Consider the following 72,089-nt stretch of genomic DNA (forward strand, 5'->3'; position numbering starts at 1 on the left):
CTAGTTTGTTCTTGTTATGGGAAAGTATGATAAGGTACATGTATGCAAGTTGATCTGTGGAGATTTTCTGTAAATTCAAAAAAAGAAAATGCTGCAAAATATTAATAAATTGTGAATCTAGGTGTTAGGTACATGGATACTTATAATATTTTTCAACTTTTTTATATGACTGATATTTTTCAAAATAAAACAGTGAAAGAAATGTCAATTAAGGTATATTTTAAGGTCACTAAAAGCTCAGGTTAATGTTTACAGTTTTCCATATCTATAATACTGTACTTTGATAATCAGTATTATAAGGACCTTTAGAAGGACTGGGGATTTAATTCAGTGTACAGCACTTACCTAGTGTGAGTGAGCCTGGGTTCAAGCCCCAGTACCAAAAAAAGAAGAAGCAAAATTATAATGACTTAAATACTGTAATATACTTAGATGTGCTTTTTGAATCAGACTTATAATATTAATTACTTTTTAAAGGAAACAAAATTTATGAACAAGTCTATTGTAAAATTCTTAAGACACAAAGAATTAGGAACCTAAAATCTATTGACAGAGAGCAGAATAAATTATTGTACATCTATTCAATGAAATAGTGTGCATTAGTTAAGAATGAGGAGGCACTTTATGTGCTGATATGGTAAGAAGGCCAAGATATATCAATATATATAATTTTTATGTGTGCATATAATAGTTCAAGAAGAATATCCTAAACATGAGTAAACTGGGAAGACTGAGGAAATGAGAGAGAGGAATGGGAAGGAGATGTTTAGATTTCTTTTTTTTTTTTTTTTTTTTTAATTTTGGGACTTTTGTCCTATGTCAGCATATCATCTATTTTTAAAATAAATAAAACAGACGTCTTTAAATAAACAAATAGTAAAATAAGAGAGTCAAGGAACATAATTTACTCTATATTCAGGGAAATTACAAGGTTATCTTGAAACTAATTCCCCATGTTTAAGTATCAGAGCACCACAAAATTAGCAAAACCTATCTATTCTTGCATAAACAAATGACAAGTGGATCACTCTGCAAAGAAGAGTCTGGAAAGAAGAATACAGAATCTAGTGAATGATCCTCAAACATTCTTGCCCTTTTCTCAAAAAATGGAGAGGGTTTGTTATCAGATATAGAGGGTTGACTGTGGAGTGTTGTGATCATTTCTTGGTCGTGATGGTTTCTCCGTCCTCCGGGTGTAATGTCTAATATTATGACCTGACCGTTACCTCAGTGCAGAAACAGAAGCACAGCAGGGCAGGGATGGTAATTACAGCAGGTTTTATTGCAAGGTGAGGGAAAGGCAGAGAGAAAGTGAGATACACCTGGAGAGAGGCGTGAGCAGATCCGCTAGGGACTGAACTGCACTGAAATGATAGACTTTGGGCTTTTGTTAGGATCCGGGTGCTTGCAGCAGCGAGTGGCAGGCAACCACGCCTCTTTGGACCCGCGGCCTTGTGCAGTAGCGGCCTGCTTGGCAGAAATCATCTGCCTGCTCTGCATAAATACCAAGGGTCTGCATCTGCTTGCTTGGGTCGTTTTGCCCTCTCTGGACTAGCACTGCCGTCAGAAAGTCATAAAACTGTCGATTGGACCCTCTGAGCAGACAGCGGGCACAAGTAACCTTGGGATCATGGTGTGGGTTAATCTGTGAAAGAGAACGCTAGGCCTCTTTCTGTAATGTGGAGGAAGTGACCCTAAGATGAATTTTTTCCCATAACGCCAACCACACAAAGGTTGGGGGAATTTATGTCCTTGTGACATTACATGATAGGTTTTGAGTCCTCAGGATTAACTGTCAATCAGGAGCCCTTTACAGCTGCTCCTGTCTCCTCCTGCTCCAATTCCTGCTCATCTCTTGCTCATCTACATAGCTAACAAATTCTTAGGTAGATTTCCTCCGGGAACACAAGGAAAACTGACGGGTGATCTGACTTTTGCATACTATCCCACAACCCAGGGTTGGCCCTGCCCAGAGAACATGGTCTCAGAAAGCAGTTACAGCTCTGCCTAGTCCCCTTGGCTTGTCAACCTCAAATTCGACATTTTAGTCTGCTTTTTTTCACATCCTAGCAATTTTTTAAATAATTCCCCCACTTTGTTTTTGTCAGACACAGTCTCTCATTAACAAGGAAATAAGGAATAGGTTGAGTTCAAATTCAAATACTTGTTTTAATCCTCTTCTGGTTAAAATATTGAATACTACAACTCTGTTGTGTTCAAACTCATTTACTGGCAAAGTAATGATCCTTGATTCTATCTAAAATGTCTGTCCTTACAAGGTCCTTTTTTATCCAGCTATATAACAGCAAGCAGCCTCTGGGTTAGTTTCCAGTGATTCCCATCTCCTGGTATTCACAGTGTATTGTAAACCCCATCCCCTTCAGTACCGATGAACTTAATGACTTTTTTTTTCTCTTTTTTCTTTTCTTTATTTTTTGAGTGTATACATCTTTTTTTTTTCCTGTATATTTTATTGGCACATTATAGTTCTACATAATGGTTGGATTTGTTGTTACATATTTATACATGCACACAATATAACAATACAATTTGGCCAGTATCATTTCCCGGTATTTCCCTTTTCCCTCCCTTTACGGCCTCCTCTGGGTTCTTTTCCTCTACTCTACTGATCTGCCTTCAATTTTCATGAGATCCACCCTCCATCTTTTTTTTCCTTTTCCTCTCTAGCTTCCACATATGAAAGAAATCATGACTTTGACTTTCTGATTTTGGCTTATTTCACTTAATACAATATTCTTGAGTCCAACCACTTGCCTGCAAGTTACATAATTCTATTTTCTTTATGGCTGAATAAAACTTCAGAGTGTATATTTACCACATTTTCTTTATTCACTCATCCATTGATGGACACGTAGGTTCCATAGTGTCGTTATTGTGAATTGTGCTGCTATAAACATGGGTCTGCATGCATCACTATAGTATGATGGCTTTAATTCTTTAGGATAAATAACAGAGTGGTATATTTAGGTCACATGGTGGTTCCTTTCCTTGTCTTTTGAAGAACCTCCATACTGATTTCCATAGTGGTTGTACTAATTTACAATCCCAACAGTGTAAGTGTTCCTTTTTCTCCACATCCTCTTCAGCATTTATTATTGTCTATATTCTTGATGGTTGCTATTCTGATAGGAGTGAAACAAAATCTCAGTGTAGTTTTGATTTGCATTTTCCTAATTGCTATGATATTGAACATTTTTTTTTCTTATAGTTGTTGGACATTTGTATTTCTTCTTTTGAGAAGTGTCTGTTTCATTCATTTGCCAGTTTATTAATTGGGTTATTGGGGTTTTGGGTATAAAATTTTTTGAGTTCTTTATGTATTGTGGATATTACTCCTCTGTCAGAACAGTAACTAGCCAAGAATTTCTCCCATTCCGCAGATTCTCTCCTCACATTCTTGTTTCCTTTGCTGTTCAGGAGTTTTTTAATTAGATGCCATCCCATTAATGCCTCATTTCTAAAAAATAAAAGATGGCAGAAGTAGTGGGATGTCACTTTGGAAAATAGCTTGTAAAAAGACTGTGGCCTCCATCTTAATCACTTTCCCTTGCTCCTCTTAGACTACTGGGTCTGGGGGAAGCCAACTGTAGTTTTGCCAGGCTTCCCTGTGAAAATGGCCATGTGGGTGAGTTTGGAAGCAGATGAGTCAGCCCAAATACAGCCTGGAGATCATGCAACCCCAGCCAAGAGCTTGACTGCCACCTTGTGAGAGACATAAAGCCAAAGACACTCTACTAAACCACTGAATTCCTGACCCTGAGAAATTATAAAATAATAAATTATTGTTATTTTAATCCATTGAATTTTGGAGTGATTTTTAAGATAGCAATAAATAACTAATACAAACTACGACATTAAGAACCACAATTTTAAATGAACTGATACAATACCTAAATACAGTAAATTCTTGTCCAAAGAACTGAAACTGCGAAGAATAGATGTCTAATAACCTTGACTGTGTGATAAATGATTATATAACTTATTATGATAATTCCACAATAAATAAAATGATAATTGCATTTAAAATTAATGAAGACCTTAGAATGACTCATCAAGAAATAGTGTTTAACATAGTAATTTTTGCATATTTGTATATTCTGTCCATGAAATCCTTTTATACTGTCAATGCACTAAGAATTTCTGTATTTGTATAAATAGAACCATCAATCCTCAGTTCTGTCAGATAATACAGTTTACTGAACTTGAAAGTAAATTTGTAAGTCTAAATTTTGTTGCAGAGATAATTCCTCTAGAATCAAAGCCTGAAACGGCACTTTCTTTAAAGAATGGGGCATGAGTGCCCTCTTGTGATAGACTGGGCATTTAAGTTCATGTGTAAATATTTTTCAGTTGCATAGGAAATAATTTGAACCAAATCATTTTACAAACATAAAATGCCCTCTATTACTAGGTCAATTTGTATAAGTACTATTACAGGAAGGAAGAATAATTACCTGAAGAACTTGGTTAATGTTAATAGACAATATGGATAATTCACACTAAAATTTGATTGCACTCGTCGCTCAAATAAGAACTTAGCAAAGTGGAGGCTATTAAAACTGTTCCTCACATAGGCTTTCCATTCCTGCTTTGAAACACAGACTCCTAGAACAAGAGGAAGTCTCAGAACCAAGCAAGTAGCCTGAGGTGTGTGTGCTTCTACTCCCTGGTTCCCACTAGGTGAGATATTAATTTTCCAAGGGCAAATCATTTGATCCTGAACTACTTATATCAAGTGTGCTTGTATTAAATGTATAATTTAATTTAAAATTATGCAAAATTATTTATTAAAAGAAAAAGTGCTGTTAGGTAAAAGATAACTAAGTTGGATGCTTTGAAATAACTTCAGAAAAGATCATTGGGAGGAAAACTCTTATGAAACTACGTGGACAAGAAAACTGAAAAATAGAGAATAGAAGTCATAGAATTCTAAATTTTCAAACTCAAAAGTTTCACAACATCAACAGATGACCTAATTCTTGATAAAAGCTTTTGTCCCACATCAAAAACTTTGTAAAATATTTTTATGTATTTAATGCTAAAATGAAGTCTTTTAGGTACGTATTCTCTTTTGAAAGATTTTCTACTTTAAGCAGATTTTTTGATTCACTGACCCCAAAGGAGTTTTTTTCCCTAGCTGCTCATATTTTAAAAATATTTAGATAAAAACTTGTACGGAATGTGTCTACAGCCAGATTAAAATGAATTTGGGTCTTTGTGACCTGAAATACAGGAAGTCTGTCTCTGGTTGAAAGTCTAACATCTGGAAATATTTGTATGAACTTTTGACCCCTAAAAGTACACTGTTCTTATATTGCTGACCTCAATATTTGCTATAAAAGGTTTTATGCAGACAACTACTGTCTGGAATCCTCACCAAAGGAGGGCATTACACAACCATTTTAAATAAATCCAAATGACTTATCTGCAAGTCTAAGCAGTTCTTTCATGTCAACAAGAACAACTATAGCGTCAAATAAGAAGGATGTCTACCTGATTTTTTAAATAACTTTTTAAATTACTTTTTAATTATCCTTAGCCAATTGTGAATATAATGAGCCCAAATGAATGTAAATGGCCTTATTTCTCTAAATTATAATATTTATTTTAAAATTTTGAGCACCTAGAATGTGCTCCTGTTTTTCCATTGAATTTGCACAGGAACCTCAGTAACAGTCACATCGATTAGCAGATTTTCATATGTGGTTGTCTTTTTTTTGGACTCCACGAGAGAGTGTAATTGCTAAAGCACCAAAATATATGTATCTACACATCACAATCAAAAATTATTTAGCCTCTACTATGTGCCATGCTCTGTCCTTAGTCAAATCAACAATAAAACAGATAAAAGTACCTGGTTTTATGGAGTTTGTATTTTGTTTAGGGAAACAAAAACAACAACAAATAAAAAAGGAAAGAGGTGGATGGAGAGCACTGGACAAGAGTTGTGGTTTCAAATAAGGTATCCTGGGAAAACTACACTGAGGAGGTAATATTTAGATCAGGAGCTATAGTAAGGGAAGTGTATCTGGAAGAATAATCCATGCCAGGTAAGGACAGAGCATTGACAAGGCCTAATCATAAAGTGGGTTCATGTATAAGTCATGTGACAATATAATTTATGACCAAAGCAGTGCATATGTATTAGGCAGCCTGTTGCATGAGCTCTAACAGCAACAGTGAAAGTATCTGAAATGTAATATTGCTCCCTTCTGCACATTGCCTTAAAGAAAAATACACATCTACCCTAATGTCATTAAATGATGCATTTTTTTCATAAATCATGACAGCATTCTATAGTGAAAAGGACAGTGGACTCCATGCGTGAAACTCCAGTTGCAGCTTCTATTTGGCCTTAAATACCGTAACAGTAGTAGCAACAAACTGTCCAACAATCATGAAAATAGAGAAACACTGGAGCCTAAATTAAAATCTTTGTCCACTGTCATCTAAGTCATTTAAAAAGTGAGTAGCAATAGCCAGGCATGGTGGCATATACCTATAACCCCAGGCACTTGGGAGATGGAGACAGGAGGATGGCAAATTTGAGGCCAGTCTCAGAAACTTAGACTCTGTCTCAAAATAAAAAATGAAAAGAACTGGGGATGTAGCTCAGTAATAAAGCACCCCTGGTTCAATCCCTAGTACCAGGGGGTGGAAACGAGTAGTCATAGTTTGCCAGCTCAAATTCATGGAGTAACAAATAAACAACCTGTAAACCTCACTTGCTGAATTTTTTCTGTCCTAGGAAGTTTGCCATCTAAGGTATTACTCCTTTGCATAAGGATACTATAGGTTTACCAGGCATAGTTATTAAAACCACAACTCTAAATGAATGAATCAAACATAAAATAAATTATTTAAAAATACAGTAAGCTCTTATCAAGAAAAAAGGGTTCATAGGCCCTTTGTGAAATACATGTAAATACTAACATTGTCTTAAATAAAGCTAAGCAATTATTAAAGATTACAACTGCAATAAATTATTAGATAGTTCTGAGTTTTTGGTCTAATGATGATGCAAAAGTTTTCCAGGAATATCCACTGAAATAAAATGTCCTAAGATAAAAAGGTAAGATAGTAAGTAGATGACAGAAAACATAGAATAACAGGAAAAAAGTAAAAAGTTATTTTACAAGCCAAACTAGAATTAGTACTAAAACAACATTTGAATAAAGGGTATTTCATCTTTTTATATTGGAAGAGAGAAATTCAGTCTTGGTCACATTTAAGTTAGCTTGATAAAGTAGCTATAACACTATAAATCACTATTTGCTATAGTGTTATTTTAGGATCCCAGGTTATGTTAGATCATTAAATTGGAAGAGCAAGATCAGATAGTCACTCAAAAGAATGTTTTTCTAGATTGTGTTAATCATTTAAATTTTTTTCCTGAAATAATGGGTAAAGTGAAGTGAGATTAAAATAATTTTATAGTTTTAATTTCCCAACTGTATGTAGTAAGGTCAATAGGTATATCATTATGCAGACTTGTCTCTGATTTCATCCATTTTATAAACACTAAGCCTCTGCTCTCCTCTTGGGACTGGAAGAGTTTAGTCAGATAGCTCACCATTGTTCTTTCTGCTCAAGGTCCACTCTCCCTTCTGGTCAAGCTCTCTTCTTCCGGATATCTGTTTTGGCTTTCGACTATTTATTTTGGACTGCACATATGAGCCCTTGCTTCTCAAACTCCCATTACAAAAGAGAAAATTTTCCAAACTTGGTCTGGAACAGAACTTTCTACTTGATGTAATTAACAACCTCTTTCTGGGAAAAAAAAAAAAAAAAATGAGCATTCCTGATAAAATGCTTAAGCAATGTTCACATAAACTTTAATTGAATGAAGACTTTTTCTAGGAAAGTCAGGTTAGGTAAGAAGGGATATGAATCTAACCAGGAAGTTATCACAGTTTCTATGGAGGCATAAAGAAGAACCAAACTGAATGGGCCGAGGAATGAAAAAGCAAGGAACTAGAGACCATGCATGTGGGAAACAGGAGAAAGAGGGTGGCAGTTTATGTTCAAGTATGATAGATACTTGATTATATGTGGAAAGAAAAGAGAATTATATAACTAGATGTTGGTTTTTTGTTTCTGAATAAAAATGTTTGCCTCCTATTATAAAGAAGATAATGTGTTCTGATTTGGTTTCACTTTTGTAGGCTAGAAATTTAGGAATTCCTAAGCACTAGGAATTTGGGGTAGAAAAAAAAGTTTATTTTCATTAACTAGAATTAGAGAAGCAGTATAGTACAGAGCAGGCTCTCCTAAATTCAGTTCTCTGCTACATCAACCAAGGATCTTGATTTAAAAAAAAAAAGAAGAAGAAGAAGAAGAAGAAGAAGAAAGAAAGAAAAGAGAAAAAATCCAGGTTTCTGTGCCAAACTCACCAACTAAGAATCTCAAGAAAAGGGCTTGGAAATTTGCATTTTTAACAAGTGTTTTAATGAGCAAGTAAGAGCAAGTACAGTGGTAAGAAGCACAGGCCCTAGAATCAGAAAGGACTAGGTTCAGAGTTAGGTTACAGTGGCCCAAGGGGAAGTCTCCGCCTGTGCTAGGTGAAGGGGAGTAAGTCTCTATGTACACTGACTCAAGCAAGCAAGTCCCAGTCTATATTGTCTCAAGGTCAGGACAGAGAAGAAGACTCTCAGTAGATCCCAGATGTGCTCCTGGCTAGAATCTGTGTAGAGAACCCTAAGCCAGTTTGCAACCTAACTCCTTGCAGCAGTTGGAGTCCATGCCTGACAAATGGCCATACCATGATGTCAGGATCCACAGAGCTCAGGGTCTTCTGGCTGTCCATTGGCTTTGTCTGTGTCAGCTCTCCATTTTCACTGGAGTCACTCTATTTCTGAATCTAGCACATTTCTGCCCGCCTTTCATTGGAGCCACTTTTTCTCTGAATGCCAGCTGGCAGAAGCACGGCATGCAGCAACACAGCTGTTGAATGCAAGCATTGATCCTCCTAGTCACCTGCTTCCAGCTCTTGCCGTTGTCATGGGATTGCCCTGTGGAGAGTTTTTTTTGGGGGGTTTTTTTGTTTTTGTTTTTGTTTTTTTGTTTTTGTTTTGTTTTGTTTTTCCTGACCTCGTACCTTGGGAGGACTTGCTGCTGTCTGCTGTGTCCCACTTACCAGCAATTCTCCAGGAGCTCAGTATAGGACACAGGGTCATACTGGGAGGTTATGCTGGGAGTGGGTGTCCTCATGTGCAGGAAGCTGAATGGCAGTCACAGTGGCTCTTCCACTTCTATCCACAGTCAGCCCTTCTGCTCTCTGGGTTATCTGGTGCTAGAGTATCTGGCACGTAGTCATTGCCTCATTGTATTTTCAATTTGCTAGCGAATCCCAGGTATTCTATGGGTCATAATCCATGTCAAACATGATTGTCTAATTGCAGGATCTAGGAGTTTGCAAAGAGGCTCACTAGAATGAGTGGGTGAATATTCTTCACCCTGGCTCATCCCTGGGTGCCCCATGATTTACTCTACTATGAACCTCTGTGTGTGGTCCACACTCAGTATTTGATTGATGAAGCTCCATGCTTCAGCAGAAATGTGGGGGGGAATGTTGTACTTTGCATGCATGATATGCTCTTTCAGCTGTTTAGTGGTGGTTCCCCTAAATTGGTATCTCTCTGTGACCATAAAATACAGAATGATGCCCAGGCTCCAGACATCTACCAGGAGCCCTCATGTTCTTGCCACTGGATGACTTCAGGGACAAAGTATGGAAGACTGCCTCAGAACTTGTTCAGCTTCTGCCCAGCTATGAACCTGGTGCTCAAGCCAAAGTTGATGAGTTTGATGTTGCCTCTGGAATCCACCAGGATGTTCTTCACCTTCAGGTCTTGGTGCACAATGCCTTTCTCATGGCAGTAACATCTGCCGGAACAATCTCTAGCCTCCACCTCCTACATGCCACCAGCCTCCTGAATGTGGTGCTGGAGCTATCCCCACCTGCATGCTACATGACCTGAAACAGTTTGGATCACATTTTGGCTTCTATAGCCATCATCATATCTGGTTCAGATAGGATGGGCCACTCCACTCTACCTTTGATAGGACTTTCACCACCACCCTGTCCCAGTTAGGAGAAGGCAGACTAGTTTTACTTGGGCAAAGTCACTCTGCCTGATGTCCCTCAGGACCTGATAATGGTACACAAAGGTGGTCTTACAGCAGGAGTTGGGTCCCTGCAGCACTACACTGCTCTATCTACTCTTACTACATGTCCTAAACAGGAACCAAAAATGCTAAGTAAAAAAAAAAGAAAAACAAACAGTGGGGATGGGAAGGACAGTAGAATGAGATAGACAGTATTACCCTATATACATGTATGGTTGCACTACTGGTATGACTCAGCAACATGTACAGCCAGAGGATTGAGAAGTTATGCTCTATTTGTGTACAATGTCAAAATGCATTCTACTGTCATGTATAACCAATTAGAGCAAATAAAACAATTAATTAAAAAAAAGAAATTTAAAAAAGGAATAACAAAATTTTAAAAATTAAAAAAAAAAAAAAGACACAACCACCAATCACCAAACTCTCTATCTGGAAGTCTGACAGGTTGTCATCAAACATTCTCTACTTATGGACAAAAAGCAAATCACAGCCAATCTCTTACACAACCAGTGTTTGAAATTCCCTCATGTGGTAGGTATATAGCTCAGTTGGTAGAGTGCTTGCCTACCATGTGTGAGGCCCATGGTTTGATTCCCCAAGCACCACCAAAAAAAGAAAGAAAGAAAGAAAGAAAGAAAGAAAGAAAGAAAGAAAGAAAGAAAGAAAGAAAGAAAGAAAAAGAGAAAGAAAGAAAGAAAGGAATTCCCTCACAATGGTTCCTTGTGAGGTCAGAGAAAGAAATGGCCCAGTCATTTCTAAGCATAACTCCCAGTGGTCATCTCACTTTTTGGCCTCCAGGACCTTCTCAACCTTCATAAGTGTAAGAAAGGACTTTGGAAGCTTGTGGCTTCAATGGGTTATGAAGACCAATATTTACTTGTTTTGAAATTTGTAGAAACGAAAACAGAAAAAAAGAGGAAGGGAGAGAGGAAGGGAGAAAAAACTGTTTCAAACCCTTCCACATTGCTACATGGTCTCATATGAATTATTCTATCTCCCTCAGCAGTTGTGTGGACAAGAGGAGATAGTACATGTAAAGTGCCTCATATACATAAATGTTCAATTTATATTTAGTTTCTTAATTTTGAAAGAAGACCTGTTATAGGAAACTGTATTCACCACATCTAGTTGATTAACAGTAAAAATCTCGTGATCTTGAACTAGATAGATAGATGATTGATAGATAGATGATAGGTAGATAAAGATATATCTTCTAGATTACCTAACCATTCTCTTTTCCTATCAAATAATCTTAATGTGAGTGAATCTTTGAATAGACCTATGAGAGGACATTTGCCCCTGCAATAAGTTTGATATAAAACTTTAACATTGTTCCTAACATAATTTTTTATCACTTATTATAACCCTTTAAGTCTGTTGACTTTTTCTAATGCCTGCACTTGCTCACTTCCTAGCAGTAATATCTTTACTACAGCACCATTCCATGTATTCTAATGCTTTCATAAAGTGGTCTCCCAACAGCTAACCTGACTTGAAAGACAAAACCAAACTGTTATTAGGAGCAAGCAGCAAATTTGAGGAGTACTTTATGATCCTCTCAGGAATGGGAATTAAAAGATCAGAATTTATTGCCATTCTGAGTGGAATGAGATGAAATATTAGAGTAGTTTTGATTTGCATTTCTCTAGAGATGATGAACATTTTTTCAAGTCTGTCAAGTGATTGTATTTCTTCTTCTGTGAAATGTCTGTTCAGTTCCTTATCCCATTTATTGATTGGGTTATTTGGTTTTTTGAAACTAAGACTTACAAGGACACTAAAGCAAAACAACAGAAAAAAGTCCCAGAAATCCATACACTAGAAACCAATATAAACTAAGGAGACAGGAGAAATTTAGGTAGAATTTTTCCAAAAAGTTAGAATATCATATCAAACACACATCAGGGAATTGAAAAAAGCCCTAATAGAGAACAAAATGGGATACACAAAAGTGAGAATAGAAGATCAGAGTTGAACAAGTAGAGTCAATTAGATCAATGCAATAGCTTTGGCATAGGGCCATGTTTTTGAATTTAGAAGGAACACCCCTGGGGACACTGACAAAGGAGTGTAAAGCTTGAGGGTGTTTTTGGATGACAGTAATTGACCTGGATTTTGGCTTTGGTTTCCTGTTTCTTCTTTTGTTTATTTTTGTAGTTGAAATGTTTGCTTTCCTTTATTTCTACTTAATAAAAAGGGATAATTTGGTAACTTAACCAAGCTTAGCTTCATTTTGAAAACACTTTGACCTAATGGACTCAATCTTGCATTAAAGTCACAGAGGTGGGGTAAGGTATGATATGGCAGTAATCAAGGACCAAGACGGCAGCATGACAAAAGACCATAATCAGACAAACAGAAGGACAGTACACGTGAAGCATCCTAGAAAAGAAGTTTGAAACAAAGGTCCAAAAGAGTAGGAAAGACAACATCTAGGTGACTCAATATAGCCATTCTAGAATCCAGAGAGGGAAGCTAGGGAGCTAGGTAGAAAAGACAGAAAGTAGTGAAATTGTAGCAGAAAAAAAAAGATCCGAGCGAACAGGAACATAAAGAGTTCTCCAATAACTCAAGCCGTGTAATCATTGAAAACCACTTGGAACTGAGGGATACCTCCTACCCAGAACAGTATTTCTCCTATAAATCTGTACAATTTATCTTCTCATTTCCTTCAGAACTTGATCAAATGTGTCCCTCACAGCCAGGACTTTTCTGGTGATCCTATCTAAAATGTTAACACCTTCATACACACCACACACATACACACAGACAGACACACACTCCCAATCTCCTTCCCTAGCTTTCTTGTTTTTTGTCTTAATTCTCATCAGAATCTAACATGCCACATACTTTATTTGTCTTATTTCATCTTCCCCACTAAAATTTAAATTCCCTGACAGGGATTTTTATGTTTTCACTTTGCTGCATTCCCAACATCTAACATCTACAACAGTGCTAGACACATATTGTTAGTTCATAAAATATTTGTGAAGCAGATGTTGAAGAGTTTGTGAACTAATCATGGAAATAATTTGTTAAAAATAATTAAAATTATCAGGAAACAGTTTATGTATTCTATCAAAGGCTCCCCGCATCATACCAGGAATTGAACCCAGGGTTGCTTAACCACTGAGCACATCCCCAGCCCTTTTTATTTTTTATTTTAAGACAGGATCTCACTGAATTGCTTAGGGTCTTGCTAAGTCACTGAGGCTGGCTTTGAACTTGCAATCTTCCTGCCCCAGCCTCCAGAGTTGGGATTACAGGTATACACCACTGTACCCAGAAAATGTTCTCTCTTTTGACCAAAACTTTAGTCAGGCTCCTCTAAGTCCTCTACTTGATTAGGCCCAGGGCCTTTACCCCACTGCTTTTGTTGATTCCAGTTTGAGCAATAATCCTTTTAATGAGTTCACAGGAAATCCCTCACACTTGATATCTGACCACCCTCTTGGTCTTATAACTCTGGCCTACCTCCAGCAATAGTCTTATCCCTATGGAGTCTGTTTGGTTAGAAACCCTTTATCCTTGAAGTTTTCTCTGAGTAATTTTCAATTCATGACCTCTATCCTGCTACTTGGTATAAATCTCCACTTGTCCTTGTTGAAGTCAGGATTGAATCCAATCTCTCTCCCCTACTGCAAGACTCCATTGCAGTGGTCCCTGCACCTACCAGCATGCCCCCCCACTTGATTAAAGACAACCTTACCATCCTTAAAAACGTCATAAGTAATTTTTTTTTCTTTAAAAAAATCTTGGGGGAAAGTGGAAGAGAAGGATAGTATTGAGAATAATCATTTGCTGAAGAGTGTTAAGAATCTTAGAACTGGCCTAGGTGGCACACAACTGTAATCACAGCAGCTCAGGAGGTTGAGACTAGAGGATTGTAAGTTCAAAGCCAGCCTCAGCAATTTAGCGAAGTCCTAAGCAATTTAGTGAGAACCTGTCTCTAAATAAAATGCAAACAACGACTGGGGAGTGGCTCAATGATTAAGCGTCCCTGGGTTCAATCCCCGGTACCCAAAAAAAAGGGATCTTAGAACTAAAAAGGAAACTTGAAAATCATTTACAGTCAGTCTTCTGTAACTGTGTGTTCCATGTTGATGGATTCAACCAACTGCAAATCAAAAATATTTGGAAAAATATTGCATTGAACACATACAGACTTTTGTCATTATTACCTAAACAATACAACAAATATCTAACATTTATATTATATTAGATATTATAAGTAATATACAGAGTATTTAAAATATATAGGAGAATATGTGTAGGTTTGTTCAGATACTGGACCATTTTACAAGGAACCTGAAGATTTGCAGATTAGGATATACATGAGTTCTGGAACCAATTCACCGCAGATATCAAGGAATGACTGTAGTTGGAAACTATCCTACTGTTCATCTACAGGAAACTGGTTAATTAAATTATGGTATAGCCACATAATCAAGTGTTTGAAGAATAAAAAAATGGTGAAGCCACACATGACTACAAAAACCTCAAGAGACACTATTAAGAGGAAAAAAGCAAAGTTCAGAACAATATGTATTGTCTTTACCAGTTTGACCTATTATAACATAATACCATAGACTGGGTGGCTTAAACAACAAGCATGCACTTCTCACAGTTCTGCAGGCCAGGAAGTCGACAACAAGGCTGCAGCAGAGGCACTGTGTGCTGAGGGTACTCATGCTGGTTGCAGAGGGCCCTTTTTGATCTCCTTCTCCTTTCCCTCTCCTTCTTCCTCTCCCTTATTCCTTCTCCATGTGAACCTACAAGAAGACGACAATCAGATGCCAAGGATGGGGAATTATCCCCACACTGACTTAACAGGATTCTTATTCAAACTGGATTCAACAGGGACAGAGAGGGAAGCCCAAGGCCTGGGCTAGTAAACTAGAGGACTCGTGAGAAATAAACTATTGTTGAAGCCACCTGGTCTACAGTATTCTGCAACTCAGACTGTACAACTTCCAGCAGTTCCACCTCCTAACACCATCACATTGAGTGATAGGATTTTCAACATATAAATTTTGAAGGAACTCAAACATGTAGACCATAACCTGAGAGAATTTTTTCATAAGAAGGTAGTTAAAACAAAAACATGTATTCATATGTGATTGTATAGCATTAAAAAAAAAATCTTTGAGGATACATAAGAAGCTGAAAGGGGAGGGAGTAAAGTAGGAACTAGACAGATGGGGAACAGCATGGAAGAAAGACTGTATTTTACAATATTTTAGTTTTTATTTTTGAAACATGATCAAATTGCCTTTAAAAAAAAAAATAGAAAAGCTAAATCCTGACCTCTCTCTGGAACTCAAGACCACAGGCCCCACCTCTTCATTCAGACATCTAACAGGATTCTTAGATAATGACATGTTCAGAACAGAACATTTGAGTTCTTCCCTCAGATCTGTTCCTTTCCCACTCTTCTCTAACTTAATAAATATCACCGCCACCTACCTTAGTGCTCAAGTTCAAGATCTGAGAGTTGTTCTTAATTCTTCTTTTCCCTACTTCCATAAATTCATGAGCAAGTTCTGCTGTTCTTATTATCATATTATCATGATAGAGCCCAACACATTAATTTCTTACCCTCTCTACAATTAGCACCCCAACCACTATAAGTTCTGACTCATACTACTGCAAAGGCCTAGAAAGTGTTACTCAAAGTGAGACTACAGACAAGAACTGTTTGTTTCTAGTCTGTAATGAAAATCAACTGCTTTGATAAGCACAATATTTAATTCAGCTAACAAGTTTTTTCATAATGAAACTTTCTTGATGAAAAAAGGAATACATCATTTTGTATTCTGGAGTAAATTCTTTGTCGCTTTACAGACCAACACTTGGAGTAGCATTGTTCCTTGTCTCATCCATTTATATATATATACCATACATACCCATCTTTATTATATAAGTAACAAAAAATTAGATTTAGCACATTCATGACATCATATTGCCACCCTCTCAAGCCCTCCAAAGCCTTTCCATAGCAGCTAAAATAAAGTCTGTGTCCCTTACCAAATATGACATGGATGCTATAGATCGTAGTATACTATGGACTGAATTATATCCACCAACACACCAAAAAAAAAAAAAAAATTATGTATTGAAGTTCTAACACCCAGTACCTCAAAATACAAATGTATTTGGAATAGGATCTTTCAAGAAGTAATCAAGTTGAAATGTGGACCCTAATTCACTGACAGGTGTCCTTACCAGAGGCAATTAAGACACAGACAGGTACAGAAGACAATGAGAAGGTGACCATCTGCAAGCCAAGATGAGAGACCCCAGAAGAAATCAAACCTGCTGGAGAACCAAACCTCTGAGACTGAAGTCTCAATCTCAGACTTCAATCCTCCAGAATGGTGAGAAAAAAAATTTATTCTGTTCAAATCACATAGTCTGTGGTACTTTGTTATAGCAGCTCTAGCAAACAAATATAGTATATATTAACTAACATATCCCATGACTTTCTTTGAGTCTCCTGCCCTAATTTTCTTTTCATTCTGATTTTTTTTCTTTTTGTGTTATTTATGTAGTGAAGTCAGATCCTTTTTGGAGTCCATGAATCCTCTGAGGTATGAGTCTGATAATCCTTTCTTAAAAGGGGGAATTAAGATTAATTTGCCATCTCTAGTTCTTAATGAATCTTGCTAGGTCATGAACAACACTACTTCCTTTTCTAAGTGCTTGTATGCCAAATACTACTGACCCATTCAAGAAAGTGGCCAGGGACCAACATCATGTTAGAAAGATGGGAAGCGCCTAAGAGTCTGGAGTAAGGACCCAGGAGTGGGCATTAGTGCCAAGAACTTAAGGAATTACTTGGAATGTGGGAATGTTTTTTAAGAAAACTGACCACAGAAAGAATTTAATACAGCCAGGCTGTATGCTTACATGAGCACTTGTAATATGCCAAGACAGTGCTAAACACAAAGTTATTTCTCTTAATTCTCATCACCATTCTACCAGGTGGGTACTAATTATCTCTACCATAGCAATGAAATAAAGGCAATGGCAAATTCTGTAGTTTTTCCAAGGCTGCACAGCTAATAAATGACAAAACCTGCTCTGAAAATCAGCAGTCTGACTCCAGAGCCCATGCTCTTGGCTGTTGGACTACACTACTGATGATACACAAACACACAGTCAATTCATCTAAACAAACGTTGGTTGAACAACTACTATGTACCAAATATTTTCCAGAAGATATTGAAGATATGGGTACACAATACTGACCTCAGAGGGATTTTGGTTTTACTAGCCAAGGCCAATAGCAAATTACAAGACTGTGTGATAGAATAACGAAAAAAAAAAAAAAAAGGTTATAAAAAGTGAAGAAAATTAGTCTATTTGGGGAATCATTTCCCAGGGAAATTAACCTCTGATCTAAGTTCTGAGGCAAGAATTGAAATTCACTATGCAGCTACAATACAGAAGGGGGTTTCAGGTAGAGAACAAACTATTTGCAGTAAGTGAGGTTGGTCTGTGGATAAATTAAATAATGCAGCCCAACAAAGAGTGAGGTAGGAGAGAGGAAAGAAGACATACTGACATTATGTTCCCCAGGGTGTCGTTCTCAATTCACGTTTACCCAATTTTCTTCATAACTTCTCTCTCATTTGGGCAGATGGCATGCTTTACCCCACCTAGGGCTACAGCTAATTTCCTTCCCTGGCTGATTGGATTCTACTAATCTTCTTGTTGTCTGACTAGATTCTGCATTCCTTTTGTATTTTTTATGTGGCATCAATTCTATAGCTATTTAATTGACACATATGAATGGGTAATTGCTATTCAGCAAGACAGGGCAATCATTTATATACTGACACTGTGGTAGCAGAAATCAAGTCGTATCTTGCTCCATTTGAGTAGGAGGTAATTAAACTGGGTATTGAAGGATGATGGGGTATTCCAAGCAAAGGAAATGGCATCTATAAAGGTAAAGAGGCATGAAGCACAACTCGTATGAGAAGCAGGAACTAATTTAACTAAAGTGTAAAAATGCACCTAGAGAAATAGTGAGAGGTGAGTCTGATCAGACAAACAAGTATCCAAAACGTAGGAGTATGCTTTCCATACCAAGGAGTTTGGATTTTAGTTGGTAAGTAGCTGAGAGTCAATGATAAGTTTTAAGAAGCAGAGTAAGATGATTAGAGTTTCATTTTAGAAATTGCCTCTGCCAGCATTATGGGTGGGTGTGGGTGAATTGAAGGCACAGAGACTAGTCACTACTGCAAATGACAAGTTGAAGGACAATTTGGCAACATCTGTCAGCACTAAAAATCTACAAACCTTTTGACTCAGCAATTCCACTTGTAAAAATTTATCCTGTGGGCATACTTGCAAGTATAAAAGGTTACATACAAGATTATTCACAGAACCTCAATGTTCATCAATAGTACATCCATAAAATGGAATACTTTAAAGCTATAAAAAAAACCCCACCTTGGGTTGGGGATATAGCTCAGTTGGCAGAGTGCTTGCCTCACAAGCATGAGGTCCTGGGTTCAATCCCCAGCACTGCAAAAATTTTTTTTAAAAATCTTGTATATTGATATAAAAGGATCACCCAAGTTATTGCTAGATTTTCAAAAAACAAACTGCAGAATACATGTATCATGTGCTACCATTTACATACAAAGGACAAACACAAGTATTTTACACTTGTGATAAGTATGCAGTACAGGAAAGAACATATGCATAAACACCTCTGGAAGGAAACATGAGAAACTGATAACATTAATTGACAACCAGGGAGGTAAATGGGACAGATGAGAGTCAGGAGTTGGAACAGACATTTCACTATGGCTTTTGAATTTGGAACAATCTGACTTTATTACCTATTCCTAAATAAATTAATTAAATATAAATTTAATTACATGTAAATTTGAGTAATCCATCTCCCTCTACCAAATTTATCATGGGGTAACAAAATTGAGATTAGAGAAAATTTCTCTTTGTTAAAGTGGTCCATTAAATAAATGAAGAAGAAATAATTGACTTAGAGATCACAATTTTGCAATTCCTACAGAACAAGAGAGACTGAAAGATAAAAGATAAGAAAGATTAAGTACCTCTCATTTTTATATATAAATATTTTAGTTGTAGATGGACTCGTCTTTATTTAGTGGTGCTGAGGATTGAACCCAATGCCTCACACATGCTAGGCACTACCACTACCACTGTGGCTCTACCTCTGAGCCATAGCCACAGCCCAAGTACCTTTCCTTTTAAGAGACCAAAAAAAAAAAAAAAAAAAAAAAAAAAACCCTGTCCAATAATCTCCAGTTAAATTTCACTGTCAAAAACATTATCACATGGCTACCTTGAGATTCAAGGCAAGGTAAGAAATGTCTTTTAGTGGACACCATACCACACCAAATAATTTTTTAGTTCTGTTACTAAGTGTTTTAGGTAGCTTTTGCATCACTATGACCGAAATAATGGACTAGAACAATTTAGAGGAGGAAAAGTTTATTTGGGGCTCGCAGTTGCAGGGGTCTCAGTCCACAGACTGCCAATTCCATTCTTCTGGGCCCAAGGTGAGGCAGCATATCGTGGGGAAAGTGTCTGGTGAAGGAAAGCTGCTCCACACATGGTAGGGTCCGGAACAGGGCAGAAGGGGTCACAGGGAAAATGAACCTTTCCAGGGTATGCCCCCAGTGACCCACCTCTTCCAATCACAGCCTGCTTGCTTATAGTTACCATCCAATCCATTCAAACTAGGATGGGCTGATTAAGTTACAGCTCTCAATCCAACCATTTCACCTCCAAACATTCCTGCATTAATGCAAGAGCTTTTGGGGAACACCCCATATTCATACTATAATTTTAAGGAAGGAGAAAGTGGATATTGAAATACAAATCATTCTCTGCCATACTCTACCCACCCCGACAACTTGTAAACATTTAGAAACATTTGAAACATATGAAAGAATTGAAAGAATAATGGATACCTTTCATTATGTACCACCTATATGTAATAAATCAATACCTTCAATGAATACCTATGCATGCATCACCTAGATTCAAAAAGTTATTAATAGTTTAACCTATTTGCTTTGCTTTACCATGTGTGTGTGTGTGTGTGTGTGTGTGTGTGTGTGTATAAAGGGAGAAGGAGTATGACAAAATGCATATGTTCCCACATACACATATCTCACAAACATATTGATGAAACATTTGCTATATATATAGAAATAAAGGAAATAGGTGAAATAAATATGTATGAATAAATAGATAGATATTTGTCTGAAACATTTGAAAGTAAGGTATACACATCATGAATTTTCATCCCTAAACATTTCAACATACACTTTCAAGGACTTAGGAGATTCTTCCCTATAAACAATATTAACACATTAACAAAATTATACTACTCTAATATTATATAATATCCAGTACATATTTGAGTTTCTAAGTTGTCCACAAAATCTTTTGAACTATTCTAGCAGAATTTACCAAGGTTTATTCACTGCATTTGGTTGTTGTGTCTCTTTAGATTATTACTTCATAAGGATTTCTAATGGCCAGGAAGTATATATAAGTATTATAGCTGATATATAATGTCTATCTCTAGGGAATGTAGTATGTACTGAGGCCTATCCATAGTGAACATTATGGCTAATGAATCTTGGATTTAATGAAGTGCTTTCCAAATAAGTTGATTTCCAATGTATTTTTCTTAAAAAGTCATCTTTTATTTTCTATTCTTATACATAAGTTTTTTCCCAAAAATAAATTCTTACTTTCCTCCTAATTTCAAAACTTTCATTGTCTAATCATTCAACAAAGTTAACAAGCTTCTACGGGTAATAGTCAACTTTCCAACAGGAAATATGAACAACTTGAAAAAAAATCATAATAAGATTATGTACAAGATGAACAAGGTGTAGGAAAACCCAAAAGTTAGAATAGTATCCTGGGCTTTGTTGAGCTTTACCATCCCATGGTCTGAAGGTATGGAGAGGGCTACCTTGACAGAAGCATCCCTTCAGGGGAAGTTAATAGCAACTGACTCCTCCCTCCAATTTCCTATTAGGGTTCCCTATTGGCCCAAACCAACAGGAAGCCAGAGGACAAGGAAAGTCATTGTGCATTCCATCAAGGTCAGTTTTCTAGAGCACAAAGCAGAAGAGATTGAGAAATTGAGCTAAAGTGGGAAATGAAAGATAATTCCCAGAGCAGATATTTTCAATAAGGTAAAGTGGAATTGATACATCCATTTGATCTATCAAAAAGTTTCAAGGGGTCTAAGAATTAGTAGAAGCAGATTGTTGGAGGTTTTTATAGTACTGGCCCTTATAAATCATGTCTTTCAGACCTCTCAGTATTCACACCTTTAGGTATCCACACCATTGTGTGTCCCCCTCTCATATTGACTCTGATTGTCTATGTGACTTGATAAGTGCAATGGAAACATCAGCATTTATGATAAAGCAAAGGCTTAGTGGATGCCTGCACATTAGGGCTTGTTTCCTTGAAATTTTGCACTAATATTTCTACATATGAAGAAACCTGTCATGAAACACCATGTGGAAAGAGAGACCCAGCTGTCCCAATTGTCCCAGCTGAACCCCACCCCCAATGGATTGGATACAAATGCAGCAGAATAAGTAAATCCTGTCAGAAAAACTTATTCCAGGCAACCCACAGAATCATGAGAAATAACAGTTTTTGTTTAAGGCACTAAGTTTTATTATACAATAATAAACAACTCAACATAGTCTGAGTTCTACTAAGGAATAGTTTAATGCCACAGGAATAAATTTAGTTCAAATATCTTACCTACAACCTGGTTTTCCCTATCTCATAGCTCAGTTGTCCTCTTTTCCACTCTGTTGTTTACTTAATTCTCAAGATAGGTTTTCCTCTTGTGATCATAAGAAAATTGTAGTATTCCCAGATTTCATGTTCTCTGTGCTGCATATTCAATAGGAAAGAGGAAGTTTCCCAACAGACAAAAATGTCAAATCTGGGGACTGGGACCGTAGATCAGTGGTAGAATACCTGCCTAGAATGCATGAGACCCTGGGTTTGATCCCTAACACCAAAAACACAGTCTGATTTTCAAATAGTGTTGTTTTTATCCACAGACCGTCATTGTAGCCAGGTGGTAAAATTTATTGCATGGTTTAACCAATCTAGTCTGACCCTACAGTTAAAGGTAGAATAACTCCTTTTAAACAATGTGAGCTAAGAATAAAGTTAGGATAGATTCACACCAAAAACATGTAAGAACTTGAAAGGAGGGGGATCATTGTAGATGCATTGAAACCAAAACTAATGAATTTCCAATTCAAATCCCAAATTCAGGTCTGGAAGTGGAAGCATGCTTCTCTTGCTCTTTAATGTAGCTCCCAAACCATATCTTACCCCCACCCAAAAAAGTCTCAGAATCTTTAAAGCATCCAAGATTTTAACACTAACTTCTCCTTGTTGCTGTCATCTATCAAACACGTGGGTCACAGCCTCCTTCACTGATGACTTTGCACCTGCCCCACAGTCATTTTCCACCATAATGATCCGCCTAACACCTAAGACTTTCAATTTCTCAATCTCCAATGATTCTTTCCTCCATTATCAGTTCATTCCTCTATGTCAACCTCCTACACTCATAGTAATATCATTGTCTCTCTCTTTAACAATAGCTATACTACTTCAAAAAACAAATTCTAGAACCTTTTCCAGTCCTCCCATTTCCTATCATTTCTAGTCTTCCTACTGAAGCTCCCTTTGGCCTTAATGAAACCTCCAGTCCAGGGACACTATTACTTTCTCCCTATAAATTATTCCAGTTTATATTTCTGGCCCAGTTTATATTTCTTGGTTAGTTGTTTCAATTATTTTCTTACAAATACCCTTAACTCCCTCAGTCCTTTTTTTTCTTCATTATCTTACCTCCTAAAAAATTAACTTTAATTAATCTCAATTGATCACATCTGCTCCATACCTGCATTCAAGTGTCTGAGTATTTCTAGAAAAGGAGGTTTTTCAACTTTATTCACATTAAATTCATATCCATAAATCTTATGGGCTATCCACACCACCAAGCAATCCTACTTCAGTTCCCTGGTCTGCTTGCTTTTCTATTCTGCATAATGACAATTTCACATATCTTTTTTTTTTTTTTTAACTTTTTACTCCTCCCAAATTTCCATTCTCAGTTGATGACTTTGCCTCACAGATACATAAAAAAATACAAATGAGCCAGGACCTCCATCATCTGTACCTCTACTTCCTAATGTCAAGCTAGTAACAACTGTTAAAATCAGGACAGTAGCCTCAGACTGTCGACCCACTGCATGGTTTTCAGGTGTTGTAGTCACCGAGGAAGACCTATTTACACAGGCCTGGATGGAAAATCACTTTACTCACCTACAGCAGAGAGCAAGATGAGTTTCAATAGTGAGCATTGGTCCCCCAGGGTCAGTGGATTTTGTCAAGGAGCTAACATAAGGCGATGGTCTTCACATACTTCCCTTGTGCTATAGTTGAAAGACCCTGTTCCCTTCCCACTGGGAAGAGAAGTAGGAAGTGTTGACCAGGTGTCATTTGATGTACATGTGTTAAGCCAAATAAAGTACATATCAAACCTGAAATGAAAATTCCAAACAAGGTGATATGCTCATAATAGGTTGTTAGGGCCTCTTTTCTTTATTTTTTTTTTTATTTTTACAGACTGTATTTTGATTCATTGTACACAAATGGGGTACATCTTTTCATTTCTATGGTTGTGCATGATGTAGATTCATACCATTCGTGTAATCATACATGTACATAGGGTAATGATATCTGTCTCATTCCACCATTTTTCATATCCCCCTTATTTCCCTCTATGTAAGTTAAAGTTCCTCCATTTTTCTCTCACCCCTCACTCCCCCACCCCCATTATATATCATCATCCACTTATCAGGGAAAACATTCAGTCTTTGGTTTTTGGGGATTGGTTTATTTCACTTACATGATATTCTCCCATTCCATCCATTTATCTGCAAATGCCATAATATTATTCTTCTTTATGGCTGAATAATATTCCATTGTGTATATATACCACAGTTTCTTCATATAAGGAAATGTGCGAACCCTGAAGCACTCTTCGACAGCCTTGCAACATGACTGCCTTTCCCAACAGTCCAGCTCCCATCCTTGCTCGAATGCTGCCAAAACATACAATGTACAACAAATTTAGTAGGATCACTAACTTGCCCTGAATTTGGAGGTGAAGCTGGGTCCAGTAGGGTCTCTAAACAATTCATATGGATACAATTTGCTGGTTGAGACTGCCTGTTATTTTGATATAGGTAGCACTTCTTACTAGAACAAGACACTTGCAGCTTGTTATCCAGAAACCCTCAAGTACCTGGATTAAGCCAACTGAAGAAATTAAAGTGAGTCCAGGGAAAATGTGGGTGTATAGCTGATGCCTGAGTGTGAATCTTCTGAAGCTCAATTTTTACCTCCTCTGAATTATTGATATATATACATAGCAAGAGATGTTGGCAATAACACAAATGCCACCCTCTTCTGGTACTGTACAAACAAGAACTATTCAGTTATCCATCACCATCTTGGCTGGTGGGTCCAATGAGTCTTATTGAGGCTGAATGACTTGGAGAAGATCCGAGCATTTGTGCACCACCAAGGTCACTACACTGGGAATGTGGAACGAAAAAGATCTCAGTTGGGGTGACAAATTCAGCATTCCTTGCACTTGCCTCTTTTCACCACAGTTGTGCTGATTCTTATCCGTATTGTCACACCAGGCAATGCAAAGGCTTTTCTGTAGGAATGAGAAGAGGGAAAATTAATATTCCTACCTCACTCTCTCTTCACAAACTTCCTCAGAACAAAGATGCTCTTGTCCAACGACCTGGAGTAAGATTTGCCCAAATATAGCCACCTAGGCTGTCTGTCTATAACTTGATACTATAACTTCCATAGGGATCCACCACCCCATTGCTTGACCCAAATATTTCAACCCTAATCACCTAACCTGGAGAGACAGGTCATATCCCGAACAAATCTGACACATCCTAAGATGTCACCAACCTGTGTAAGTGGGTTGGGACCTAGGCACAACCAGTGGAACACAAGTGTCTTGATACTCTGTTGCTATTTCCCTCCTGGGGTTCCCACAGGAAGGAGGCATCTAAAGATAAAATGGTCCTCAGATTTGAATTGGAGGCCTACTTACTGATGGTGCCACTGCAACTAGGACAATAAACCCCTCCTGGGGAGTGAATTGCAATGTGAAAAAAATAAGAACAACCGGTGGGTATACTGAGATTGGTATTTCAGAGGTGTAGCTCAGACAGGTACTGCTTAATCTTCTACCTGTCCCCAAGCTCAGTGTTCAGTGTTGGGCGTTATTGTTGGGGTATTTTTGTTTGTTTTGGTTTTGTTTTTGCAGTACTAGGGGTTGAACCCAGGGGCACTCTACTACTGACTATATCCCCAGTCCTTTTAATTTTTTTATTTTGAGATAGGGTCTTGCTAACTCACTCAAGCTGGCCTAGAACTTGCAATCCTCTTGCCTCAGCCTTCCAAGCCTCTGGGTTTACAGATATGTGCCACCTTACCCAGCCCAAGCTCAGTATTTGTCAACATGCATTGCATTGCAGGGCAATGTTTCCCTTCCACTGGAGTACAGAATTTAATTCCAAAAGGCTTTTTTTTTTAGATGTTATCACCCAGCAAGTTTTTATTTCTGATAGTACTTGGTTGTTGTTTAAGTCACCTATTTTATCATCATATTATCTCATTTGCTTGGGTGTGATAGGAAGTATGAAAAGTCCATTTAATACCATAAGATGCCATAAGATCATGTCCACTGCTGTGTAGCTTGTGCAGTGAATATAGTGTCTTGATGGGACCAGAATCCTCTTGAACGTCTGAACACATAACAAAATTAGTTTTTCAATCCACAATAAAGGTTCCTATATCAACAAGGCACATTGGAATTTTAGTCTTATATCTGGAATATGTATCCTTGTCAGTGAGGCACCAATGAAATCTATGACTGGGAATTATCAGTCTAATGTGGTCAATTTGTCACATTTACACAAAGCCTATGACCTGATTACTATGATCCTATTTAACATATTACATGGCAAGGGCTTATTGGTAGGTGAGACATAACTATCTTGTAACTTAGGGTTTTGTATTTTGGGAGGCAGTTCCTTGTGATCTGATTTTTGTATGTGGGGTGAATTCTATGCCATGTGCAATGTTACACCCAACAGGCAATCAAGCCATATGCTAAGCACTTGTTTGGTCAGCTTGTGAGTTTCATATATGTTTCTTTTTGAATGGTCCTTTGTCCTGGTCTCAATATTACAATGAATGGGTCTCATTTCCAGGTTGCAAGTTGTCACCACAATTTTTATTTTCATATAGGGAACGTTTCTTTTATGGTCCATTTTTTTAATTTGTTCTTTTTAGTTATACATGACATTAGAATGTATTTTGACATGCTATATTGGAGTAACACTTCCTATTCTGGTTGTATATGATGTGGAATTTACATTAGTTGTGAATTCATATGTGAACATAGGAAAGTTTATTCTCTTAGTTATTGAACCATATGATTAGCTTATATATAAGGCCCATAAGTCTACATGTTTATAGCAGGAAATTGCTATTGTGCTAGCCCAAATTGGCATCATTATTGTATGGAGTTTGGTCCATTGGTTTTCCTAAATCTGGTTTCAGTCAGAGGGTGGTCATCCTTGGGAGAAATAGCCAAATTGACTATCCATTGGACTCCATTAGCCTTAGGTTCTGAAGACCTATCATGAACCAAGTCATGCCATCAGCTGGAACATCTTCAAACTGCCTTATTAAGCAAGAAAAGAAAGTGTCTCCTATAGGCCATTAATCCCCTCCAGCAAGGTGACAATTTGTTCATGGAGTTGATTAAGCCCTTGGGGCCTAATCAAACTCTAACTTGGATATATCATGTTTAATTAATAACAGAGTTTTGCCAAGATTGTTTCATTTTATTAGTAAGATTAAGGAGTACCCATGTGAGAATGGGAAACCTAGGTTTTAAAGTCACATAAAGCACTTCAGTGGTCAGGGCCCAATAGCAGACTAAGAGCTGCCTGATGGTGGTGTATCTAACGGCCACCTCAGTAATTTATGAGTCTAAAACCTGAGGGGTGCCAGGCACAGTGGTGCATGTGTTGAATACCAGTGACTTGGGAGATTGAAGCAGGAGGATCACAAGTTTGGGGTCAGCTTCAGCAACTTAGCAAAACCTTGTCCCAAAATAAAAAAGCAAAACCTTGTCTCAAAATAAAAAAGGACTGGCAGTATATCTCAGTGGTAGAGTAGAGTGCCTCTAGGTTTAATCCCCAGTACCAAAAAAAAAAAAAAAAAGGAAGGAAAGAAAGAAAAAAAGAAAGAAAGACCAATCTGAGAGTCCAACACATCCAGGTAGCAGTCTCTTGTCATAGACTCCAATGCATGGGTAAGGGTCACTGGACCTGTATTTCTGACAGGCTTCACTGGCCTCTGTAGCAGGGCCTTTAGAGCCTATTGTTGGAACTCCTAAATTGAAAGGTGGGCACGTGTCAGGTAATTTTGATCAAAGGGGACAAAAGAAAATCTGATGTGGTACATGCTATCTTTAATATCCATATAGGCTCACTAACTATTGAACTTCCTTATTGTTTGTGAATGCTTTTTAGAACAATGATTTTTATTTGGCATAATCAAGAGTATTCCTCTGATTACTGGCCCAGATCGCTCCAAAAAACTGCACTTGTTCAGCAGGTCCCTGAATGTTATCATGGCTGAAGGCCCCAGCTGCCTTTGTCATAGTGTCTGTGACCTTATGTAGGGCCTTGTCAATTTGTTTCTTAGCTGGGCCAGAAATGCAGATGTTGTGTTAGTTGGCTTTCTGCATCTGTGACAAAATACCTGAAGAAATCACCTTAAGAGGAGGAAAGATTTACTTTGGCTCATGGCTTCACAGGTTTCAGTCTGTGGTTGCTTGGCTCTATTGTTTTGGGGCCTGTGGTGCGGCCAAACACCCTGGTAGGGAGTACATGGTAGAAGAGCTACTCACCTCGTGGGGAGGGAAACAAAAAGAGAGGAGGGTTAGGAGTTCCCATACCCCTTCAAGAGCATTCCCACAGTGATCTAACTTCTTTCTACTAGGCCGCACCTCCTAAAGGTTCCACTACCTCCCCACAGCTCTGGAGCCAAACCTTTAGCATACAGCCTTTGGGGGACACTCAAGATCCAAATCATAACAGACGACATCAACAGAGTGGACAGAAGAGTATGTCTGGGGGTGACTGAGCTTATCACTAATCTAACCTATCAATTAGTGGTATTTTACAGGAAAATCAATGTATCCCTGTGGAACTACAGTGAAAGTATATTGTCAGTCATCTCATATGAACACAAAGTGGTCCTGATTTTTAACCCACAAAGAAATTGCAAAGAAACTCTCCACTAGGTCAATAATAGCATGTTAGTGTCCTGTGTGGGCCACCACTGCTAAAGTGATAGCAAGGATGCTGAGTACAAGAGCAAAGGGTGGTACCCAAGTATCGATTCTTCAATAACCTGCTATCAGCCTTCAAGATCCTGAGGCCAATTTTACAGTCCAGACTAAGCTGTTATACTGCAACAGCAAATGCATCGTACTCCTGCTTGCAGGTTCTGTGTCAACAGTATTGTGTCCTTTTCTCCACCTGGTATGCACTACTGCTTTTGTCAAATAATCTGCTAAGGTTTGAATAATTTAGGTGGTGGGAAGGAATGGACATACCCCATTGTTATGGCTTAAATCTTCTGTTATAAGGAGTTTTCCTCTTTTATTTCAAGAGAGATCACTACTCATTTCTGTCCCTGTCTTGCTGAATGTGTGATGCTATATAATGGGCATCCATATGTATTATATATGTATATGATATACATATATACATATATACACCTATATACATAAATATACCTTTTTTCTTTTTGGTCTTTGTCCCCATTTCCTGGCATACAACTAAAACCTTTGGACTATCTGAAGTGATAGTATCTTTTTGTATGTTAATGAGTTGAATGATGGCTGGTAGCCCATAGATAGCTTCAAGGCGAAAATCCCAGAGGTTTGAGAGGCCAAGGCAGGAGGATCATGAGTTTAAAGTCAGCCTCAGCAACTTATCGAGGCCCTGTGTCAAAATAAAAAATTTTTAAAAAGAGCTGGGGATGTGGCTCAGTAGTTGAACACCCCTGGGTTCAAACCCCAATATATACATATGTGTATATATGTATACATGTATACATATATATATGGCTTCAAGGTGACGGGTGATCGCCAAAAAAGAGCAAGGCATGATTCTAGGATTAGGACTTCCAGTCCCACCCCCAGCCTCCAGAGAGGGAAAAGGAGTTGAAGATTAAGTCGATCACCAATGACCAAGGATTTAATCCATCAGTATGTATTGATGCCTCCATAGAAACTAAAAAGGCTTCTGAACAACAGAATATATGGAGATCCCTGGAAGGTGATGTATCTGCCCAGAGAGGGTGTGGAAGCTCTGCAACCCTTTTCCCAAACCTCTACCCTTGCATTTTCTTCATCTGTATCCTTTACAATAATATTCTTTATAATAAAGTGGCAATGTGTCTCCCTGAGCTCTGTGAGCCACTTGAGCAAATTAATCCAACTCAAAGAGGGGTTATGAGAACCTGAATTTATACTGGTAGGTCAGAAGCACAGTAAAACAATTGAGGGCTTGCAACTGATATCTAAAGTGAAGGAGAGCAGTCTTGGGAACTAAGCCCTCATCCTGTGGGACCTAACATTATCTCCAAGTACATTAGGGTACATTCAGCTGGTATCTACTAAAGAATTGCTTGCTCACTGGTGGGGGGAAATCTCCATACCTTTTGAGCTCACAGAAGTGTTCTGTGTTTATTGTGGCATCAGAATAAAAGAAAAAAACAGGCTATTCACGTTTTTCCAACAGATGCCCTGTTCAGAAATGTGTTGCAGCAGGAGGTCGGTGGTTAGCTAGCTTCCCTGGACTGCAGCCTGAGATATTGGAGCCTTACAATTCTTGTCCCCTCATCAACTGGGCAACCATCCAAGATACATGGGACTTTCCTGGCCTCTGCCCATTGCTGTCTTTCAGTTTTCATAATTCATTCTCAGAGAAGGATCTCATTTCAACAGTTTCATTTCTATAAACACCACCCATAATTTTATAAGAATGAAAACAGATTTATTTCAGTCTTACAAGCAATCAGACCAGGTGAAGCTTCCTGCACTGGAGCCCCTGATTTCCCTTCAGGAATAGTCTGTGATCACTGGAACACACTGGAAGTTGGCAGATAGTGTGGGAGTGCAAAATTATTTTAAGAGCCCAGGCATCATTTTCCTGTATTTTTTTAGGACCAACCTCTTGCATTCTTACTCTCATCCATTGCACTAGTTTATCCTTGTTTACCAGGAGATTGTCTACATTCCATTTACCCCTCTGCAACCAGAGGGACACCAGCCCCTCATCAGCCTGACACTGTCTCAGGAAGCTGTCCCCACACTGGGATGGCTGAACTGATGGACCCCGCATCTTTACCATGCCATGGTGATCCTGCTTATGGAATCACACTGTTAGACAAGTGACACCTCTTGCCTACCACCAGAAGCAGCAGACCCAGTATGCCACCTGTTACATGGTTTATTGGGGTCAGGGCCACCAAGAAAGAGATAACTCACACAGGCACCAGATAGAACAATACTTTACTCACACAGAGAAGAGACACAGTAAGATCTACTTCAATAGTATGAGTCCCCCAGTGGTCAGCAGATCTTGTCTTATAGCAGACACAGGGTGATGTTTTTTATCCAGTCTTTGGTAGTGGCCAAAGGAACCCCTTTCTTTCCCACCAGCAACAGATGTAACAGTAGAGTTGACCAGGTACCATATGATACACATTCTTTAAGCAGAACAAAGAAGTACACATCAAGTCTGGAACAAAGAAAACGACTCCCAGACATGGCAATATGCCTAACATGGGCTGTAAGGACACCTTATCTCCATGTGAGAAAATGTTCCAGGCCCAAGCAAAGCACACTTCTATGCAACCATGCAAGAGTGGACAGGCTGTGTGCAAGACCGCCTTTATCAACACCTGCTTTCTCTTTTTTTTTTTATTTATTTATTTTTTTTATTATTGTACAGAAATGGGATACATGTTGTTTCTCTGTTTCTACATGGAGTAAAGGCATACCATTTGTGTAATCATAAATTTACATAGGGTAATGTTTGATTCATTCTGTTATTTTTTCCCTTCCCCCCACCCCTCCCACCCCTCTTTTCCCTCTATACAGTCCTTCCTTCCTCCATTCTTGCCCCCCTCCCTAAACCTAACTCTAACCCTAACACTAACTCTTCCCACCCCCCATTATGTGTCCTCATCCACTTATTAGCGATATCATTCTTCCTTTGGTTTTTTGAGATTGGCTTATCTCACTTAGCATAATATTCTCCAGTTTTATCCATTTGCCTGCAAATGCCATAATTTTATCATTCTTTATGGCAGAGTAATATTCCATTGTATATATATACCACAGTTTCTTTATCCATTCATCAATTGAAGGGCATCTAGGTTGGTTCCACAATCTGGCTATTGTGATCTGAGCAGCTATGAACATTGATGTGGCTGTATCTCTGTAATATACTGATTTTAAATCCTTTGGGTATAGGCCAAGGAGTGGGATAGCTGGGTCAAATGGTGGTTCCATTCTAAGTTTTCTAAGGAGTCTCCATACTGCTTTCCAGAGTGGCTGCACTAATTTGCAACCCCACCAGCAATGTATGAGTGTACCTTTCTCCCCACATCCTCGCCAACACCTGTTGTTGCTTGTATTCTTGATAATCGCCATTCTAATTGGGGTGAGATGGAATCTTAGGGTGGTTTTGATTTGCATTTCTCTTATTACTAGAGATGTTGAACATTTTTCCATATGTTTGTTGATTGCTTGTAGATCTTCTTCTGTGAAGTGTCTATTCATTTCCTTAGCCCATTTGTTGATTGGATTATTTGTAGTCTTGGTGTTGAGTTTTTTGAGTTCTTTATAGATTCTGGAGATTAGTGCTCTATCTGAAGTATGATTGGCAAAGATTTTCTCCCACTCTGTAGGCTCTTTCTTCGCATTGTTGATAGTTTCCTTTGCTGAGAGAAAGCTTTTTAGTTTGAATCTATCCCAGTTATTAATTCTTGCTTTTATTTCTTGTGCTATGGGAGTCCTGTTGAGGAAGTCTGGTCCTAAGCCGACATGTTGAAGCTCTGGACCTACTTTTTCTTCTATAAGATGCAAGGTCTCTGGTCTGATTCCGAGATCCTTAATCCATTTTGAGTTTAGTTTTGTGCATGGTGAGAGATATGGTTTTAGTTTCATTCTGTTGCATATGAATTTCCAATTCTCCCAGCACCATTTGTTGAAGAGGCTATCTTTTCTCCATTGCATATTTTTGGCCCCTTTGTCTAGTATGAGAAAATTATATTTATTTGGGTTTGTGTCCATGTCCTCTATTCTGTACCATTGATCCACCTTTCTATTTTGGTACCAATACCATGCCGTTTTTGTTACTATTGCTTTGTAGTAGAGTTGAAGATCTGGTATTGCGATACCCCCTGCTTCACTCTTTCTGCCAAGGATTGCTTTAGCTATTCTAGGTTTTTTATTCTTCCAGATGAATTTCATAATTGCTTGCTCTATTTCTGTAAGGTACATCATTGGGATTTTAATTGGAATTGCATTGAATCTGTATAGCACTTTTGGTAGTATGGCCATTTTGACAATATTAATTCTTCCTATCCAAGAACATGGGAGATCTTTCCATCTTCTGAGGTTTTCTTTAATTTCTTTCTTTAGTGTTCTATAGTTCTCATTGTAGAGGTCTTTCACCTCTTTTGTGAGATTGATTCCCAAGTATTTTATTTTTTTCGAAGCTATTGTGAATGGGGTAGTTTTCCTAATTTCTCTTTCTGAAGATTCATCGCTTATGTATAAAAATGCCTTAGATTTATGTGCATTGATCTTATATCCTGCTACTTTACTGAATTCACTTATGAGATCTAACAGTTTTCTGGTGGAATTTCCTGGTTCCTCTAAGTATACCATCATATCATCAGCAAATAGGGATAGTTTGAGTTCTTCTTTTCCTATTCGTATCCCTTTAATTTCTTTGGTCTGTCTAATTGCTCTGGCTAGAGTTTTGCTTTCTCTTTTAACAGACAAAACAGATGAAATGTTCCAATCAAAGACCTCTCTATTTGGCTGGGTGTGGTAGCAATCACCTGTAATCCCAGCTACTCAGAAGGCTGAGGCAGGAGAATCACAACTTTGAAGACATCCTGGACAACTTAGTGAAATCCAGTCTCAAAATAAAAGCAAGTAAGAAGGATTGGGATTGTAGCTCAAAGGTAGAGCGCAACCTCCAGCTTATGTATACATAAAGACCTCTATTTGTGTTCTGTTGTTTGTTTGTTTTGATTTTGGTACTGAGGATAGAGCCCAGGGGAACTCAACCATTTAGTCACATTCCCAGCCCTTTTTATTTTGAGACAGGCTCTTGCTTAATTGTGTAGGGCCTGGCTAAATTGCTGAGACTGACTTTGAACTTGTGATCCCCCTGCCTCAGCCTCCAGAGTCACTGGGATTACAGGTGTGTGCCACCATGCCTTGCTCCCTGTTGGTATTCTGGAAAGGATCACCACGTGTCTTCTCAAGGATTTAGCTCCTGTAACTTTGGCCTTTTTCTTGCATCATAAATCTCCTTCTACAAAATTATCCCCATGCTTTAGTAACTCCCATTTATAAAAGCAGTCTCTTGACCTTACGTTCTTCTCTAGCTACTAACCCATATCTGCCTTCTCAATTCAATCCTTTTCAAGAGGACATCCATCATTCCCATCCCAGTGAAACTATATTTATAAGGTCACCAGTGATCTTCATATTGCCAAACCCATGGTCATCTCTGTCATCTTACTAGGCCAGTGCTTTACCACTGAGCTACACCCAAACCTGCCTGCCTGCCTCCCTGCCTTCCTTCCTTCCTTCCTTCCTTCTCTTTCTTTCTTTCTTATTTATTGAGACAGGATCTAGAAAAATTGGGCAGGCTGGTCTTGATCTTGCAATCCTCCTGCCTCTGCTTCCTGAGTAGCTGGGATTACAGACATGTGCCACCATGCCCAGCTCAACTGACTTATTTCTCCCTGAAATTGTTTACTCTTTCTGAGAAGTCAAATTCTCCAGTTTTCCCCCACAGGGGTCTCCTATGCTGACTTTTTCACCTCCCCAAACCTAAAGTTTGGAGTGTTCCAGTGCTCTGTCCTGGGCTTTCTACTCTTCTCTATTTATACTCTTTCCCTGATGATCTCACTTGGGTCATGCCTTAAATTCCTTACTTATGCCAAAGACACTCTAGCCCTGACCTCTTCTCTGAACATCAGACTCATGGATCTAACTGTCTCCCTAATGTTCCCACATGTATGAGATATTTTCCCTAATTGAACCCTTTAACTTTACTATTTTTTGGTGTATTCATATGATTTTCAGTTGTCTGTCTTGTATCAAACCTAGTTTACTGACCAGTTCAGACACTGGGGTTGTGGGGCATTGGGAGTGGGGCATCCTTATACAAAGTAAGAGATAGAATTACTGAATTTTTTAAAGTTATTTTCTCTGCTTTGAAATAAAATAATAATACTTACAAGCCTGCACAGTGGAACATGCCTGTAATCCCAGGGACTCCAGAGGCTGAGGCAGGAGAATGGCAAGTTTGAGACCAGCCTCAGCAACTTAGTGAAGCCCTATGAAACTTAGTGAGATCCTATCTCACAACAAAAAATAAAAAATGTATGGGGATGTAACTCAGAGGTGAAGGGAGTCTGGATTAAATCACCAGTACAAGAAAAAAAAAAAAAGAAGAAGAAGAAGAAAGAAAGAGAAATTTTTAAAAGAGGAAGAGAGACAGAGACAGACAGAGAAGAGGAAGAAAAAGAAGAAGAAGAAGAAGAAGAAGAAGAAGAAGAAGAAGAAGAAGAAGAAGAAGAAGAAGAAGAAGAACTTACAATACTTTAGTTGTTACACATATTTCTCACATGATTTAAAGAAAAGTTGTAACAGTGCTCTTTTTTCTTAAGCTTTATTATACAACCAGATCCCTCTGTTATGGGAACTATGTTCTCAAAGGTTATCTCCTGCAAGATAATCTGCATACACTGTGCTACTAAGTCTAGGCCACTCTTGGCCCTTTTTCTTTTTCTCTCCATGCTCATCTGTTCACATGGTTTCAGTCGTCCTCCCTAAATTAGTGTTAGCCAAACTCTAGCCTTGGAATTCAGTTCCACATTTCTAATGGTCCACTGGACAAATATAACCAAAACTTCCATCCAAAATTTAATTACAACCAAAACTCAGTCAATTTATTTTCCTTGCATACATTCTTGGATTCCTTCTTCCTGTTAACATAGCTGCCATTCTCTTGGCTGCCCAGGTTCCACTCCACTTCATCTCTTCACTAACAGTTCATTATCACATCCTATCATTCCTTCTTTTAACACAGCAATATCATACCCTAGGGCCATAAACAAGTTTGGGGTCAGAAAGACTTGGGAATATTAGTTCACTAGGATCTCCATTTCTCATTTTCCTCATTTCTAATATAAGGTATAATATTTTGGACCTTAAATGTCTCTCAGAGGCCCATGTGTTAAAGGGTTGGTCCCCAGACGGGCAGTTTTGGGAGGTAGTGGCAACTTTAGGTGATATGGCCTTATGGGAGACATTTACATTACTGGAGTTGTGTCCTTGAAGGGAATTGTGGAAGTCTGGTCCCTTCTTCTTCCTCTTTTGTGAACATGAGGTGAACAGTTTTATTCTCCATGATGTGTTGCTTTGCCACAGGCCCAAAGAAACAAGGCCATCAAATCAGATGAAAACCTCAAAAACTGTGAATCAAAATAAACCTTTTTTATTATTATTATTGTAAACAAATGGGATACATGTTGTTTCTCTGTTTCTACATGGAGTCAAGGCATACCATTTGTGTAATCATAAATTTACATTGGGTAATGTTGGTTGATTCATTCTGTTATTTTTTCCCTTCCCCCACCCCTCCCACCCCTCTTTTCCCTCTATACAGTCCTTCCTTCCTCCATTCTTGCCACCCTCCATAACCATAACTCTAACCCTAACACTAACCCCTCCCACCCCCCATTATGTGTCATCATCCACTTATTAGCGATATCATTATCCTTTGTTTTTTTGAGATTGGCTTATCTCACTTAACATGATATTCTCCAATTTCATCCATTTGCCTGTAAATGCCATAATTTTATCATTCTTTATGGCTGAGTAATATTCCATTGTATATATATACCACAGTTTCTTTATCCATTCATCAATTGAAGGACATCTAGGTTGGTTCCACAATCTGGCTATTGTGAATTGAGCAGCTATGAACATTGATGTGGCTGTATCTCTGTAGTACGCTGATTTTAAGTCCTTTGGGTATAGGCCAAGGAGTGGGATAGCTGGGTCAAATGGTGGTTCCATTCCAAGTTTTCTAAGGAATCTCCACACTGCTTTCCAGAGTGGCTGCACTAATTTGCAACCCCACCAGCAATGTATGAGTGTACCTTTCTCCCCACATCCTCGCCAACACCTGTTGTTGCTTGTATTCTTGATAATCGCCATTCTAATTGGGGTGAGATGGAATCTTAGGGTGGTTTTGACTTGCATTTCTCTTATTACCAGCAATGTGGAACATTTTTTCATATGTTTGTCGATTGCTTGTAGATCTTCTTCTGTGAAGTGTCTATTCATTTCCTTAGCCCATTTGTTGATTGGGTTATTTGTATTCTTGGTGAGTTTTTTTAGTTCTTTATAGATTCTGGAGATTAGTGCTCTATCTGAAGTATGATTGGCAAAGATTTCCTCCCACTCTGTAGGCTCTTTCTTCGCATTGTTGATAGTTTCCTTTGCTGAGAGAAAGCTTTTTAGTTTGAATCTATCCCAGTTATTGATTCTTGTTTTTATTTCTTGTGCTATGGGAGTCCTGTTGAGGAAGTCTGGTCCTAAGCTGACATGTTGAAGATCTGGACCTACTTTTTCTTCTATAAGATGCAGGGTCTCTGGTCTGATTCCGAGGTCCTTAATCCATTTTGAGTTTAGTTTCGTGCACTAAGAGAACCTTTCGTTCACGTGAGAGAACCTTTTGTTTTTGTAAGTTGATTATCTAAAGTATTTTGTTACAGAATAAGTAGCAATGGATTCTAATTATTATAATAATTATACAGCACAAATTTACAAAAGGAAAATTAAAAGCCAGGTAGGGTGGCAACATGTCTGTAATCTCAGCAACTCGGGAGGCTGAGGCAGGACGATCACAAGTTTGAGGTCAGCCTCAGCAACTTAGCACAGCCCTAAACAACTTAATGAGACTCTGTCTTAAAATAAAAAATAGAAATAAAAAAGGGAGTTGAGGATGTAGCTCATTTGGTAAAGCATCCCTGGGTTTAATCTCCAGTACCAAAAAAATAAATAAACTAAAATAAAAAACAAAAAGGACTGGGGACATATCTCTGTGGTAGAGTATGCCTGAATTCAATCTACACTACTGCTAATAATAATAATAATAATAATAAATTGTTACAGTGATGGAAGATTATTTAACACATAAGTTTAAAAACCAACATTCATAAATCTAATGCATTTCTTTTCATAAGTGATGAATTCTCTGAAAGAGAAATTAGAAAAACTACTCCACTCATAATAACCTCAAAAAAAATAAAATACTGGGGAATCATTCTAACAAAAGAGGTGAAAGACCTCTACAATAAAAACTACAGAACACTAAAGAAAGAAATTAAAGAAAACCTTTGAAGATGGAAAGATCTCCCATGTTCTTGGATAGGCAGGATTAATATTGTCAAAATGGCCATACTACCAAAAGTGCTATACAGATTCAATGCAATTCCAATTAAAATCCCAATGACATACCTCACAGAAATAGAAAAAGCAATCATGAAATTCATTTGGAAGGAAAAGAGACCCAGAATATCCAAAGCAATCCTGAGCAGGAAGAGTGAAGCAGGAGGTATCACAATACAAGACCTTAAACTACACTACAGAACAACAGTAACAAAAATGGCAAGGTATTGGCACCAAAATAGGCAGGCAGACCAATGGTACAGAATAGAAAACACAGAGACAAACCCACATAAATACAGTTACCTCATACTAGACAAAAACATATAATGGGGAAAAGATAACCTCTTCAACAAATGGTGCTGGGAAAACTGGAAATCCATATGCAGCAAAATAAAATTAAACCCCTATCTCTCACCCTGTACAAAACTCAACTCAAAATGAATCAAAAACTGAGGCACTAGAACAGAGACCCTGTACCAAACAGAAGAAAAAGTAGGCCCAAATCTTGATCATGTTGGCTTAGGAACTAACTTCCTTAACAAGACTCCCAAAGCACAAGAAATGAAAGCAAGAATCAATAAATGGGATGGATTAAAACTAAAAAGCTTTTCTCAGCAAAGGAAACAATCGATAATGTGAAGAGAAAGCCTACAAAGTGGAAGAAAGTCTTTCCACACATACTTCAGATAGAGCACTAATCTCCAAAATTTATAAAGAATGTATAAAACTTTATACCAAAAATACAAAGAATCCAATCAATAAATGGACTAAAGAACTGAGCAGACACTTCACAGAAGAAGATATAGAAGAAATCAACATATATATGAAAAAATTTTCAACATCTCTAGTAATTAGAGAAAGGTAAATCAAAACTACCCTAAGATATCATCTCACTCCAATTAGAATGGCTGTTATCAAGAATACAAGCAACAATAGGTGTTGGCGAGGATATGGGAAAAAAGGCACACTCATACATTGCTGGTGGAATTGCAAATTGGTGCAGCCACTCTGGAAAGCAGTATGGAGATTCCTTAGAAACTTGGAACGGATCCACCATTTGACCCAGTTATCCCACTCCTTGGTTTATACCCAAAAGACTTAAAAGTCAGCATACTACAGTGATGCAGCCACATCAATATTTATAGCAGCTTAATTCAAAACAGCTAGATTGTGGAACCAACCTAGATGCCCTTCAATAGATGAATGGATAAAGAAACTATGGTATATATACACAATGGACTATTACTCAGCCATAAGGAAGGATAAAATTATGGCATTTGCAAGTAAATGGATGGAGTTGGAGAATATCATGCTAACTGAAATAAGCCAACCCCCAAAAACCAAAGGTGGAATGTTTTCTCTGATAAGTAGATGCTGATACATAATGGGGTGCGGGGAGGATAAGGGAAGAATAGAGGAAGGATAGATTGTGTAGAGGGAAATGAGGGGAGGGAGGGGATGGGGGAAGGAAAGATGGTGGAATGAGACAAACATCATTACCCTGTGTACTTGTATGATTACACAAATGGTGTGACTACATTGTGAACAACCAGAGAAATGAAAAGTTGTACCCCATTTGTGTACAATGTATCAAAGTGCAATCTGTAAAAATAAAAAAATACATACCAAAAATTTTCTGAAGATTACATGGTTTAATACATGTTAGAATCTAACATCATATAACAAGTTCTTACCATATGTTGTTCTATTCCCCTGCTTCCATTTCCATGGCTAATAGTGGTGCCTTTCACAATATCTCATGATTGCACTAATTTCTAAACTGTCAAAGTTGGACAAACACTTCTTACTGAACTATAAACACATTTGAGAACATTGAGGAGTTTTCTATATTGATATTAAGTTTGTCTGAAGCACAATGCATGCACCAAGGACTCAATGAATATTTCTTTTAAAAAATTGATCAAAATGATTTTTTTTAGACTTTTAAAAAAATTTTTTTTTAGTTGTCAATGGATCTCTTATTTTATTTATATGTAGTGCTGAGTATTGAACCCAGGGCCTCACACATGCCAGGCAAGTGCTCTATCACTGAGCCACAATTCCAGCCTCAAAACGATGATCTCATCTGGAAGTTTGTTAAAGGAAATTAGATTTTATTTTCAGTATCATGAATTCTTCAAGGACACTTGACTTCATTACTGATTTATATGGTCTTTATTAAATCATTTAAAATATTTGGAAGCAATGTATTTGAATATTTTAAGTATGGGGGCAGTGACTGATGGCTACATCCCTGGATTCATCTTTTTGTTTCTTGATGTGATAAACATCTTGAAAGAGTTGTGTATTGACATCACAAGCATTGCCTGTGTTCACTGGAGGGCATTTTCAATAATCAAGCTCTGGATTAATTTCATTTTGCATTGTCTGTTAAAGTTTATTAGTTGTGAGTCAAAAATAATATAGAATTTTTTTTTAGTTTTTTTTAAGACTAGAAAATGTTATGTATGTGGTATCTCACCAGAAGCTGTGGTTCTCAAACTTCTGTATGCTTCATACTACATCAGTGCTGTCTAATACAATAGCCACTGTAATTAAGTATTTGAAATGTAGATAGTTCAAATTGAAATGTGTTTTAGGTGTAAGATACACACCAGATTTCAAAGACTGTACAAAATTAAAGTAAAAAATCTCAGTGACTTTAACATTGTTTATGTTGAAATGAAAATATTTTATTTATATTGGGTAAAACAAAATATATTCATAGGCTAGGGCTCTGGCTCAGTGGTGGAGCACTTGCCTAGCACATGTGAGGCACTGGATTTGATTCTCAGCACCACATAAAAAATAAATGAAATAAAGGTTTAAAAAAAAAAGAAATATATTAGTAGAGGTAATTTCATCTAATTCTTTTACTTTATAAAAATATGACTACTAACACAATTAAAAATACATATGCAACTTGCATTTGTGATTCATGTTATATTTCTATTGGACAACTTTAGCCCCGATGCTTGTTTAAAATGTTGATATATGGGTGGAGGTGGTATCATACACCTGTAATCCCAGTTAATCAGGATACAGGAGGCGGAGGATCACAAGTTCAAACACAGTCTCAGGAATACAGTAAAACTCTCAAAATAAAAAATTAAAAGGGCTGGGAATGTAGCTCAATGGTAAAACACCCCTAGGTCCAATCCCCAACACAGGAAAAAAAAAATGTTAATTCTTGAGTCTCAAGAAGATTCTTCTTTGATTGAAACCCCAAAAGCTCATAATTTTTTAGGTTTATGAGGTTTACACTGGTAAATTAGGGTAGGGAATCATTGTTTTACACATCTTTTGACCAAATGTTGGTGACAGGCTTCAACACAGAAGTGACTGAAAGATAACAAAGATAATATTGATTCCCAATATCAATTCTGTTATAATCACCATTCATTATAGTTATGCCTGTGTTTTTAATTCACAAAATACACTTTAAAATATAACCTGAACATATAACCTTCTTGTAGAAATAAAGATAATTAAGCAAGTATCACAAATTTAAGTACGCTTAACCTTTGACTCCTACTAACTAATCTTGCAGGTTAGTTACAAGTTCTATATATCTATAATATGTTGTCACAAGTTCTATATATCTATAATTCATCTGTGTGCTATTTGAAATATTGAAAAACTGGAATTAATGAAATAAATTATGATATTCCAACTAAATGATATACAGGTTATAAAAAAGAATAAGTTAATCTACATGTACTGATATGGAAAGGTATGTGTGATATTTATGAGAAGGAAAAGAAAGTTGCAGAAGAGTATATAGATCCCCCTGTATGTGAAAAAATATGTACATATATTTGTATATTGTGATTACTACTGGTAAATAGAACAGGCAAAAAGATTCCCATGGATATGGAAAGGAGATTTTACTTGGCTTTTTATATTTTTTGTGCTGCTTTTGTTTTAGTTAAAAAGAAAAAAAACTATGAGCAATAACCTTATGTTGTACATTACAAACAATATGCAAAAATAAAATAAAGCCCAACCAAGTAAATATTCATCATTTAGGTTCCAGTTAGGGAAATTTGCTTATCACTTATTACTTTTTTTCTTTTTGGTACCTGGAATTGAATTCAAGGGCACTTGACCACTGAATCACATCCCCAACCCTATTCTGTATTTTATTTAGAGACAGGGTCTCACCGAATTGCTTAGCGCCCCATCTTTGCTAAGTCTGGCTTTGAACTCGGGATCCTCTAGCCTCAGCCTCCCAAACCGCTGGGATTACAGGTGTGCACCTCCCAAATTGCTGGGATCACAGGTGTGCACCATAGGGGCCAGGCATCACTGTTACCTTTTAATCTGAAGTTTGACTTTCATTCTAGTTTTCTGAAAAGTAACCAAATATAGTAATTTAATCAACCAGTAATCACTGAAAACCTATTTCACACTGGTCACTGTTCTAAACCAGAACACTGAACTGCAGTGCACAAACCAGACGTGTTCCTCACGCATTCTAGGAGAGGAAACGGGCCATAAACACACACACACACAGTTTTAATCAGTAAGAAATACTATGAAATAAAGAAGTCAGACCTGAATCTTCCTAGGGTGTTGTTTGTTTGTGTTTGTTTTTTGTTTTTGTAGTGCCAGGGATCCAATTCAGGGCCTCATGCCCCATGCTCCCAACCGGGTCTGGAACTCCAGGGCTCAAGGAATCCTCCTGCCTCGAAAGTTGAAATGTTCAAAAGTTGTATATGCACACACACACACATTCACTCATACATGCTAATTATTGAAAACATTGCTTTAGAACTTTTTTGTCTTTTGTGTGAAGTATTCAGGAATACTTCTCGAGTTAACCTTTCTCCTGAACTAGATATGACTAATTTAGTACAAGAAATTAAAAAATAGCAAAGCATTTTAGTCGTGTGACCTTGGACAAATCAACTGCTTTCGAGCTCAGTTTCCTCTATGAAATGGAGTATTTAAGCTGAGTATTTACGCTTGCTGTCTCAGCAAGCCTTCTATGGACTGGTTACAGTGTAACAGCAGCGCCTGGCAGAGGCAAGGCAGAGTGGGATGAACCCAGTTGAGGGTGGGCGCTCGAGCCCTCGCTGCAACTTAGCTGTGTCGCGTGCCGCGCGGCTGAGCGGCCCTCGGGAAAGGCGCGGCTCTCGCTGTGGATGGGAGGACAAACGCGGCGCTTTCAGCGTTTTCGCCCAAGCATTTCTGCCCGCCAATTCCCCTTTCTGGAAGTGTGGAGGCCAGTGCCCGCCAGCTCCTTCAGCGACAGCCACTGGGTGCCAACTTTCGGACGGCGCCCCCTAACCAGCTCGGATTCTCTGGTCTATGCTAAACTGAGGCCGACCTGCGCTATAAAACTGAAGTTCACTCCGGGCCCCAGTCTGTACAGGGCGAACTTGGCGCGCGGCAAGCGACGGCCTCGCCTCCAACCGCGGCTGTTAGTTTGAATTCTGGCGCCACTCCCGCGCCACGTAGGGCCGGTTCGCCCGCCAGACTCGGAAGCTGCAGATAGCAGCGCGTCTACGGGTGCGCGCCAGAGAATGAACGGGCACGCGGCGGTGGGCGGTGCGGGCACCACGCCCCGGAACGGCCCCCGGAAGAAAAGAGCCGCCGCGCGCGCTCCCGTTCAATCGCCTCCGGAAGAGGCCACGCCCCCATTTTCTCCCCCATCCAATAAGTGCGAGAGGGAGGGGCGGCCTCGGTCTGACTTGAGAGAGATTATATAAGGAGTCGCGCGCCAGCCGCTTCCTTCTTTTGCGTGGAGCTGGCGGAGTAGTTGTTGTGTCTGTAAGTGAGTGCGTGTCACGCACCAGTAACCAGGCGCACGGTGAGGTTGGGGCCTGCGTACTATGAAGCCATCTTGGAGCTTTGATCCTAGAATGCTAGTTTTTGGAAGCTCGCACGTGCGGAACGCGCCGCCCGGCCGCCACGTGCCCTGAGTAGAGTCTGGGAGACGACATGCTTGGAGTTTAGGCGTGAGGAGCCTGCTTATAGGCCTAGGGCGCCACGCGCGGCCCTATTTCTGGCATGGGGCCACCGGCTGCCCTGAGCCTAAGCGTCGGCGGGAAAAATCACCTGAGGATTTACCAAAGGTACAAAGTACATTTGTGTGGTTACTGTGCACGTGTGTAAGGGATGATGAGGTTAGTTTAAGAATAAGGGGCACTTATTAACAGGGCTAATGCCTTTCTACTTTCGCCAGATGATTTAAACATGGGCAACCCCGAATCTGTATAGAACTCTAGGGGCTGTTTTGAGCCCAGGCGGCGCTGTTTCCAATACTAATTAATGAGTGGGAGAGGATTAATACAGAAAGAAATTAAAACATGACACTGAGAATGTTTGATTGCAAGCATCGATCCCCCGCAGTAATGGCGCTGGCTTTCGGTGGTACATCGGAGCTGCTACATGGAGTCGCTAAGGTAAGGGTTACTGAGCTTATTTTTCAAACCGCGGTTAGTTTTTTATTTAATAGATAATGGTGCGTAATCATTTTAAATTGGTTTTTTTTGTCAGATGCACAAGGAAATCCCAAAACATCGCATAAAATTTTTAATGGAGAATTACTTGCTTAAAACCTGACAGTCACACCTGGTATGTGGGACCTAGTATTGAGCATACGATCAATATGTAGAACAAGTGAAATTTTTTGGTCATTGAACAGCGACCTGGATGTTGATGAATACTAATGAGGTGATGAATCATCACTGGCTGTAGTCACTTCAGTTTGAGGTAAGTTGGGTAATAAATGTTATACATATTTCTAATGTATTAGAACCATTTAACTTTTGTTTACAGTAAATATCACTGATATACAAAGGTACATCTATAGATAATGTGTATATGTGTAATGCTTGATTGGTCTAATGAGTGATGAAACGTATCCCGAAGCTGATTACCTGAAGAAAAACATGTACGGATTCGGCTTCTGAAATAAGACCAATACCTGTAGATGAAATGTGATAAATTTTTGTTCCATTCACATTAAATTAGATATGTATGTTTTTCTGCCAACAGTGATTGTGGCTGTGTGTGCCCATTCAGAAGGACCAGTTTGCTGTAAAGTTCATGGGATAGAACAATTTCTGTAAGTGGGGATTTTTTTTCTTTCACAACTAATATTGTGTCCTTGGTCTTATCTATGATGATCCTATCCCGAACCTGAATTGCTGTTGAAAAAACTCAATTACGGATCTGGCTTCTGAGATAAACCATTGAGGACAAAGTTTTTAATATTATAAAATAAGTTGTAATGTTGATAGTCTTGTAATTTTCATGTTTTTTCTTTCTAGGAATAGTTCTGCAAAGTTTCCTTTTTCTGTTATCAAAACCTGGTGATAAGAAAAACATCCAGGAAAAGCAGACATGAAGAGAAAACATACAGTTTGGGATTATATTTTTTAAATTTATAGCTATTATTAGCTAAACCATGAATGGATTTTAAACAAAATTCTTGACTTTTGCATAATTAACTTTGTAATCAAATTATTCATGAATGTTTTGCCATTAATCCTCTTGAATTTAAGATAGATAGTTGTAATTAAAACAGTAAAAGTTACACTGGCTTATGTATGAATTTAGTAATGTTTTTATAGAGAGATGTCTGCTTATTGAAATAAGTGGTTAGTAGCCAAGTCATGGAATATTTAGTCATAATGTAATAGGAGAGAAATGTAAATAGGATGTTGAAAATGAAGGGAGAATATAATAATAAAGTTTCTATTGACCTATTTGAGTCCCAAGTTTTGAATTCTGCAATAGTTTCAATGAAATTGACACTAGCTTGTTGGGAGGAATCTTAACCAAGAGCTCATATATATATTGATACTGTTTTTGGAATTGTGTACTATAAGTTTTTATAAGTTTCCATCCCTGAGAAAGTAGGACAAAATGGCCAGACCACATCAGAAAGAACAGTACCTGATGATTACTATCTAGTACTTAGTGATCAGCCTTTCCCAATCCTGTCCAGCCACCCTATTCTCCTTAACCACTGGTACCTATCATTCTATTCTGTGATAGGAAGTTTTCAGATTCCTTATGAGTTAATAGCAATACTTGTCTCTAATTGACTTATTTCACTTAACATACTTACCTAGTTCCATGTTGTCACAAGTGATAGAAATTCATTCTTTTCATAGCTAAACAGTGTTCCATTGTGTAGATGTGCCACATTTCCTTTATCCTATCACCCATCAATGGACATGTAGGATGATTCCATAGATTGGCTGTTGTGAAATAGCACTGCAATAAACAAGCAAGTGCAGATTGTCTTTTTAACAGGCTGCTTTCGGTTCCTTTGTATGTGTGCCCAGAAGTGGGATTACTGGATCATGTGGGAGTTCTATTTCTAGTTTTTGAAGAACCTCCATACCTTTCTTCCATAATGGATGTACTGATACACAGTCCCATCAATAGTGTCTGAGAGTTCCTCTTCCTCCCCATCCTTGCCAGCATTTCCTGTTTTCTGTCTTTTTGATAACAGCCATTCTAATTTGGGTGAGATGGGATTTCATTGTTTTGGTCTGCATTTCCCCAGTAACTAGTGATGTTGAGCATTTTTTCACATACTTGGTGGCTGGCTGTATATCTTTTTTTGAGTTCAGCTCATTTACCCACTTTACAAATTGGATTACTTGATTTTTTTGCTGTTGTGTTGTTGGAGTTCCTTACGTATGCTGGATATTTAACCCCTTGTCCGATGAATAGTTGGCAAATATTTTCTCCTTCTCTGTAGCTTATCTTTTCACTCTGTTGTCTCCATTGCCATGCAGAAACTTTTTTAGTTAGATGTGTGATCCCTTTTCTCTATTTGTGCTTTGCCCATAAAATCTTGACCCACCCCAATGACCTGATGTGTTTCCTGGTGTGCTTCTAGGAGTTTCAGAGTTTCAGGTCTTTGATTCATTTTGCATCAAATTTGGTAACTGGTGAGAGACAGGAGTCTAGTTTCTTCTGCCTGTGGATATTGTTTTCTTGGCACCGTTTATTGAGGAGACTTTTTCCTCCTGACAATGTATGATCTTGCCATTTTTGTTAAAAACCAGATGGCTGTGAATGTGTGGGGTCATTTCTGAGTTCTCTCTTCTGTCCCAGTGTTCCCTGTGTCTCTTTTCATGCCAGTACCATGTTGTTTAGGTAACGATGGCTTTGTAATACCTGCTTTTGAGTCAGGCATTATAATGTCTTCAGCTCTGTTCTTGTTTGTTCATGATGTTTTCGGCTCCTTGGGGACTTTTGTGGTTCCATACACAATTTGGGAGTTGTTTTCTTCTTCTAGTTCTGTGAAGAATGTCACTAGTAGTTTTTGTAGGGATTGCATTGACTCTACAATGCTTTGGGTAATGTGCACATTTTAACATAAATTCTTCAGTCTATGAACATAGGGTGTCTTTTCAGTTTTTGCATGTGCTCTTCAATTTTTTGAATCCATGCTTCACAGTGTTTATAAAAATCTTGTGCATGTTTGGTTAAATTTATTCCTAAGTTATTTATATATGTAGTAGTGATTATGAATGAGATTTTTAAAAATATCCTTAGCTATTCAGTTATATTTTAAAAGTTACTGAAGGATAAGAGGGTAGCTTAGTGGTAGAACGGGTGCTTAACATGTGTAAAGTCCTGATTTATCTACAGTATGTGCATGCACTTGTGTGTGCGTATATACACACACACAAGCTATTGATTTTTACCTTTTTGCAGTACTGTGGCTTGAACCCATGGCTGCATGCATGCTAGGCAAACACTACCACTCAGTTACACTTCTGGTACATTGATTTTTATAGGTTGATTTTATATCCTGTGATCTTACTGAATTTGTTATGTTCCAATGGTTTTTTGGTGGGACTAGGATTTTTATATATAAAATCGTGTCATCTGCAAATATAATTTGGCCTCCTCTCCTGTTTGGTTGCCCTGTTTCCTCTGACTTATTGCTCTAGCAAAGACTCCTATATTAAATAAAAATGGTGAAAGTGGACATCCCTATCTCTTTACTGATCTTAGAGAAAATGATTTCAGCTTTTCCCCATTCATTTTGATGTTAGTTGCTTGTCATGTAATAATCTTTCTTGAGGTAAATTTCTTCTATACCTAATTTTTTAAAATCATGGAATGTTATCAAATGGCTTTTTCGCACCTATTCAGATCTATGGTTTTCAAAAAAATTTTTTTACATACTTTTAGTTGTTGATGGACCTTTGTTTTATTCATTTATATTTGGTGCTGAGAATCAAACCCAGTGCCTCACACGCACTAGGTGAGTGCTCCACCGAGCCACAACCCCAGCCTGAGATCTAGTTTTTGTTCTTCAATTTGTTGATGTGATGTTTATTGATTTATGTATGTCGAACCACCACGCTTTTATCCCTAGAATATTCCCATCTGATCATGGTGTACATTTATTTGTAGGGTACTCTATGTTCAGAGAAACCTCTATGGTAATTTACTACAGAAATAATTCCTGAAAATGTACTTAGTATATTATTAAATGAATTTTATATCTATTCTGAAGTGCTTTTCCCCTATTCCATTGCATTTATTTATTTGTCAGAAATTGAACTCAGGAGTACTTAACCACTGAGCCACATTCTCAGATCTTATGTTTTTTTGTTTTTGTTTTGTGGTACTGGGGATTGAACCCAGGGTACTTAACCACTGACCCACACCCTAAGCGCTTTTTATATTTTATTTATAGACATTTTAGCATTTATTTTACTAAGTTGCTGAGGTCGGTTTTGAGATCCTCCTGCCTCAGCCTCCCAAGTTGCTGGGATTACATGAGTGTGCCACCATGCTTGGTTCCATTGCTTTTTTGAAGAGTCCTAGAATCAATTAAGTTGTCATAGTTAACAAGTTCTCAAATAGGTTGATTATATTGTACTTGATTGGTATTTTATCAGACTAAGTACTTATTTTCTGTTATAACTGACAGACTCAGCTACATGGCATTCCGGGACCTCAAACAGTAGACTAGTGATGAAGGGAGGAGGTGAAGACAAGACCTAGTATAATTAATCCAAGGATCCTGATTCTCATTGGAAAGGAACCTTTCCCCTACCCAAGATAGCTCTTAAAATTTCCAAAACTTAATGACACAATTGGATGTAAATTGGTCTCAGTATGTATTCAAATACATAGGACAAGTGAGGTAGAGCAAAATCAGAAGTAGTGACAATATTCAGTCTGACAGTTTTAAGTACTGCACTGGAAGTACTGTTCAGATCTAGAATGAAGCTTTTGGGAGGAAAGATGAGAAGGGTCCAACCTCTCCCTTCTAGGGTGGAGGGACTGGTGAAAAATAAGCAGGCTACCTTTGTAGGCTAAGGTTCAAATAAAAGCTCTAATCATAACTGGGAACTGGTGAAAAAGTCACACAAACAACCAAAAGGTCTTTCATGTACACTGGGCAAGCATAACAAGAAGTGTGTTATTCAGTTCAGAGGACACTTGATTGGGAATATAAACAGAGAGGATATTGGATTTCCGGAAACAGAACTAATTTTAGAAAGCACCAAATGGTAGGCTTGAGCCTACTATATTTTAAGATTCTAGAAGCCTGGTGGAAGGCAAAGGGATTCCTATTGGCTAGTTACTAAAGTCAGACATGTAAATTCTGCTTTCAACTACTAAACCCAGTCTGAAGCAAGCATTTGAGTCCATTGTAGTCAAGTTCCTTTAGGCCTTTAAGGGCTCTAAAAAATTTTCTAGGTTGTAGATGTTCTGGAAGGTGAATTTCTTTTCAAGCTAATAGTTTAAGTATTGGTCATTTTAATAACCAAAGTATTACCTAGTTGTATTTGTAAACTAGAAGGCCAGTAACAGTCTTTCACACTTGAGAAAAATGCTACCAGTTGTATATTAAAATGTTTGAATAAGTTTAATGGAAACTGATATTAATTATAAAATGTTAAGCTTTCAAGTGTAGTTCCACTAAAATGATCTTTTATTTTACTCACTTATTCAGGTAAAAATTCTACAGTCAATGAAAGAGAAATACATTAAGTATTTCTCTGATCATGTCTTCCTACTGAATAATGTCAAGTTTTAGAGAATCAAAATGATTACAAGAATAGCCTTATAAAAATTGTTAACTCCCTGCTTATAAGCTTTAGTAAGGATACTTAACATTTCAGCCTCCTCTTCCACCTTTCCACCTATTTTTTTCCACATCTATCCAACCTATCGGTAACCAAATCCTCCAGATTTGTCACTCTTTTGTTCTTGACCATATTATCCTTTCTCAGTGTTCTTATGCCTAATTGTGTCTTCCCTACATTGAGTTGGTCTTAACTCAAATTTACTTGCTTAACCCTCTGATAGAAATATTTCTCTTGTGCTTTGTATCTCTGTATAGGTTGTCCTCGATTTTTCTTGGCCTCTTATATCATTTTTGACATGAATAGAAGTGTTTATCTCTTGCCTCTTTGGCAGAGACTAGTCCACTGTAATGCATAAAGAGAATGCTCAGTACTAATTTGGATCATATCAACTAAGAAAATGTGACATATTAAAAGGTCCACTGGCAGGCAATGGAATAAAAACAGAAGGAACAGGAGTAAGAGGTCAGAGGGCTGCAAAACAAACTATTTCACAACTCTGCCTTGTTTTTAAGTGTTTGCCAGCTTTGACAAAAGGGTAGTGGCATTTTCCCCTCAAGGTTTTGTGTGAAGTCATTTATCACTTACTGTACAATATTAAGTTCCTGGCTCTGTCTTAGGTACATTAGACAGAATCAGTTGTATCAATGCATGAAATGGATCTGCCCTTAAGTTCTAAAATTTAGCACTTTAGATTCTAGGAGTTGGGAGAAAGATAATGACAGATTGAGCATGTTAGTTTCAAGTAGAGCAGGGTAGGGAATCAAGAATGCAGTCTCCTGACAGGAGGATCAAGAGTTCAAAGCCAGTTTCAGCAATGGTGAGGTGCTAAGCAACTCAGTGAGGCCCTGTCTCTAAACAACAAAATAGGGCGGGGGATGTGACTCAGTGGTCAAATGTTCCTGAGTTCAATCCCCAGTACCAAGGGGGAAAAAAAAAAAAAAAAAGGGCAGCACAGTCTTATACACTGTCTTGGCCCCACAGCTTTCCTTAGTTTATTGGTAGTATCAATATCCTCTATTATAGCTGGGTGTGGTGGCACACTCCTGTAATCCCAACAGCTCGGAGACTGAGGCAGGAGGATTGTCAGTTCAAAGGCAGCACAAAGTCCTAAGCAACTCAGTGAGACCTCATTTCTAAATAAAATATAAAAAAGGGCTGGGGATGTGTCTCAGTAATTAAGTGCCCCTGGGTTTAATCCCCAGTACCACACAGGAAAAGAAGAAAAAAAGATCCTTTATTACATATAATTCATTATGGCAAACTTTTTTTCTCTCCTACAGTTCATGAAGCCTTAAGGTCTCTGAAATAACAGCCCCTATTCTCAGACTTGGGAATTCAGCCATTTTTCTGGCTGGTTCCCTCAAATTCATGTCTGTCTGGACACCTCAAGCTTCCTATGAATAATCAATGCAGGGCCCATAACCTCATAATTCTCAGAAAAATAAACAGCTAAGATTCTTTCTTGGAATTACACTTAATCCCAAGCACCTATGATTCTTCAGTAAGATACCTAAAATCATTCTCTATGTGGTGGCATTAAACCTTTTACTTTAATGCAAACACACAGAAGCTACACACTTACTTGCTTAGCATGCATGAAACCCTGGGTTCAATCACTAGAACGAAAACAAAATGTAGAAAGATCTCAAAATAAACAGTCTCTAAATGCATCTCAAAGAACTAGAAAAACAAGAAAACCAAATTTCAAAATTAGAAGGAAAGCTATAAACAAGAGAATAAACACTTCTAAGTAGAAAAAACAATGAAATGAGATGAGCTAGTTGTTCAAAAGGATAAACAAATTATAAAAATAGACAATTAGCCAGACCAAAACAAAAACAAAAAACATCCAGAAAAAGCATTTAATAGAATTCAACATCTCATCACATAAAACCCTGAATAAAATAGGTATAGAAGGAAAATACCTCAACATAAAAAAGGTCTAATAAAGGTCATATATAAGCCAACAGCTGACATACTGAATGGGGAAAAGAGAAAAGCTTTTGTTCTAAAATCTGAACAGAAAAGATACCAATTTTTCATTAGTTTTATTCAAAAGTACCAAAGTCCCCAAGGAGCCGAAAACATCATGAACAAACAAGAACAGAGCTGAAGACATTATAATGCCTGACTCAAAAGCAGGTATTACAAAGCCATCGTTACCTAAACAACATGGTACTGGCATGAAAAGAGACACAGGGAACACTGGGACAGAAGAGAGAACTCAGAAATGACCCCACACATTCACAGCCATCTGGTTTTTAACAAAAATGGCAAGATCATACATTGTCAGGAGGAAAAAGTCTCCTCAATAAACGGTGCCAAGAAAACAATATCCACAGGCAGAAGAAACTAGACTCCTGTCTCTCACCAGTTACCAAATTTGATGCAAAATGAATCAAAGACCTGAAACTCTGAAACTCCTAGAAGCACACCAGGAAACACATCAGGTCATTGGGGTGGGTCAAGATTTTATGGGCAAAGCACAAATAGAGAAAAGGGATCACACATCTAACTAAAAAAGTTTCTGCATGGCAATGGAGACAACAGAGTGAAAAGATAAGCTACAGAGAAGGAGAAAATATTTGCCAACTATTCATCGGACAAGGGGTTAAATATCCAGCATACGTAAGGAACTCCAACAACACAACAGCAAAAAAATCAAGTAATCCAATTTGTAAAGTGGGTAAATGAGCTGAACTCAAAAAAAGATATACAGCCAGCCACCAAGTATGTGAAAAAATGCTCAACATCACTAGTTACTGGGGAAATGCAGACCAAAACAATGAAATCCCATCTCACCCAAATTAGAATGGCTGTTATCAAAAAGACAGAAAACAGGAAATGCTGGCAAGGATGGGGAGGAAGAGGAACTCTCAGACACTATTGATGGGACTGTGTATCAGTACATCCATTATGGAAGAAAGGTATGGAGGTTCTTCAAAAACTAGAAATAGAACTCCCACATGATCCAGTAATCCCACTTCTGGGCATACATACAAAGGAACCGAAAGCAGCCTGTTAAAAAGACAATCTGCACTTGCTTGTTTATTGCAGTGCTATTTCACAACAGCCAATCTATGGAATCATCCTACATGTCCATTGATGGGTGATAGGATAAAGGAAATGTGGCACATCTACACAATGGAACACTATTCAGCTGTGTAAAGAATTCCTGTCATTTGTAATAATATAACCAGAGGTTATATTAAGTGAAATAAATGAGACCCAGAAAGAAATGCCACATGTTCTCACTTATATGTGAAAACTAAAAAGCTTGTCTTCTAGAAGTAGAGGATAGAATAGAGGATACCAGAGCTTGAGAAGGATGAGGAGGAGGGGCAACGGGGAAAGGATGGCTTATATATACCGAGGTGCTTTTGGGTAGGAGGAATGACTTCTAATGTTCATAGCACAAAGGGATAACTATGGCTGACAATTGAATATTTCAGAGTAACTAGTAGGTTTTAATGTTCCCCACAGAGAAATGATAAGTGAGGTGATAAATATGCCAGTTACTGTGACCTGATCATTACACATTGCATGCATGTGTTGAAATGTCACATAGGACCCACATAAATATGTGCAATTACATGGGTGTCAATTAAAAATAAAAATATATTTTAAAATATGTGTATTTACTATATATTTAATATTTACAAATATAATGCATTACTTTAATGATGTCAGAAAACTTTTGACTTCTTAACTTTATTATCATAATTTATATGCATTAAACTATAAATTTTAAGGGTACAATTTAATCAATTTTTCCATAGGAATACATCTGTGAATTATCACTAGAATCAAGATAATGACTGTATTCATTACTCTCAAAAGTATCCCCTTATAGGGGCTTGATTTTCTTTTGTTTGGATTTATGGGACTGGGGATTTAACTCAGGTGCTGTCTAGCACTGAGCTACATCCCCAACCCTTTTTGTATTTTTTAATTTTGAAAAAGGATCTCCCTTATTGCTGAGGCTGGGTCTCAAATTTATGATTCTCCTACCTCCACCTCCTGAGTAGTTGGGATTACAGGTATTAGCTACCATGCCCATCAGGAGGTTGATTTTGAACATGAAATGGCGTATGATAGCCAAATTCAGATTTTCAGTAGGCAGTTAGAGAAACAAGTCTGGAGTTCAGAGAAGAGGCCTGAGCTGGAGAAATAAAAACAGAAGTCATCAGCAAATGGAGGCTATATTTAAAGTCATAAGTTTTGGGGTTGGTTTGGTTTGGGTTTTTTTTTTTTTTTTTAGAGGGGGTCTTACTATGTTACCCTACCTAGTTTGGTTTCAAACTCATATGCTCAAGCAGTGTTCCCACCTCCCCCTCCCAAGTAGCTGGCACTACAGGCATGCATCACCATACTCATAAAGCCAAAATATTAGATGAGATCACCAAAGGAGAAATAGAAAAAAAAAAAAAAAAAAGGTGGCCCAAGAGTTGAGCCCTGTGGCATTCCATGACCAGGCAATTCCAGATTTAGCTCAAATTCAGAAACTATTTCATGGTAAGGAAAATCAGAGAGAAAAATCTGTTGTAGAGTTCTATTTGGAATAGAAATTAGATAGAAAACCAAGGAGGCCTAGGTGAAATGAGCAGAGAGAAACCAAGATTGAGAAAGAACTAAGTAATTTGCTTGGGGTGGCAGAGCTAAAATTTGCCTTCAAATTTACTGCATCATTGCATAGCATGAAAATTAAAGGAGTTAATGTCTGATGACAGCTTTTCAAGGTAACAGAGTGACCTTTAGAAGAGAATGAGATGAGGAATTTAGTAGAAGTATTAAGGTTTTCATTAGAAACTGTGGACTTAAAGAAAATGGAGTTGACCATGGATGAGTTATGGCTTTGCCTAACACTGCTAAAGTGCCAGCTGAGGTGGAAAACTACTAGTTTTAACAGGTAATCAACGTATTTCTTCACTATTCTGAAATGTTATCTGCCTGGGAGTAGAAATCAGATGACTGGATTAATCCAAAATTAGGAATAAACTGGCTAGCAGGGCAGTGATAAGCCAAGGGTATTGAGGATGCATATAAAAGGGTTAAAATTAGTGAACTCCAGGCTGATTGAGGAGGGTGGAAAATAGGAGCATGACAAAAAATTGTCCAGGTAAAAGATCAGATGTGTTATAGAAAGGTGCTAACAACAACAACAAAGAAGATAAAATGAGGCCCTTCCCAGTTCTGCAGAATGACCCATAGCATGGATGTACTGGATTATCATTTTATCTCTTAGACCTAGAATGTGAGTTCTTTGGAAGCAGAGATTATGTCCTTTAAACTCAGTGCCTGGGGCAATATAAATGGCATCCATAAAATATTTGTCTAATTGAGTGAAATTCAATGTGTATATTTAGGGTGAACACTAGGATGGTATAATGTATATCTTTTCCAGAAGAGATATAAAAGAAATGAGAGCTGAGGGTGGTGACTCATGCCTGTAATCCCAGCTACTCTGGAGGCTAAGGCAGGAGAACTGGCAAGTTTGAGGCCAGCCTCAGTAAATTCGCAAGACCCTGTCTCAAAACAAAAAAATAAATAGAGCTGGGGATATAGCTCAGTAGTAAAGCATCCCTGAAAACCCCAAGTGCCACAAAAAAAAAAAAAAAAAAAAGAAAGCTGCTATGGACTGTTAGTGTATCCTACTATAAATTCATACATTGAAGAATCCTAAAAAGAAATGTTATATAAGCTGAAAGTCTTCATCAATGATGAAATTCAAAAGTCAAAATTAAGATTCACCCAGCGAATACACCTTTTTATCACCCCAGAGGTTGGTATATTTAATGCCTTTCTCTCACTGATGTAAGATTTAGTAACAATTCTAAAACTGTACTTTAATAAACAAATAATTGATTAAAGTTATTTGGCCTATTTTATTAGTGCTAATATTCATATTGTTAATAACTGGAAGTCATACTGTCTGTATACTACATTTATTTTTCAAAAATGAATTACCACCATTGCTCATAGTTTGACCACATCTATCGAAATGCCAGGACAGTTTTGAAATTCCTGGACTTTTTTTCACATATCTGGATATTTTGAAAGATGTTGTTTGCTTAAAATTTGATCTGTTCCTTTGGAGTTTGAATCATACTAACAGGTTAAGTGTATGATGATTCAGAAATATACTAAGAGTTGCATTCACTTGTTCATTGAACAAATACGTACCAAGTAGCTACCATGTATATGTGTATGTGCTGTCCAAGGCACTGAAGACAGCTGTGCACCAAACAGTCAAGATCCCTGTCCTGTGGGGTTTTACTTTTAGAAAGAGGAGAACATTACAGAATAAAGACATTATAAAGTATGTTAGAAATTGAAAGTTTTTTTAAAAAAATTTAAATAATTGTAATTTTTTTAAATTTAAAAAAAAAATAGAACATGCAATATTGGAGTGGGTTTTGAGGAAATGTTACTACTGCAACCTTGTTTTTTTTGGTGCTAGGAATTGAACCTGGAGTCTCAAGCATGCTAAGCACACACTCTACCACTGACCTATATCCCCAGACCCATTATTGAAATTTAAAATGAGGTTAACAGGATATGTTTCCATGAGAAGGTGAAATTAATCAATGATTTGCAGAGAGTGAGAGATAGAGCTATGCACATACCTGGGAAAAGGGCATTTCTGTGGCAATGGCATAGGGATAGGAGCATGCATAGTAAAGGAAGAGAGAAAACAGGCATGCAGAACATGCAGAGTCTAGGGATCACAGAAAATATTTTTTTCTGTGTAAAATGGGAACTACTGTGAAAGTAAACACAGAAACCCCAGGTATAATTCATACACATCAAATCTGTGAACCCTATGTTCAGGGTACAGAGTGTGGCCTCTAACTGCTATTTACTATTTAAAGGAACCAGGGCTCATTAGAAAAATGACTGGTTATAAAAGATTAAGAAACAAAATGTACAAGATGAGTTTGGTGCCTCTTCCTGTAGCAGATAAGCAAGAAAGCAAAATCTCTAGGGTTGTAGTAAAAGGACTCAGGATCTGCTTGGAGAGTCTCCCAATGTTTAAAGATTTTTTTAAAAATGACTATTATTAAGGATAATAACCACAATAGCTTCTGTTCAACCTAAGAATTCATAATGATACTTTAAAAATGAATTTGATACTTTTAGAGAATATTAGTAAACCAACTTAACAGTTTCAAATTTTCCAATACTAGCTATTATTAAACTGCTAACCAAATACAAGGTGAGAAAAAGTTTCTTTTTATTGATTCATTTCAGCAAACAGTTGGAAAAGATTGGTATAATTAGAAAATCACCAGTTTGCAACATTTAATCTATGTAAGTAATAATCCTCAAATGGTTGCTAATATCCAAACAAGAGAGATAAGCAGATATTATGGACTCTTGAAAGAAGAATTTAGCATTACCATGATGTACTCTTGCTTGGAAAAAAAAAAAAAAAAAACACAATAAAACATTTGGATATAGCTACCAAATTGCAGATGACAGAGAAATACATTAAGATACATCATTGAAATGCAATCAACAATATTCAAACTATTGAAAACTCTATAGCACAAATGGTTTATTTAATACATAAATTGCAAGGAAAATGAACCAACCAAATAAGAGATAATGGGTAACTTATACACAGACTAGAAAGATCTATCAATATTCTCAATGTTTGTATATCCTTTGGATTCTGACTCAATATTTTAACAAATTATGGAATTTATGATATAGATATTTGAACACTGACTTGGTATTTCATGCAATAATTGGGAGTTTTGTTAGGTATAATAATGGTAGTGTGGCTGTTTTTTGTGATTATTGAAGAGTCTATCACTTAGACAAACATAGTGAATTATTTATGGATGAAATGATTTGGTATCTGAGATTTGCTTCAAAATAATAGAGAATTGAGGAAATAGTTGAAGGTTATAAGATGAAACATGATTAACTTTAAATTGATTATTTTGAAAGCAGGATGATGAGTTTATGGGAGTGTATTATACATTCTCTATTTTTGTATGTGTTTAAAATATTTACAATAAGTTGGATATGGCAGCACACACCTGTAATACCAGCAATTTGGGAGGCTAAGGCAGAAGAATTGCAAGTTTGAGACCAGCTTCAACAATTTAGTGAGACCCAAAACAACTCAGTAAGACCCTGTCTCCAAAATAAATAAATAAATAAATAAATAAATAAATAAAAGGGGGGTCTGGTGATGTGACTCAGTGATTAAGCACTCTTGGGTTCAATCCTCCATACCAAAAGCAAACAAAAAAAATTTACTATTGTAAATTTTCTTAATCTGTTAATTTCTTTTTAAAAAGTTGATTTCAACTAGGCACAGTGGCACACACTTGTAATTCCAACAACTCTGGAAGCTGTGGCAGAATTGCAAATGCAATTCAAGGTCAGCCTGAGCAACTTGGTCAGACTGCTTCTCAAAATAAAAAATAAAATAAATTAAAATAAAAAGGGCTGGGCATGTAGCTCAGTGACAGAATGCCGAGGGTTCAATCTCCAGTAAAATTCCCTCCAAAATGTTGACTTCATTTCTAACAAGCATCTTGTCTCTTCACAATTTAATTTGACTGCATTCAAGGTAATAGGAAAATGGAATAATTTCCTGCTGCCACATGCATAATCAGCTGTCCATATTTGTATATCTTGTCTTCGCAAATCCACAGTGTTTTCACAAGTGTTCTTTCTGTGATTAAGCTTAGGGCATACAGTTCAGCACATAGGCTCTATAGTCAGTTTACATGCATTGCATGAAATAATGCATGAAAAATGCCTAATATAGCCAGACATGGTGGCACAAACCTATAATCCCAGCAATTTGGGAGGCCAAGGAAGGAGGATTGTGAGTTCAAAGCCAGCCTCAGCAATTTAGCAAGACCCTAAGCAACCTAGCAAGACCCTATCTCAAAATAAAACATAAAGGGCTGGGAATGTGATTCAGTGTTAAATGCCCCTGGGTTCAATCACTGCTACTAAAATAAAATAAAAATGCCTAACATAGTGCTTGTTATGCATTAGGTATAGTTGTTAATAAAATTGAGTGTTCTTATGTGCATCAGTAAGCACAATATTGTTAGGTATTACATTTGAAAAAGTCCATTGAATCCCTTCAATTAAATAACATGACCAGCCTGGGGGTATAGATCAGAGATCTATATAGAATGCTTACTTATCCTGCATGAGATCCCAGGTTTGATCCTCAGCACCACACAAATGTAAAGACATGAACATGTACACTTTCTTACAACTTAAATACACTAATTAGAATGTGTTTAATCCCTGTACTCTGTTTCAACTTCTTATAGATATTCCATGACCTGTTTGAAGGAAATTGTCATATTTTTTTCATCGTATAAGCAAAGAATCTGGTGTAGAGTTAACTGGCCAAACTTCTGTTTTGAGGTATACCAGGCTTATCAACCTCATCTTTAGACATGAATAACTACTAAAATCTCTACTTTTTTATCTTTGTAGTTCCTTGTCTTTGGGAGATGAACCCAGCTTCTACATGTTTAGATCTATCATCAGATTGGAGGATGATTAGGGTTTACTATTAGGACTGTGCTGGTTAAAAAATATATATATCTTACTGAAAATTACATCCAGATATTTCATTGTCCGTGGCTCACAAAGGACAATTTGACCAACTGGATGTATGTGGGACACCATCATATTATACCATGCAGATAATATTCTGATACACTTTGTTATCAATTGTATGCTGTTACTTCATGATTTCCTAACCCAATAAGCTACCCATCTTCTTATTATAAAAATTTCAAACATAATTGTAAAAAATTGAAAGAACAGTGCATTGAATATCTGAAGTCAGACATTTTTCTTTCCTTTTTCGAGTTATGCCTATTTTCTTAATCCAAGTGATTAAACGTCTTTATACTATATATATTTTGGGGTGGGAACTGGAGATTGAATCTAAGGGTGCTTTACCACTGAGCTTCATCTCCAATCCTTCTATTTTTTATTTTGGACCAGGGTCTCACTAAGTTGTTTAGGGTTTAGCTAAATTGCTGAGACTGGCCTCCAACTTGGGATCCTCCTTGTCAGCCTCCCGAGTTGCTGGAATTACAGGTGTGCACCACTGTGTCCAGCTGTAAACTTTGTTTTACAGTTTTTTTAAATTCATATTAATTGAGTATTCTCATTGTGTTTGCATGTTCCAAAAATTAAAATATGTTATGTGCTTTTGTGGCAGGTTAAAAGAGTTCTAGTCTGGATTTAGATATTATATTCTTTGTAATATTTTTTAGAGGACAGGTGATTAAAATTGATGGAACTTTCCAATACATTTCTTAATGAAATGCCATCTCTATCTTGAGATTCTTTCACCTGAATATATATATAGCATAAAACTCAACTCAAAATGTCTTAAGCTATACATAAATTTTTTAGCTCTTGGGAAGTTCAGTGGTAACACAAGCACATTGATTTATTGGTTCATTTGTTATATTAAAACTCTGGTTTGTTTTATTTGTCCTCTCTACCCCCCTCAGTCTACAAATATTGTCTCAGGATGCCTTCTTTCATGGTCACAGGATGGCACTAGCAGCTCCAGACATTATATCCAAACACAACATTATCCAGAAAAAAGTAGGGACTATCTCTTACTTTTGTTTTTTGGAGGGAAATAAGGAAATCTTTTCCAAAAACCTCTGCCCTCTCATTTACCAGGATTAGATCACATACACATTCCTGACCCTCTTATTATGAAGGTAATAAGGACAATTTGACCAATAGGGGAATGACTTTGCAATGGGTAATGTGAACTAATCATGAGAGGGGAGATAGAATGAATACTGGGGAATCAACATCATCTTTCACACTCTTCTACCTGAGTATAAGTGACTAATAGGATGTTTTGGAAGCATGTCTACAACATATTGTTACTTAGATATTCACTTTCTATAGGAAATTTTCTTCAAGTAATTTTTCTAATAAAAATGTAGCCATCTTCACATATTAGCATTTTCCATTCTTTACAATAGTGTCACACATCTTCAAGATATCTGATCAGTCATCCCCCCAAATTTCCTTGGGTGAATCTAACAAGCCAACTCTACAAAGCCAATTACTGGCATGAATAAAAGAGTATGTACTTTATCACTCCAGTTTTAGTAGCACAAGGAGAGGTGAGTTTGTCAAATTAAACACTTCTATCAGCTAATGACATCAGTCTTGCCCACAGTATTGTCTATCTTACTAAATAGTCATATCTCAGGGACTCTAATAGGCTCAAATACTATGTTTATATTTTGAAGATTTATGATTAATAGAGATTTACATATAGTAACTTAAATTTCTTGGAGCATTCTTCTCAATGCAGAATAAATAAGCACAATCTATTAAACTTGGAAATCTGATGAAATCCAAATAAGAGAAACTCTCTTCTATGCACTTTTCTATTTGCCATTTTCTTGGTATTTAAATTATTTATCAATTTTTTAAAGAGATGGGGTCTTATGTTGCCTATGCTGGTCCCAAACTTCTGGGCTGAAGTGATCCTTCAAGTTTTCAGAGTATGTGGGACTATAGGCCTGCACTACCACGCCTGTATTTTTCCTTCTTAATCAATTTGTAGCTGAATCAAGAATAATCTAAAGAACACAAACCCCAAAGTAAGTAAAGTATACATTTTAAATTTTAGGTATGGTTTTCTGGAGTGTTTAAATAAATCTAATTTCTTTCTCTTCTTTCTAATTTTGGTCAATCTGATAGATATGAAATAATGGTATCTTCTTGTTGTTTTGTTGTTTTATCTTTTATTTCCCTGGTAAGTAGTGAAATTTAGTTTGTTTGTTTGCTATTGTTTCTTTTCTGTGTGTGTGATGCTTAGGAATCAAACTCAGATCCTTGAACATACCAGGCAAGCACTCTACAACTGAGCTACATCCCCAGACTTTTAATGTCTTTCATTTTCTATTTTTTAGCCTATTAAATGAGTTATAAACAGATATATAGAGCTAGAGTTGTAGCTCAATGATAAAGTGCTTTCCTAGCATGTGTGAAGTCCTGGGTTTGAGTCTCAGAACTGGGGGAGAGGAGATATCTTGTAAAATGTAAAAATAGGAATATAAAGAAGAAAGTGAAAATAACCTATAAATCTACCACTTAAAGATGACCATTATAAATGTTTTATGTATCTTCTATGCAGATATAAATTTTAATAAAATTGAACTAAACTTTGTATGGTTTGGTATCCTGCTCTTTAATGTTCTATCATACTTTTCAATGTCATTGAAAATTCATCTACTTGTTCTTATTGACAACATCGAGAGCATTTCATTTTAATGGATTTTTCAGTAACTATTTAATCAATTCTTTATTATTGGAAACTTAGGTTCCTTTGAATTTTATCATGATGACAAATTTTTCAGCAATAAATATTTCAAATGATTAATACTTCACTAGTTACCTATGCATAGTGAATTTCTATAACTACTCAAATCTTAAACTCGTCTCGCATCCATTTGCAGTCATTCTAGTCCATACTGTCCCCCAGCAGTTGCCCTCTCTCCCAATCTTTTCCACTGCCCTATATCCATAACCACGTTTTTATGCATTCCTTCCACCTCTTTGCTCAAATTAAAATCTGGTTCTCCTGGGAGGACATTGCTTCCTCTTGCAGCCTTCTTAGTCCACCTCCCTCAGATGTGAAGTTAAGGTCAATATCTTCCCTGATCCCTACTGCCACTTCTTGACAATTACTTGTCCATCTTTGTAGAGACAAAACGCCAACTATGGATTAATCTAATCATTTGCCTTTGCCAGTAATATGCCTGTTGTTCCAAACTTTGCTGCAGAAATCACACAGTAGGGCTGAGTTATGCCACCATAAATTCATCATCTCCAATCTTAGCTAGGCCCCAAGTGCTATAGGACAGTCCTTTCCAATTTTCTTTCCCATCTCAGATGTTTTTTCTCCTCTATACCGCTTAACTCCTCCCTCCCTACCAACCTCTTTCACTTCAGCAGATGATTTTACCTCCCTCTTCATACAGAACTTTGAAGTCCTCAGATGACACTATTTCCTTACACCAGCCTTTATACATATCCACTGTTTTTAATCCCTTCTCACTGCAGTGGAATGGTATGCTTCCTCAGGTGTAAGGTAAATTTCTCCTCCAGTGCTTTGAATCACATTCATTCAACAAGTATTAGCTTAGGGTTTACATGTTTTTTATGGACTGAATTTTGTCCACCTCCAAAAAGATATGTTGAAGTCCCAGTATCACAGGAGAGGTCCTCATTTGGAATTAGGATTGTTGCACATGTAATTAATTTAGATAAGTTCACTCTGGAGTAGTGTGAGTCTCTAATCCAATATGACAGTTGTCTTTGTAAGCAGAAGAGTACATAGACAGAGATAGAGACATAGACAGAACACATATGACTACAAAGGTAGAGCTTAGAGTTACACAACTGCATGCTAAAGAACACCAAAGATTGTCCCAAAACCACCTGAAGTTAGGAAAAGGCAAGGAAGATTTCAGAGGGAGCATGGCTCTACAAACCTTGATTTCAAACTTCTAGCCTCCAAAACTATGACAATAATTTTCTGTAGTTTTAAACCACCCAGTTTGTGTACTTTATTATGGCAGTCCTAGGAAACTGACGCACTATTTCTAGACACAAAAGAGTAAACAAAACAAAGATCTCTCCTCCTGTTTGTGGAGCTTACCTGCCCTTCTAAAAACCTGGATAATAAATAACCCCTTCTTTCTCCTCTGTCTTCATCTTCTGCCTTTCTTCTGGCACCTGCAAACTTTAAATGTCACATATCTCTTAACATAAAAATTAAAATATTCCTTGCTTTTGTGTTCCGTCTAGCTCACAGGTTATCCTCATTCCTCTTTTACAGCTACATTTCTTAAGAGAGTTGTCTATGCTTGTCTTCATATGCTGCTCTCTTATTCTCATTTTGGCCCACTGCATTCTCATGTTTGCTTCTATCACTCCGCTGAATTCTCTCTTGCCAAGTTCAACACATGACCTCCTTGTCCCAAAATCCAGTGGGACCTTGAGTTCCCTTCTTGCTTGACCTTTTGGCAGCATTTGACCATGTTGACCACTTCTTTCTTCTTCAAATGTTCTTTTCCTTTGTGTAACACCATCCTCTCCTCTATTTTTGTAATATTGTCTGACTGTCCTTAGATTCTTTCGATGACACATCTTCCACATAAATGTTGGTGCTAGTTAAGGTTCCACACTAGGTCCTTTTCTGTTCTTATTTTATCTACTTATCCTGAGCAATTTCTTTTGTTTCTTTGACTTTCTTCAGGATTCCTGGGATACAAAAATGATATTTTCATTCCTCTTACTGCCAAAATCATAACTTGGGTCATTATTTTTAAAAATTATATATATATATGTATATATATATGTATATGTATGTGTATATATATATTTAGTTGTAGGTGGACATAATACCTTTATTTTATTTTTACATGGTGCTGAGGATCAAACCCAGGGCCTCAGGCATTCTAGGCAAATGCATACTACCACTGAGCCACAACTCCAGCCCAACTTGGAGTTATTCTTAACTCCTTTCTCTTTTATCCCCTTTCTTTTTTGGGGGGGTGCTGGGGATCGAACCCAGGGCCTTGTGCTTGCAAGTCTTTTATCCCCTTTCAACCAAGAAAGATATACATGCAGTTAATCTGGCAGTCCAACTCTTTCTTGAAGCTATTCACTTTCCTTCAGTCTCAGCCACCACCCTTTCTCATCTCAATTGTTAGACTGCCCTCTTGCCTTCTGTGTTACTCGCTCACTAGATTCCTGAGCAGATGATCTGTGCACTCATGCAGGGTCCTGCACTGAATAGGGATGCCATGCTTAGTTTTAAACTTTGTTGCAGTCATCTTCAAATTCTTACGAATTTCACTATTAAACTTGTATTTTGTAAATGATGTCCAATAGGACAATAAAATATGTGTGTGAGTAAAAAGAGAGATGCACAACATATGTGTCTGACATTTTTTTCTTTCCTTTTTTTTCTTTTCTTTCTTTTTTTCTTTTTTTTTTTTTTTTTTTTTTTTTTTTTTTTGGCAGTAATAGGGATACTGGGGATTGAAATCCAGAGGGCCCTCTATCACTGAACTATATCCTCATCCCATTTTTATTTCTTATTTTCAGACACGGTCTCATTAAATTGCCAAGGCTGGCCTCAAACTTGCAATCCTCCTGCCTCAGTCTCCTAAGTAAACTGGGATTACAGGCATGTGCCACCTGGCCCAGCTGTCTACCATTTCTTGTACTCCATTTCCATAAAGTGACCATCATACCTCATGAGCACAGGATTCTAGTAGACCCACAATGTCTGTTAATTGAGGCTCAAAATGAGGTAAGTGTGTTCAGTTTAAGTCAACACAAAAAGGTCAGGCTTTCCACTGAGGAATCAGAACTTGCTTTAAAGGCAGAAAAAAGGACAATAGCATTCTAAAACACATTTATGACCACAGACAACAATGATATTCTTTATATTCATGTTACTTCCTTGCATTAGTTAACAAGTTATGCTGAAAATAAAGACATAAAAGGGAAAGATAAAGCAGCCCATAATTTCCATTTAGTCTTTCCTTATTCATAATAAAACCAAAGATACAGCATGTTGGTAGTATGTACACCTGTCAAAAAGTGAGAGAAAAACAGTTGAGTTGGTTTTGTGCAGTGTTTCCACTGTTCTAGGAGGACAAAATTATATATTCACATACAAGCTACAATCTGCACATTTTATAATTTTAACAAGTCTTCATGTGAGTTAAATATTCTTATATTTGCATTTAAAGCTAGCATCACAAATTCATGCTAATATTTAAACTGTTATTTTTTTTACTTAGAATGACATTAAGTAACAAATAGAAAACACAGCAAATCAAAAGAAAGACTGCAGAAGAATGGAGAAAACTTTATGTTTAGTACCCCTCCTCACCTCCGTACTAGGATTGAACCCAGGCGCTCCAAGCTACCAGTGAGTGACATTCCCAGCCCTTTTTATCTTTTTTTTTTTTTTTAACTTTTTTTTTTCTTCTTTTTTGGTACTGGGGATTGAATCCAAGGGTGCTTAACCATGGAACAACATCCCTACCCCTTTCTATTTTTTATTTTGAGACAGAGTCTTGCTAAGTTGCTTATGAATTCACTAAGTTGCTTATTGCCTTCCTAACTTACTGAAGCTGGCTTTGAACTTAGAATCCTCTTACTTCAGCTACCAAGTCGCTGGGATTGCAGGTGTACACCACCAGGCCCAGCTGTGTTTTATTTTGAGACAAGGTCTGGCTAAGTTGCCCAGGCTGACCTTGTGATCCTCCTGTCTCAGCCTCCTAAGTAGCTGGGATAACAGGTATGTACCACTATTCCAGCAGGTTTTAGTACCACTTTACACCATTCCTGCTCCTGCACCCCCTGTTTTTAACAAGTAGCCTTACATATTTATTTTATACCAGGCCCTGAAAATTACACAACTAGCTCAGGTTGCTCTTCACCAATCCATCCTATGGCAAGAATGAATTAAATTATAAATATTAAGTCATTTTCTTTTTTAAAGTATTGCTGAGAATTGCCAGGGCCTTACCTCAAAGTTGCATTTTGCATGAGGATACTCAAAGTGGAGAGAGTGATCTGAAATTCAGCCTGCATTCTGCCTGCCAGACTTTTTACCCCGACTTGGGGATGCAGTACTGACCTCAGACCAAGGAAGAGAAAGGTCCCGGCTATAGGCCCTTCATTTTATACTAGGTATCAAAACTTCAACCTAGAAACAAATCAACTTGGGATCTTACTAAATCTCAATTTCTTATTTGGTTGGTCTGGGATGAGATTCTGTATTTTTTCAAGTTCCCCAGTGATGCCTATGCTGCTGGTCCATGGACAATGTTTTGAGTAGTACCAAGACTTTAGAGGATCTGGGCTTGGGCTTCTTGGGTCATGCCACTCTCACGCACAAACTCCGTTCTCATTCAGGTAGGACTACAGAATTCCCTGACCAAACAGTTCTGAATCCACTTCCATCTGCTGAGGAAAGAGAGGATTATGAATCGAACTTGAACTATTCCTAGTAGGCCAGGGTGTCCACGTGTAAATGCCCAAGGCTCTTTTTGGATGGAGTTGGAGTGGGAAGAGGGAGAGAGAAGGCTAGAAGTTCAAGAATTCTAAATTTGAGGTTGCTCATATACTGTGTGGTTATATATGTCAAGGTAGAAGAATATAATACATTTTATGTAACAGATGGATATACAACTTATATTTTGACTCTTTCCTCAGGATCTACAAAATTTAGGGACAGATTTGGAGAGTTTTATACACCTTGAGGAAAGGGCATCTTTTTGGGATAAAAGCACCTTCTATAGCACATTCTGTTCTACAAGGCCTGGCCTTAGCAGGGATTGCTTAATTCCAGTTCACACAAATGCTCAGTGTAGCCTAGTAGGAGACTGACAGAATTGTTTTAGAAGTACAGTTGAACATGAAATAGAAAATAAAGGAAGCTACATGACTGTAATCCCAGCTATTCAGGAAGTTGAGGCAGGAGGATCACAAGTTTGAGTCCAGGACTGGGAAATTTATCCAGACCCTATTTTAAAACAAAAAAATAGAACCTCCACTAACACACAACACACACACACACACACACACATGCACACATGACATTCATATATGTAAATGCTTTGTACACAGTAAAAGTATTTTCATGAAATGTGGTTCATAAATATATACATACATATATGTAATATATAAATTTGGAGTATTATGAAATATACTTTTCTCTGGGTACTGGTTTAAAAGGCATGAATACCTCAGCTACAGATGATGTACAAGGCTTTCCTAATCTGACAGCATATTACCTCTCCAATATCTCATCTTATGTGTTCCCTTTCACCAGCCCTATGTTTTGCCCATTCTATGTCCACCATGAACTTTTTCTTCCTTTCTTAAGAAATCCAGGTACACTTTACCACTGAGCTACATCCCCAGAACTTTTTATTTTATTCTGTGGCATAGTCTCACTAAATTAGGTTAGCCTCAAACTTATGATCCTCCTCTCTCAGGCTCCTGAGTAGCTGGAATTACAGGCATGCATCATTGGACCTGGTCATAATAAACATTTTTCCCTTTTTAGAAAACACCATGTTTCTCTTCCCCCCACATATTATTGCTTCAGCCTGGTTTCCTTTTTCCATCACTTTTCACTTAGATAATGCCTTGTTAATCTTGAGATCTTGGTACAGAGCTTACCTTCTCCTGGGAGCCTTCTTGGACCATAAGTCCAAGGGTTCCAACATCATCTTTTTTGCTACCAGGATCAGTTGACTTTTGGTCTTGTGAGGGAATGGACAGTAACTATTTTAGTACAGAATTTGACCCACAGGAAATACTCAATAAATAATGTTACCTTGCATTGCATTAAAATGTTTTCTATTTTATATATAATGTATGTTATACTGTTATATATGCATGTCCTTGCACTTAAATCTTTTCAAGGTTTCTGATTACTTTCATAGGAGAAAGTCCTAGAAGCAAAATTATTACTGGATCAAAGAATATAATTACTTAAAGTCTTGATATATATTGCCAAATTTATTTGCAGATACTTATTATCCTAAACACATTTAGAACTATTGAGACTTTTACAACATTCAGTCAAATTTATCCAGGACTATGTGTATCTCTCCATTTATTTAAATCTTATTTATATTGTTCAAGGTAAGTTTTGTTATTTTTCTGATATGAGATCTTTACTTTCCTTTTAAAGGTGACTATATGCATTATATATGATTGTGTAGGGACATGTATGCAAATACAAACACAAATACACATACACACACAGAGACTACACTTATACATTGCTGGTGGGAATGCAAATTGTTGGAACCATTATGGAAAGCAGTATGGAGATTCCTCAGAAAACTTGGAATGGAATCAACTTTTGACCCAGTTATCCCACTCCTTGGTTTATACCCAAAGGACTTAAAATCAGTATACTACAGTGACACAGCCAGATCAATATTTATAGTAGCTCAACTCACAATAGCTAAACTATGAAACTAACCTAGGTGTCCTTCAACAGATGAATGTATAAAGAAAATGCGATATAGATATATATATATATATTCAATGGAATATTACTCAGCTTTAAAGAAGAATGAAATTATGGCATTTGTTGGTAAATGGATGGAGTTGGAGAATATCATGCTAAATGAAATAAGTCAATCCCAAAAAAACAAAGGCCAAATGTTTTCTCTGATATGTGGATGCTAATTCACAATAAGGAAGTAGAGGGGTTGGGAAGAATAGAGTTACTTTAGATTAGGTAGAGGGGAGTGAAGGGAGGGGAAGGGGTATGGAAATGGGAAGGATAGTAGAGTGAAACTGACATTATTACCTCATAGGTATATGACTACATGACCGATGTGATCCTACAACATTACAATCAGAAGAATAAGAAATTATACTCCATTTATGTATGATTTATTAAAATGTATAAATGCATTCTACTGTTAGGTACAACTACTTAGAACAAATAAAAACATTTAAATAAAGAACACAAGTAACAATAAATGTTGGTGAGGATGTGGGGGGAAAGGTATGCTCATACATTACATTGGTGCAACCACTCTGGAAAGCAGTATGGCTATTCCTTAGAAAACTTGGAATGGAACTACCATTTGACTCAGTTATCCCACTCCTCGGTATATACCCGAAAAACTTAAAATCAGCATAATAGAGTGATGCGACCACATCAATGTTTATAGCAACCCAATTCCCAATAGCTAAGCTATAGAACTAACCTAGGTAGGTGCCCATCAACAAATGAATGGATAAAGAAAGTGTGATACACACACACACAGAGGAATATCACTCAACCATAAAGGAGAATGAAATTATGGCATTTTCTGGTAAATGAATGGAACTGGAAACTATCATGCTAAATGAAATAAACCAATCCCAAAAAAACAAAGGTGGAATGTTCTCTCTGATATGCGGATGCTAACACAAAATAAGGGCAGTGGGAAGGAAAGAATAGAAGTTCATTAGATTAGACAAAGGGGAGTGAAGGGAAGGGAGGGTAATGGGAATAGGAAAGACAATAGAATGAATCGGACATAACTCTCCTATGTTTATATATGAATACACTACCAGTGTAACTCCACATCATGTACAACCACAGAATGGTAAGTTATACTCCATGTATGTATAATATACATTCTACTGTCATGTATAACTAAAAAGAACAAATAAAAAAGTTTATCTGGCTAGTTTATTGAACTTTCTTATTAGTTATAAGTGTACACAACCTTATCATCTGTAAATTATTGAAACATTTATTTTCTCTTTTCCATAATTATGCTTATTCACTTCATTTCTTATTTTAATTGTCAGAATTTTCAGAACTTGGTAAATAATGGTAATAAGTACAGATCCCATTTATAGTATTGACTTTAATGTAAATACTAGTATTTCAATGTTAAGCGTGACATTGCTTGGATTTCATAAAGGTATTCTCTTCCACTTTATTTATTTATTCAATATTTTTGGTACAGGGGAGTGGTCCAAAGGTGTTTTACCACTGAGCTACATCCCCAGCCCTTTTTAATTTTTTATTTTGAGACATGGTATTACAAAATTGCTGAGGCTGGCCTTTAATTTGTGATACTCCTGCCTCAGCTTCCTGAATCAACAGGATTACAGGCATGGATTACCATGCCCAGGCAGGGATTTCATGAAGGCATTCTTTATTATTCTAAGGAAGTTTTATGCAATTTCTCATTTACTGCTATTGAAACTTGTTATAAACTAAATTTCTGAGTCCTCCCCCACAAAATTCGTATGTTGAAATCCTGACCCTAATCCTAACCCCAATCATGATCCCCACTGTAATGGTATTTGGTGTTGGGGTCTTTGGGAGGAAACTAGGGTTGTTAGTTCATGGTCGTGGGGCCCTCATAAGGGGATTAGTGCCCTAATAATAAGGGGAGGAGAAATGGTCTTTCTGTCTCTCTGCTCTCCATCATGTGAGGAGACAATGAAGCAATCGCCACTGTAAACCAGAATGAGAGCCCTGATCCAGACACTGAATCTGCCAGCATCTTTATTTTGTGTTTCCCAAGCTCCAGAACTGTGAAAAACAAATGTTTGTTGTTTAAGCCACCTAGCCTATGGTAATTTATTATAGCAGCCCAAACTAAGACAAAGCTCAAAAGTAAGTATCTATTTTATTTAAATTTATAAATGTTTATTATGTACTTTATATTATTTTATACTAGTCAGTATCCATCTAAATGGACACATAAGCTCCTATCTTTTACCTATTGATATGATACATTAAATCAGGTGTTGTGGGAGAAACTCAAGTATTTTTAAAGAAATTGTAGAATTTAACCTGCAAGTACTTATTTTATTTAAAAATTTTACATTCGTTTCATAGTGGTAATTGGTCTGAATTTGTGTACATGCGTGTGTGTGTGTGTGTGTGTATGTGTGTGTGTGTGCACTTGTGCACTGTTAGGATTCTGCTGAGTTGATTAAGTGAACTAAGAAACTTTATATCTTTTTATATGATATATAACAGTTTGTGTGACTTTACAATTATATTTTCCATGAAAGAATCCATTTTTTCAAAACCTTTGAGATAGTTAATTCTTGAACTTTTTTTTTCAATTTCTCCTACAGTTTTTTTTCTTTTCTTATCCTTTCTATCTTTTACTAGTGAATATCTGTAATATATTTTTTCAAAATTTAAAAAATTTTGTCATTATTTCCAAATTTATGTACAGATATTATGTGGTAGAATATAATATACTCATAATTAAAAATAAAACAGTAATCTTATACCTGTCATTCCATTATTGTTCTTAATTTTT

General features: G+C 37.3%; 1 long non-coding RNA gene and 2 other non-coding genes across 3 annotated transcripts; all 3 read left to right on the forward strand.

Annotated features, from left to right (window-relative positions):
• Positions 1-43,872: 43,872 nt before the first annotated feature.
• LOC124988732 (uncharacterized) lies at positions 43,873-46,368 on the forward strand. Its single transcript, XR_007109480.1, has 5 exons — positions 43,873-44,199; positions 44,310-44,529; positions 44,624-44,839; positions 45,125-45,194; positions 45,400-46,368. It is a non-coding gene; the product is annotated as an uncharacterized LOC124988732 (long non-coding RNA).
• On the forward strand, positions 44,973-45,042 carry LOC124989829 (small nucleolar RNA SNORD50). Its single transcript, XR_007109647.1, has one exon. It is a non-coding gene; the product is annotated as a small nucleolar RNA SNORD50 (small nucleolar RNA).
• Positions 45,244-45,315, forward strand: LOC124989828 (small nucleolar RNA SNORD50). The gene has a single exon (XR_007109646.1). It is a non-coding gene; the product is annotated as a small nucleolar RNA SNORD50 (small nucleolar RNA).
• Positions 46,369-72,089: the final 25,721 nt, after the last annotated feature.

Source organism: Sciurus carolinensis, chromosome 7, assembly GCF_902686445.1.
Source record: "Sciurus carolinensis chromosome 7, mSciCar1.2, whole genome shotgun sequence".
In the NCBI taxonomy this organism is placed as follows: domain Eukaryota; kingdom Metazoa; phylum Chordata; class Mammalia; order Rodentia; family Sciuridae; genus Sciurus; species Sciurus carolinensis.